Below are 72,089 nucleotides of genomic sequence, written 5' to 3'. Positions count from 1 at the left end.
AAATTTCATGTAAAATATGCATATTTGGATGAAACAGTGATAAAATTATATGATGTTTTAATTTAAATTTTTTCATAGAAAAGTCATTCTGTTTACAGATAGTATTTAAATGTTCCAAACCCCTATATTTATTGAGGAAGAATACACTGACATTTTAATGAATAATGTAATGGTGGCCACTAGGAGAGCTAGCACTGTTTTTGTTAGACAGCGTTTCTCTTCTTCACTTTATGGAACAGAAATCTGCATTTCCTTATATGATGATATTTTTGAAGGTTTTTTGTCTCATTGTTTTTTAGTTCTCATTTGCTTTATGATTTGTTTTTTTTTTCTTTTTCTTGGTTGCAGCTTTTTAGGGATTTAATTCCTGTATATTGAATGTAGGATGTAGCAAAAGGGCTACTTAGCTATATGTACCTTCCCATTGCTATTGTCAGGAGCAGAGGAAAGAGTATCCCAGTATCTGTCAATTGCTTTGTTCACTGCCTGTGATGCCTTGTGAAGGTTGACCTAGAACAGAGACTGGATGGAGTTAAAGAATAAAGTAGGTGTTTATTAAAAGGCCTCAATGGATACACCTTGGGCAGCACGGGAGCCCAGTCAGGGCTACACCCAAGATGAACCAAAATTGTCACAAAATGGATAACCAGTCACAGGGTCTCAGATTTTATAAGTTCTGGTCCTTTAACATATGGGAGTTAATTGTCCAATTATAGCTTTAGCTTATGAAGTCCCATCCTTCTTGTTTTTCTCTTTTCAGCCCACGTTGTTTATGCTCTTGGGCCTGCAATTTTGGTTGGTTGTCCTTGGTCCCAAGCAAGAAAATGAATTGTTTTGTCTAACTACTCTGTAAAGAGATCTTACCATCCCTTAATATGAAGCTCAGTACCAAACACTAAAGCAGTACAGAATCTGAAAAATATAAAAGCTAAAACCTAAGGCATCACCAGAAGGAAGCAGATGTGTACTTAATCTCTGAGACATTTGTCACAAAAATATGCCTTGAAATTATCTCATTTCCACTAGGCAAATATTCTCCATAGACACTGGAAGACACCTGGATTAGACAGGCATAGAGAGGGTCAGCCAGCCTAAAGCAGTTCAACAGCTCTTTTAATAAGAAGGCTGTATCTGATGAATGTGAATATTGCTTCCAGTGCCAACAGGTCGCTCTTTACAAATTAATTAGCTCTACAATTACAAAATAACTAATTTCACTAAGAATCCATTTGAGCTGTGTGACCCTCCATTTGAGCAGAGTGTAGATTCTCTAGGACTAGATAATTGTTTGTCCAATATGAGCCACAAATCACTTTCTTAGATCTCAATCTTGCAATTCTCACAAGTCAGGGGTCTATTCCTGGCTCTCACTTTAGTAGAAGGATGGCTGTGGGTTCATTTCACCTCGCTATTTATGGATTAAACAGCATTTAGGTGGTGATGCTTCAAAGAGAGAGGTTTGGTCTCAAATTGTTCTTCCCACAATTCTCTTTTGGCTGCAAGCCACCCATTTAACCATCTGAAAGCTGTATCACTGCACAGCTATGTCTCAGTGAAATGACAAGCTGTTGGCTAGCATTTCTCAAAAAATGTATGCAGAGGAATGAAGAAGGGTAGCATATTCTTCTGTTTCCTTATTTTGCTCTGTTCAGAACTTCATCTGTTTCATCAGGACCTGACAAAAGTGATGCCAGAAACTTGATTAATGCCAGGCAGCAGCCTTGACACAGTTCAAGCAATGATGCTGTTTGTACCCAGATGTCAGCAGAGATGGGCTGGTGTGGGAGAGGGTGTGCACAGCTCTGGTGAGGGCAGCAGCAGCTGCTGTGTGTGCACTTCCAGCACAACAGGGAGCAGCACTGGGAACTGCTATTAGCATACAGCTCATCTTCCTCACTGCTAGCATGAGGTCAAAACTGCAATCTAGCCCCAAATTACTGCTTGATAGGTTGTACACTCCAAAATGACATGATCCTGCTCTGCTTCAGCAGCAGCATATTTCTGTCTGAAGCTGCAGCCTCACCACTGTGTTTATACACACCCACTAGCTGACACACAGTTTTCAGTGCATGCCAACTAATGAAAAGAGGCTTTAATTAAAATTTTTTAATTTTTGTTTTGTTTTGTCTTGTTGGTTATGTTTTTAAAGGTAATGTTCTAAAAATGGAGAGATGTAAGGCACCCCTCTGGGCAACCAAGCCACTATACAAAGGACTTTCCATGCAGGACAAGACTGCTTTTCTTTGCCCTGAGGACTGAAGTACAGCAGAAGCACAACTTGGGAAAATGGGAGACTCAGATGTGCAAAAGATAGATGCATGATTTAGCAGTCACATCAGAAAATACTCAGAAATAAAGGGATAGTTATCGACCTCTATTTGGTTACTAGGTTTGTTATTACAACTGACTGTCTTCAGTGGGGAGGTAAAAAAGAAAAAAAACAACAAAGAAACCCCCAGAAGCTGGAGGAAAACATTTTTCTCATCTATTAAGCCAATAATTGACTTTAGTTCATTCTGCAGTGTTTCAAAATAGTTTTTCAAAGTACGCGATGCATACTCCAGACTCCTGCTTTTCCTTCTACACTTGACTATCACTGATGCAAGCAGCAAAACCTGGGACACCTGGTAAAGAGCAACAGAGAATTTACTCTCAGTCCAAAGTAAGAAGAAAAAAATGATTTCCTGCATGTCCTCTTGAGGAATATTAAGAGGAAATTTAATGAAGTAAATGACTTCACTGGTATGGTAACAGTCTTAAGACAAAGTACTAAAGAAAGTGACCTGTAACACTAACAAAAGAGAGGACAGAAACATCCTTTAACTCCTCAAAATCTGTAGATTTTTTACAAAGCATCTTTTTAAACACAATATGATGGATTAGGGCTCAGAGTTTTCATAAGAAGCTAACAGATAGATATTTCATTCCTGTTAACAATAAGGGACTGGACACCCAGTGTTGCTAGGCAGTTTTGCAATATCCATATCTAGAAATTACAAATGAATGAAAGTCTAGAAAGTCTTCCAGCTCATTTTTGCATTAAAGAGAAAAATGCACTCTCTAGTATTTATGAAGGTTTTATTTTGCCTATTTCAACTGTTTGGCTTCTGTAAATATGCTAAACTCTTTTTTTTTCTTTTTTGCTTTATGTATTTTTTTAAAGATAAATCTTTTTCTATGCATTCCATTTTACATGCTTACATTTTCATTCCTGACAGACAACAGACTCTGATTCTAACACCCTCTATATATTTATCACTAGGTAGCATGTTGTTTGTCTCAAACCTTCTTCCCCTGTTCAATTTCTATATGCATTCCTTTTGATTCATTTTCCTAAAATATCAGTTTCTAAAAGCTTTTCTGTCTCTAAAGAAAATCAGGATTAATCAAGGTGCTTTTCAAGCTATAGTACATTAAAATGTAAGCTCACTCACGTCATTGCAAATTGCACACCAGCCTAAGGTGTATATTGTTTATTTTTCAAAAAGAACATAGTTTTTTGTTCTTAGAATCTTAATTTTCCTCTTTAACATTCTGCTGGCCTTTCAGAAAAATAGAACTGTCAAATCCTCATATCAAAATGCTAGGACGCAGAACAGAGGGAGAAAAATATCTCTCAATGCAACTCAGTCCCAAAATATTTTTGGTTTATATTTTATTCAGATCAAATCAGAAATAATTTAAGCAATATTTTACAACTAATTTTAAAAATGTTTTCCAGATCTAAGGTTTTATATGATAAACATTCATGCTGAAATTGTTTGCCAATCACCAGCTTCAAAAAGTAGAGCTAAGTAGGGTGACACTGAGATAACCCCAGCTGTTCTGCTACTTCTAAGATAAAATGATATATTACAATAAAATATACAGCTACATTTACAATTCTTTCTGAGAAAATGAGCAGTAATTCACTACTGAAGAAATTCTACTGACTTCTTAATCTGTGCAGTCTTGTGTGCTCTCTGAAAGAGTGCCACTAGAAATCCAAAATGAGCCTGTTACTTAAATATTTCATCACAAGTTATTTGTTATAGATGTGACAGTTTTCTTAGTTAGCACAGCAAGCTATCTCATCCAGCAGCACTAAAATGTCCCTTTCTAGAAGAGATCTTGTGTGAAAGATATTTAAGTAAAACTTGCAGGAGTGAGGGTGCAGACACAGAGTCACAGGTGCTTTTTACTAGCAAAACTGCTTATCCTCCAGCCTTAAGTCTGGCTTTTCATTTAAAGCCTCCTGTCTCTAGTTTTCACTTTTTTAAAGAATTGTTTTAGTAGTTCCCTCTACTTTAAGTTGGTTGAGAAGAGCCAAATACAGGTGTTGGCTGTGTATTTGACAGGGAGCAAGTACAGAGGGCCAGCCAGAGAACCACATCCTGGCTATGGTCTCAGGCACAGTCTTGAACTTTAAGGGAAGCCTCAGGGCTCAGCTCAGTATTTGGTCAATTTAGGAAATACTTGCATCTCCTAAGCTTTCAACAGCATTACACAACTCACTTGGAATTTGAGAGAGTAGCGAGACTTCCTCTTAGATGAAGCATCCCACACTGGGCAAAGCTTTAAATAGATCACCAGGTTTAGATAGGGTGTTCATGTGGATGTTGATCAGGTATGGTAAATCCTGTCTTTGTATCTTTCCATGACACAAATACAGCTAGTGGATTTTTCTCTCTGTGTTAGTCTCTGTTTAATCTGAGATGTTAACATTGCACATTTTTGACTTTGAAAGATTCTAAACAGTTTTGAAGTTTCAGGCTGCAGTTGTAAAATAGATTTTTTCTAAAGTTGATGCTCATTCTTTTGATAACAGATGAGTCAGAGAAGAACGTAGACATGGGCTTCTTGCCTGTAAACTTATATTAATAGAACTTCCTTGTTTGAGAAAATTGTTCATAACTTCAAAAAAAATACTGACCCAGATGAAGTAAACACTCTTAGGTGCCCAGATGTGACTAGTTTTGGAAAGAAAAAGTATTAATATTAGAGATCATTTAGCTCAGCAGTGTATCAGAACAGCTACAATGAACAGTGCAGCATTTTAGGATGCATTTTAGTGCTTGTTCCTGGCAAATGGCATGGAAAAAATTTTTGTAAAATGTAAAAAGATACAACAAGGTACTTTGGATTTTCAGATATACTATACTGTATAGTAATAAGTTACACAATTATAACTTGTAGTTTGGCTATAACATTATGACAATTAAAAAAAAATAAAATATCCTCTTAGGAGTTGTGATCTATCTAATTACAACTAAAACAGATATAAAATGTCCATGCCTAAATTGCTATTTTATTTGCATATAGATCAAATTTTTAAAGAAGGTAAATTTTTTAAAGAAAGTCTCACCTTTGGCTGGGATAGAGGTCCTCAATAAAGGTGTGAAATACAGTACTTTTACGGATATAAATTTTGCCAAAACACTGAAGAAGATTTAAAATTATATGGATGTGTTTATCCCCATGCATCACTGCAATTGCTGGGACTTTGACTTGAAATACTGGAAAGGTTGGCCATTAAACATAAGAAAGAGGAAAAGGAGATAAATATATGATCAATCATATTTATAGTAATGTACTTCCTTATATTACTAATTGTTTATTATATATTTAAAAAATAAAATGTTTGTTCTTCCTTTCCCTATTTTTTAACATAGAAATTAATACTCTAAAATTCCTGCGATCTTATGCAAAATCTCCGTTGGAAGTCGTAAACACATGAGAAGGTCCTAAATAGTAAATCCCAAGGACTATACTGAACTACATTTATATAACTGAAACAAGAAAAAGTTCCCATTGATTTTCCCCTTAAACTTTTCCAGCAAAAGAGAAGAAGACATAAAAACACTGGTGGTAAGGAAACTGGTTATAAACCCTTCAGTGGAGACTTATTACCTACTTATTACAAGTATAGTACTTGTAATAATTCCTAAACACATATAGAGAAAAACATCAAAACTTGGGGACAGGAAGAGCCAGGAAAACAGAAATGTGGTTTTCTTAATTTGTTACCTTACAGATTATGTGGCATTTTTTATGCAAAAGTGCTCCATGTCCCCCCACACACACACACCAATGTGCCATCAAATTTTGGAATTTTTTCCTTTTAGATTAACATCATAAAATAGATTAATTTTTCTTTTACATAGAAATGTCCATAATTTAAAGTCAAACTTGAAGGGATAAATGCTACAAAGATGCTTGGCTCAGAATCTGTGATGTTCCATGTAATGGAAGCCATTTGATAAACAACTGCTGAGTCACAGAAAATTATGTAAATTATATACAGAAGGAATTTACAAGATCAAACAGCCCATCTCTTGGCTGTTACATGACTGTTTTTTTCACTCTTTAGTAAAGGCCACTTTGTTATCATCAAAAAGAGGAGTTAATGTAGTTTGACTCCCCGTACTTCAGATTTTCCATTTAAGTGAATATAACAACCATGCTTAAAATTTTGCTATTTGAGGTTAACTCCAAAACAACTAGTGTCCTTCTTCCTGCTTACCCCAATTTAATACAGCGTAAATGGGCATCTTCATGGCATAGCACATACCCATTCTGAAGATCCTGGGATTTTAGAGCATTTGAACCAAAAAAACTCTAAATAAAATGCTACACCAGAAGTAATCAATGCTGTTATTTTAATCATATTTAATTGTCTTTCAGTATGCCTTATGAAGGAATAAAACATTAATAAGCATCTAAGAAGGCTGAATTGAAATATAGCTGCTTCTCAATGTCAACTTTCCATTTTTTCTTCTCCCCCCACCTGGGGCTTTAACAGCTCTGAACATCCTGATAAACTGAATTCACATCTTTTCCTCCTTTTTCTCTGCAGGCTTCTCTCTGTTGTTTCTTGGGGGCAAGACCCTCATTCCTCCAACAAGGACAGGCTCATTTATTTTTAGATATTTCTGCTCTTAATGTGAGCAGGTGTGGATAGCTGGGAAAATTGATGCTAACTTCTTGTTTCTTTCTTTGTATCTCAGTCTATTGGCTATTGGCATAGATCGCAGTGTTGTTGGGCTACAACAAGGACTGTCCTAAATGGCACATTGCAGCAGATTTGCATGAATAACAGTAACAAGCAGTGAAGGCTCACAAATGGCTTTGTTTGCTAATTTGTAATGTGGAGGTCAGATATAATGGAATCTGACCTCCGAGGGTAAGAGGAATTGCCCATATGCTGTTCCCAGATCCAGAAACAAAAGCTCTACACATAAAGTGAAACTATTGTTAGACCACTGTTACATGGAGAACACTTGATTCTTTATGTCTTTGTTTGTTCTGTAAGCCATTTTCTCAAAACTTGGTTACATTGGTGCAAATTGCAACCAAGATCTGCTCTAACTTGGAACCTCTGTCTCGACTGAGATTTTAAAAAAAGAAAACAACAAAATAAAGGGACAAAATTGTTAGAGAAATTTCTACAGACCAGCTTAGGGAAAATACTTTTTAGTTTGAATTGATATTAACTGAAAGCCTATTACTCAAAGTGCAGCCAACTAGTTGCAGTTTATAGAATTGTTTATAGAATTTGAACATCAGAGGACATAATTGTAATTATCAAAGTATATCAATACTGAGGAAAAGAAAATTTTAAGCTACTTAACACCAAAGTTGACTGAGAGTCACTTAAAATTCAGAACAAATCTAAAGATTATTTGGATTTTCAAACATTTGTGAATTTTTTTGTGAACTGCACTGAATTTATAGTTCTTGATTTGCTGATGAAAGAAAAAAGGTTGTTTCATTTTCATACATTGCATTTAAGGTATCTTGAAATAGGTGACTTTTTTTCAAGAATTTTTGGTTTAACATAAAGATTTTACAGACCATTATTTAATTTTTAGTTAAGAATCACCAGTTATAAAAAAAAAAAGTTTGAATATCAAGGCTTGTAAAATTGCATATTTATATTTTACCTTGGTTAGTTAAGTCCTTATTTTTCCTGTACAAGTGAAATAGAATATCATTTTGCTTATCCTTTGTATGATTACATAGATTAGATCTTTGATTTAATATAATAAATTCAGATGTTTCTGTTTCATATGGATAGTGATGGCCTTTACTTTGTACATTACTATTACAAAGATTTTACCACAGTCTTTGACTTAGCTTTTTCTATTATGTGTGTTTGGGTATGTGGACATTCCTTTTCTTTCCTGTTTCCTTACAGTGAATGTAGATTGGACAGAGAGAGAGAAAACTTGTCCAGTCTGTTCAGCATTTAGATCCCTCAATATGAAAGCTGCTTTTTCCGCAAAGCTTTTAAGTTTACTTTGAATTTATAGAGAAATCCTTTGGATTTAAGGATAACAGCAGGGAAGCTTACCTCTGTTTAATGTGTTAAATATGACTGGGCAAATTTTGGCTATTAGCAGCCTATTTGATACTGACATTAAATAAATCAGTGTTTAGTAATGGAAATTATACCTGAACCACAGGCACTGATTTCCTTGGCAAGGTTTTCCAGCAGGTACTTGAGTGCTTGCATTCACACAGGATGAATTTGCTGTCCTTTTTATTAAAGTTGCACCGCGGTGCTGAGAGGCAGGTGAGGGACATGAGTTATGTCATACCTACAGAATGAAAATCAAGCTGGTTAAAGGCAAAAGGCTGGCTCATGCTCTAGCTCGGACTGAATGGGCCTTTGGCTGCTTCTCTGCCACCCCAAACAGGCCTACAGGAACCATGGAGGTGTTATGACTTGAGCCTTTTTCCTGTTGCTGTTTTGCACCTCTTCCAAGGCAGCATTTTATAAGTACTTTCAAATGAGAGTGAGTTTGAGTGGTTATCCTGACTTTACCTGTGTCTGAATTTCAGGTGTTGAACATCTGCACGTCCTTCCCCTTGTCTTCACCTGAGGCTGGAGATGCTCAGAGATGCCTCCACATCTGGTCACAAGTACTGTCCAAATTCAAAGCTGGTCGTGCCCAAACTGAGGGGTCTTTTATCAAGTACTGCTTTCATTACTCATGTGAGACCTGTAGAGCTGACACCACCAGTGACTGTGCTCCTCAGGTTTCAGTCATATTGCTGATCTGTTCACTTGTGTGCCACTGACCCCCTTGTGCATCAGGCCCCAACTTGTGCTTGCTTTCAGCTAAGGGAGCACGGAAGCAGTGTGTTGGGTGTAGGTGCCCATGTTTTGGCAGTTGAGGGGATGCAGGGGTGGCCTCTGTGAGAACAAAACATGAGCTGCCCCACACCACCCACAGTTCCAGCTGGCTGCAGCCCACCCACTGCAGGGCACAGCTCAGTCCCACAGCCATGATAGTGGCTCCTCCAGGAAAGGTTATTTAAGGAAAAGTTAAAGATGCTGTACAGCAGCTATGAGAGAGAGAAGAGAAAATGTGAAAGAAACAACCCTGCAGACACCAAGGCCAGAAAAGGAGGGGAAAGAGGTGTCCCAGGTGCCAGGTCAGAGATTCCCTGCAGTCCAAGAAGACCATGGTGATGCAGATTGTTCTCCTGCAGCCCATAGATAATGTCCCCCATCAGAAGACAGCCATACCCTGAAGGATGCTGAGAGAGCCCACACAGCAGCAGGCTCCTGGCTGGAACTGCAGCCTGGGGGGGGATGACCCTTGCTGGAGCAATATCTTCCTGAAGATTGGAGAGGACCCATGCTGCAGCAGGGCCTGAAGGACTATATCACATGGGAGGGACCCCGTGCTAGAACAGGGAAAGAGGGGGAGGAAGGAGGAGCAGAAGAGGAGCTGTCATGGACTGATCTCCCCTCTGGCAACAGGGGAGGGCTTAGAGGAATGAGGACTCAAGCAGCTGAGCCTAGGAAGAAGGGGGAAGCGTTAGGGGTAGATGTTTTTCATTTTGTCTTTGTTTCTCACAATTCTACTCTATTGTTATAAGGCAATAAAAGAAATTGATAATAACCAAGTTGTGTCTATTTTGCTCATAGCAGTAATTTTTGAGTGATCTCCCCGTGTTTTCCTCAGCCCATGAACTTTTCCGTCTAATCTTCTCTTCTTGTCTTCTCCAGGAGCAGCTTGCCAAGGTCAAGCCACCACAGGCAGTCAGAGAAGTCTGTATCCACAGTATCTCATCTAATTAACTTACATTTAAGAACTATTTCTTGCAGGAATGCTGGATACTACTTTGCCATTGTAGTTTTCTTTTGGAGTACCACAGTGCCAGCATTCTCTGTGTATCTTGTACAATCATCCCTTAGATCCAGGAATGGCTTAGGGTTTCTAGATATCAGGTAATTTCTATGCTAAGATACATGTCTTCTGAAGAAATATTCAGTTTCTAGGTGCACATATTTCTGATGTGTTTTTTTGCATTACCTGAAAGACTTACATATTTTCAAAGTATGAACATTATTTCAGTGACTTGCATCTTTCATAATGTGGAGAGCTTCTTAACCCAGTCCTATGATTGCGGCAAAAGTAGTATGCAGAGTTTAAATGGGCTTTTAGATATAAAAAAATTCAGGAAGCTTTTTGGTAGCTTCCACACATGAAAGTCATTACCAAAAGGATGCTTGGATGAAACTGTGGAGTTTCTGAATATGGAGAATTGCATTCTGTTAAAGACTTATCTTCCCTGTATATGTGATCCTAAGAAACAAAGAGAATTGCTTTATTTGTTTCAGTGTTTATTCCTACCTAATTTATAGAAAGAAAAACACAAGGGCACTGAAAGTATCAGTTTGTGGCAGCAATTTTCAATAAAACGGGTGATGATGTGAGTAGGAGGATTAAACATTTAGATAATATCTTTGATAAAGGACAAACATAGTACAGACAGTCATCACTTATACAAATTTTCAGAAGAAAAAAATCATGGTGCTGTGTTCTCCACACTGGAGGAAGTGCAGAGGTACAGGATTTCTTCTCTCTGACTGATGGTTCCCATCTTGAAATTTTTCCAAAGCTGTATCCTCACTTTGTGTTTCAGGCACTTTATCAGTAGGGCGAACAAGACATTAAGAAAACTTCTTCAGCAAAAGAACGATTTTCTCTGGCAATTTTGAAGAAGCCATGAGAAGTTCTGTTAAAAAAAAACTAAAACCAAACCTATGAAATAGCCATCTGATGAACAGAGAAAGCAAATGGCCTCTGGGTAGCTGGAGATTACCAACTCAGCCAAGACTTCTTTCCTGTTCTGTGGTACCACTGATTTCATACTCATATCTGATGCTAATGTTCCTCCTAACTTTCCTTTTTACACTGATGGGCTTTCTCCAGATGCCACTCCTCACAGTGCTTAATGCAACATGATGGTCTCTGAAATGAAAAACTGCTCTGCAGTGATCATTGCCATGCAATGAGGAAATACTCTGGCAAGCTCCCTGGGGACTGAACAAAGAAACTCACTCTGTAACAGCATCATCTAGCAGAAAGTGACCTCTGCCAGAAAGCAGACTGAGGATGTTGGTTTATCTTCTTTTCATTACTATCTTGACAGCAGGTGGAAAAGAAAATATTTATGATTATAACTACAAATATGATTTGGAACATGGTCAGATAACAATGCACCGAAATTCTTAATATTACCATTTTAGTAACGAAAACATCATCCTTTTCAAACAGATAGGAAAAATGCACAACTTTGCAAAGTTTTCTGGCTACAAAATTTTGTGATAATATTTTACAATTTTGCAGAATCAGCTCTCTTTTGCTATATATTTCTTCAAGTTGGATGATACAAATTAATTTGGGATAAAGTAGACTTCCTGTAAAAATTTAAGAACTGCTCTGCACCAATAGCAGCCAGCCACTCAGTTTCTTTGCCTACAAAAGCTCTAACTGCAACTCTTGAAAGAAACTGTTGTGAGGATAGCAGGTATAGCTATTTAGAAATAAAAGTAGCTTGTATCTATATTTGATTCTGTGCTTCTAGACAGTTAAAAAAAACCAAACCTGATGCCTGCACTGTGAAACTTTTCCCACAGTTTTGTAAGAACTGGCAAGGTCACAGCCTGAGGTAATATGGTTGCCAGATGTCACACCATTAGTTACAGTTTTAGACAGAATAGGTATAAGTAGGGAGAAGCAAGACTTAAAATAACTTTCATGTAATGTTTTTTCTGCCAATGCTCTTCCAACAATGTAAGTGCTATTTCTTATTTCATAGTGTTAGGTGTGTCTCAGTATTTTTATTTAACAGAAATTAAGTATTTAACTCAATTTGTAGTTGAGAAAAACTGTAGGCTATCTATCCCATACAATCTGTGTTTTTAATTACCAAGCTTTTCACAAGAAAAAAGCCTTTGACCACATCAGATCTTACCAGTGACCTATGATTTCTTTGAACTGAATATTTGTGCAATTACTTTCAGATATATTTGTTATCCATTTCACTTTAATATAATGGGTTCAATAAAAAGCTTTTTTTTTTTTCCAAGCAGGGGCAATAATTTTTTCAGAACACCTCTCTTACCTTTGAAAGTCACTTTTGATACTGAGATGCACATAAATCATTGCCTCACTTTATTGGCTTTTGATGCATGTTTTGTACAGGTCATTCTTCAAGGAATGAATGCTATATATCTTTAGTAGTGGTTAGTTGTTCTGAAACTTTCAGAGAAACTGGAAAATTGCAAGTCAGTTTCTATACTTTTGCTTTTGTTCAGCCTGTCTCTCCTGGATTGTGCAATCTTATTTCTCAAGTAAGGTTTAATATAGGGAACTATTTTATCTGCTAAATGTTTTCTAAAAGTTACTCTTCATTATAAAAGACAGTTGCAGTTACTAAAATGAGTAGATCAGGTTTTCTTCTCTAAGAAAATTAATGATGCAGCAAGAAGAAGATAACTTGTACGGAGAAATTAATATATGTGAGAAATATGTATGTCTGTACCTGTACTGTGTTTGCAAAGAAATGCTGTTCTTTAGAGTGCTGTGTTCAACTCATTGTGTGTATCTGCATACACCAGGGAGGGGATAAAAACCCCATCTAACAGTATCACAGTGCACAGCTACTGTTCCCCTCTGTTTGGCAGCAGAATGGTGGAGGCCAAGGTCCGACACATTTCACAATGTGGCCGGTGCTGTTATGTCAGTGGGCTCAGACAAATACACCAACTGCCTCAGTTCCATCAGTATGGAACTCATGCAGCAGAAAATGCTGGGCTGCAAAGCAAATATGTAAATCATTATAGCTGATCACCAAAACCACATCCAGCCATCAATGTTTAATACAGGAAAGCCTATAAAAACATCAATTTCTCTTCCAACATGCCCTCCAAATCATCCTTAACCAGACAAATGAGAAACTTCCAGCAGCAGGAACAATAAAAGTTGTGGTGTTATTGAACAGTAAATCTGAACTTTGAAATAAGGAAATGAGCAAGACTGACTCCGTAACATTTAAAACTATTAAATACTATTGCTCTTTGATGTGTTCAAGCCTGATAAACTATACATAATAGTATCATTCACCCTTACACAGAGAAGCATCATTAAAAACTCAAAATAATAAACAAATTGCTGCATTGCAAAAAATAATAGGAAAAAAGAGACTAATCTTGTAAATAGACTGACCAGTGTCATGATGAGGAAAATAGACCATGTAAGAGACCCTAGCAGACCACTACATGTAAGTAAATAGTTATTCTATGCCTGTTTTCATATGGTGTTCATTAGAAAAACAAAAGAACTGCCTCCAGCAGTTTTTCCTTAGAAACAGACAATACAGCTTTTGTCTTTTGAATCTGCGTAAGAGAGTCACAGACTGGAGAAAATATCCAAGTTTCCCCTTTGAATTAATGATATCTAAAAATAAGAAGAATGAAATATGTTTTGATTATCAGATGAATGTTAAAGTCTAAGTAATGTTCTATTAAATTTCTTTGAGAAAAATGACCCTTTTCAGATGCATTGCCTATTTGCTTAGGGCAATCTTGCTAAGAGACCTAACAGTGAATTATCATATACAAATTAAACTTTGATATGAAGAGGGTCCTGAGAGAGCTGGTGAGAACTCTCTGCATATAAATAGTCACAATATGGTATAGAAGAATCTAGTTACTCACTAGGGTAGTGATATGTAAAGCAGTATGAATTGCTACAGAGAAATAAAGTCACCATAGTGATTATCTTATGTGCCAGTAACCTGAAAGTTTTCATGGCAAGGCTTACTTTCACTTTCTGTTGCACCAGTGAGCAATTAGTAAATAATTGGCTAGAAACAGACTTTCTGGTAGTACCAATTACTGTAATTCACTGAAATTAATCTATTTTTTTAATCAAAGATCAGCCACTTAGCATACCTGCACAAGTAGACTGGAAAATCTGAAATCACTGAGCATTCCCAGGAGAGTCTTCATCTGGCATAAAGTGAGTCATCTAGAGTGATTATTTTGATATTTATGAATGAGGTTCCTTCTAGAATCTTTATAGGATTTTTCTGGTAAATATTTTAGAGCTCTTAACTGAGATAAGTTCAAGAACCAGAACAGTCAGCTGAAAAAATATTCTGAAAAGCTGTCTGCTGCTGCTTCAGTCCTACTGAATTTTGGTCAAAGCATAAAGCCTTCCACTCATCCTCTGGTTGTCTTACCAGAATTTTCTTACAATTCACATTGTAGTATCAGTAATCAGGGGTTTCATGCACTAAGGATGGGGTTTTAGCTCACACTCACCTGAGCTGGTGTGACTGTGGACTTTTTGGGGCACAGTGGTCCTGCACTTCCCTTTTCCTTCTCAACCTTGTATTGGACCTAGCAAATACATCATTATGAGCTGGATCAGCTTGTTGAACTGCTGGAAAACTATCCCACCTCCTTCCCTGGCAGGCCCTGAGTGTGAATAAAGGATTGAACTGATTCTCCCCTGCAGCAGCATAATATTATTATGCATCAGGGACACACTACCTGGAGTGGAGGATGAAGAGATGTTTGTGGATTTGACTGATTGAAATATATTTGACAAATCACACCCAGCATTCCAACTAGTTTCAAAATTACAGCCCTGCTTATGGGTCTTTGATTTGCATTAAACAAAGTATGGATTGGGCTGGAAGTTAAACTAACCACATCTCCTGAAGGGTGCTCTCCTCCCAGCCTGACAAGTGGAAGCTCAAGAAGATGCTGCAGACTCCATACCACAGACACCATACAGGCACAGTTACAGTAGTATTTTTTTAAATATAAAAAAAATTACATTTCATTTCACTTAAACAGATGATCCTAAAATTCTGTCTTCATCACTAACTGAAATCTGAAAAGTTTCCCCTCCCTGACTGGCCATACATGTTGCATGTTATCAGACACAGAGCTTCTCTCTGAATTCAGTAAGACTGGAAAAAATTGTAGAAAAATTACTAGCCTGGCTTTTGATAGTGAAGACTAAAAAGAGAGAAATGTAGTCAATTGCCAAACATCTTAATGACATATGGGTCTCATCAAACTAACTGAACTTTTTTTGCATCTCAAGTTTACCTGCTAAGCGAAATAGTATTAATGTAATAGTAATGTAATAGTTCTGTTCTAAAAAAGTCCTTGATTAAGATTAAATACAGTTAAAAGAAAATGTAGTGATAATGAGTATTTTAAATCCCATTGAAATTATGTATTTCAGGGCAGTTTTTCACTTACAGCGTTGAACCTGAATGCTGTGGACAAAAAAGCAGAATTGTACAATATATATTTATTGATACCAGTACAACAAAGAATGAGCACCAGCCAGCAATAATTTGATGCAATGATCAATAATATTAAAACAGCTCTCAAAAATTTAAAGTATTAAATAGAGCACTTTTACAAGAGCAAGTTTGAGAGATTTCCTCTTCTAATACAACAAAAATAGTCACTTCTGTTTACATTAATTTGCTTTTGATGTTTCATTTAGCTAATTTTGGTTTTTAATTATGTTTTCAGTAACAGAAAAAAGAAGTAGTGTGACTTCTGAATCTGAAGCTTGAAAGTTTTAAAATTAAATCCCAATTATTTTGTCTTCACATTGCTATAGGAATGATTTAGCATTCAGTAGTATATATAAAATTGCCATTCTAGTTAGCATTTAAACAAGGAGTGAGGAAGCCACAAACATGCTGAAGGGAACAGCAACTTTGCTAAGGACTCACAGAGAATAAAGATTTCGTTTCAAATTTCACCTATAAAAAATTAAATTCTGATTGATATGTAAGCATCTATCTTACCTACATATGAAAATTGCTCCCTCTTTGTAAATATTTACATGTTACCAGTTTTTAAGCAATTTCTTATTTTTATGAAAAATGGATATCATTATGAAAAGGGTAATATTCTATATTTGTCAATGTGTTCTATAACTTCTTTATATTAGTGCTAAATAATATGTTTTTAAATATCTTTGTTTCACTGTCTTTTTCTTTTTTTTCAGATGAGAAAAATAGAAATTTTATTATTTTTCCTATATGGTAAAATGTCCTTTCTGGTGTGAAAATAGTGAGATGCATAGAACTTTTTGCAGCCATTGAATACAATTTAAAACAATATTACTCAATTCATGCACTTCACTTTTGCTAAGTATCCTTTAGGTTTACAATGATTAATTTTTTCCATGCAGCCTATCAACATATTTATAAATCAAGACCATGTTTTATTTACAGCAAAGACATGATAGAGATGAGTCATAAAAGAAATTCTGCATTAAGAAAATCCTAACGGAGCAAGAGAGGATGTTTTTTCAAAGGCATGAAGATCCATGAGGCACCTAACTGATGTATCTAAGTGCCCTTCACGTCTTTGAGAATCTGCCCTGAATGCAAGCTATATAGTAAAATGACATTTCTTCCATCAAAGCATTTTCTTTTCTGCAGCAAAATTTGATAGCCAGATAAAATCTGATTTTTACCCACAAAAGAGACCTGTTTGTGTATTCACTATTGTGAGCACATTTAGCAAAAATATTAACCTCCTTATTTTCCTAAAAGAAAAGGAGGTTATTTATCAGTTTCAGCTGAAATAACTCAATCCTGCAGTTTAGGATTCTATCATTCTTTGTGGTCGGTTTACCAACATTGATTTTAGTCATGTAGTAAGATGCACATTAAAGCATTCTACATATGCAGTGGAAAGAAGATGCTGCAGTGTTATTTACATCAGTAATAATTTCCAGCTTTGGAAGAGCACACTGCATATTCAGCACTGCTCTTTTCTTTTATAGAGTTCCTGCATGAAAGGAAGCTGTGATATGATCTTCAGCATGTCCAGGTCACTGAGTCTTTCTTTCAATTGTTTTCCAAAAGATGCCTCCAGTTACATTAACCTCGAACAGAATAGTATGACTAAAAAAAGTTTTGCTACACTATAATCAACAGTAACAAAATTTACTGCTTCATAAATAAAAAGCAGTGAAATCCTTAAGGGATGCAAAAAGCTTTTGTGGAAGAAGAAGGATTATACAAAAGATCATACACTTACTACTTCAACTCTGGGTCACTAAGTAGCAGACAGATCAGCTGATAAGAGTATTTTCCTGACTCTTTTACATACTGAAAACAACCTAGACACCCCATGATCATATAAGGATTTTTCACCTTTTCTAAATCTTGCTCTCACATTTTTCAAATGTTCAGTGTGCTCTATGTGATGAATTTGACAAACTTAGTTTGATAGAATAACCCAGATTTATTCAACAGACTCAGTGTGGTCTACACTTGCATAGACATCTTCATAAATGTTCTTGGGATGTTTTGGAAAATGAGGCATGTAGGCTGTTTCATAGAGGCACAAGTAGGATGTTTCCTAATGCACAAAATGCCATTTCAGGATTTCACAGTGATCTGACTTGTGACCGAGGTCTATCGAAAGTGCCTAGTGCAAGCGAGGAGCTTTTCCACCCTGCACTGCCAATCAGCTTCACCTCTACTGAGGGATCAGCACATACATAAAGATTGTAATTAAAAACTCTGACTTCATTGAGAAAGTAGATTGTAGGTAGACAGCAACCTTAACAGAGCTCTTAACATCAGTATTTTACTTGTTGCAATTACAGAAGTAATAAATGTGTTGTCCAAATTGTAGAGGTTGGTACTGTTGAATTCTTCCTGAGAGATAAAATTACTCATTTTTGAGAACAAACATCTTTAAATGTGCATCTTTAAAGTGCATTTAGAAACAAGTTCACCAATTATGTCTTTTGAGCTATCCACTTCAGAAAGCAACTCATTCCATATTGGCTATGTAACAGATGTCAGTTATTGATAGTTTTAATTTGCAGCTAATGAAGACCATGTTTGAACTTGTGACCTAAATGTGAGAAGTTCCATATGTACCTCTGTAAGCCATCTAGATTTAAACATTGTTTCTTCAACAATAGTATTTTTTTTCCAGAATGCTGTGAATTTTATTTCTTGACTGATACAGCCCAAAGTCTTCTTCCTTTTTTTTTTTTTTTACTTGTGCTTTATAAATATAAAAAAAATTATTTACAAACTATGTCGAATTAAAACTAGCAGCTGCAGGCACACCCTCTAATGATAAGATCTTGAAAAACAAAAATATCATTTTTGATCTAACTAAGAGTGCAAGGATAAGCACCTGGGAAATAAGAATACTGGAGGAGGTATGGACTTAGGTGAAGTCAGAGGGAGTTCAGAATCAAGGGAAATTGCTCGTGGCATCACAGACAGAGCTTTACAGTGTTGGGTTAAATGTGGATCTCTTTTGTGAACTGGAAGGGAAGGACAATCAAGGCTCAACAAGAACTGCTCAGCCAGTATTATGAAATGACTTCCTGCAACCCTACCTCCATTTTAGGGGCAGGCTTGTTTGTTTGTTGGTTTTTAATATGCTTCTGCCCATGAACTGAGTATTTATTGTGCTTTTATGCATGTTTTTAAAAGAATATTCTTAGGAGTAGGACGGAAAAGAACCCGTTTGACCTTCTTTTTCATAACTAAGGAAATGGCTGCAACACTTAAAGCCAAAAGGAACAATTAGTTGTTACACAGCAAGTAGAACATTAATTTCAAGGCACACCTGTTACTACTGTTTTCAGACATCTTCAAATTTAATATAATCTTCTGCAGTGAGCATTCTGAGCCAGCATCTATACTTTGAGTCCTTTTATGTGGTCTAATGAAGAAAGTATGATGATGTCAACAGAATTTTATATTTAGGTTTTTCAATAAAATTCTAGCTACAGCTGTATGCTTAGTCCTCACTCATATAACTCTAACAGGAGTGGGCTAAGAAAAAATGCAAAAATAATATTACCTCATAAGTTTAAAAAAATATTTATGCCTGTAAAAGGAAAGAGTAAGTAATCTTCTAAATCCTTTTCCCTTTTTTATTCCTTCCTCTATTTCCCCTTAAAGATGACAAAATAAACAACAGCTTGTTTTCCTTTTAAGTAGTCCTGCTTAAGAACAATAACCTTCTGAAAAACAAAATTGTTTATTTATTGTTTAAATTACCAGTTTTAGATTTGAAAATTTTGGGGCACATATTTGTCATGAACTCTACTCTGAAAAAGCAGTTCAAGTGCAGCATTTTCTGGACCAGCTTCACTTCCTCAAAAAGAGAAATCAGAAAACTGAGCAACACACACCCTTGTCACAATCTCAGTCAAATCCCACAAATCTCATTTGATCCTCCAGACCTATGGCAAAACCATAACGTGAAGCTCAGAATGTTTAAGTATAGTAAAGTGACATTTAGGTTTGTTTTGATTTGTCTTTGGCACTTGCGTTCCAAAATTATTGTCTTTAGGTGGACTCCTTGGGACAGTTGTGAATACTGAAGTAAGCCTAAAAAGCCAAACTCATGATCTTCATTGTAAAGAACAATTAAGATATTGAATATAATAAATCTGGCTACAGGGGAGAATATAATGTTCCAAATATAATTCTTTTTTCTTTAAAAAAAAAAAGGGTGTGACACCAGTAGCCATAAAAATGGATATATACATTCTTACTGGATACATATTTTACATTTTAACAGAAGAAATGCTACAAGTTGAAGAAGGAAGTCTCTGTGAAGTTTCTGCTTGACTGTTATAAGAAAAATACATGACTGTAGCTTTTTATATGTATTATTTTGATGAAGCAGTATGGGCAAACAGATGAAACAATGCACATGTGCACCAATGCATGGGCTTTGAGAGTATAGGCTTCATAAATATTGTCTTTGTTAGCTATGTCCGGCTGCAGGGCAAAGTCCTCTGGGCTGAGAGGTTCAGACTGTTTGTGTCAACAGTGATTACACAGATGAGGTCTGAGCTGGGACAAGTTCTCCACCTTGCCTTTTTTTCTGAATCTCCACATCTACATGACTCAATGCAGATTACAAGTGACTGTACGGCAATCCAGGCAATCAATGAATAAGACACATAGGCCAACCTCACTGTATAGAGCTATTTGCAGCCAGCTATAGTCATGATTTACTATGCATCTTTGTCAACAAAAAAGTGGTATTTTATTTCTCTGACATTAACAGGAATCAATTTGTAAGGCCAAATTTACCTGGCCATTCTGTTTTTGGTATATAAAAATTTAAAATGTTTCCTCCCTTTCTCCATTACTCAAGAGATTAGAAGTTAGTCCCCTTGTGCTGTTATTAGAGATATAATTTTGCTTTACACTGTTTTCTACTGTAATATAATTGTTAGAAAACTTTGAAAATAAAAGTAAATATTGAGCTGCACTCTTGCTAAAAAAATGAACAAACCCTATAATCAGCCGAAAGCTTCATAATGGATGTAAGAATCTTAATTTCAGAAGTGCTAATCAATAATACAATTTTGAAGTATATTTCCTCTTCAAATGACATTAAATGAAAGAGGTGAGAGTGGCACTCAAAATTGGTGTATTTCAAAAAACACCCGAGTAAGTAAAGACTCAGTTTTTATCCATAATCATAAGAGATGGAGCATATCACAACATAACCACAGCATGAAGCAGAAGCAATAGCAGTACTCTGATTAAAATGTAGCACATCATTTTTATGTACGATAGATCTTTAGTAGCTGTAAGAGGTCTTAGTGCCATCTATACCTTTAATTTCAGCAGTGTCAGTAAATAATGCCAATTTAACTCCAATCTGAGACAAAAGGTTTGTCTGTGTGAAAGAACTTCCTGTATACTTCACCTCAGTTTGGTGGGGTTTTTTTTGTAACAATAGTATTAAACTGGGTGGAGGGGGAAGTCCCACCAAAATATAGGGGAAAAAAAAACCCACTTTGAAAATATTTACATAAATTAACTTTTATAACAGAAATGGAATTTATCAACAGAAAATGTGAAAGAACCTAAGACAAAATGAAGTGGAACAAACCTACAATGTCTGAAAACCATATGTGATGATGTGATATATAAGGACATATTATAACATAGGAATATAAATATACAACATTTTCTAAAAATATAAATAAAGGAATACATAAATTCATAGTAATAAAAAACGAGTACAGGAATTAAAAAACCAGAAAATTAGGTCACAGTTACAAAAATAAGCAGCAATTTAGGGATTTTGGATATATGGCTTTCCTTAAAAGCATATGTTTTTTCAAGGTGATCTAAACACTTATGATCTAAAAGATCAAGTTCCTGTAAAGCATTACAATAATTTAAACATTTTAGTAAAATAACAAAAAAATTCCCTTCTGAAATATACTGAACAGAACATGAAAGGAAGGCATTTGGGTCCTTAAAATAAAATCAGTTATATGCCTGCAAGAACAATAAGAAAAAGGCACCAACCTCCGACCACAATTCCGGCCAAAGAGCCAGGGCCAGGGAAGTTGTTACAAGGTAATGATAACCTATACCAGGCAGGTAGGTAGCAATAAGAAAGAAAGAGGTATAATGGACATAACTATTGGCTCTGTTGTCAATGAACACTCATAATTTAGGTTTCTGACCTGTCCCTCTGAACTAGAGATTTGTATATACACAGTTTGATCTCAAAAATAATGAAGCCATTTGTAATCACACTTTTAAGTATGATGAGAAAAAAGACATAAGCATATAAAAATAGAGAACACATCGACATGCAACCCCAAAGTAATTAAAACTGGGTATAGAGTTCCTGATTTTAGAAGCCCCAATTATAAGGAAATCAGGTAGGAAAAATTTGGATTTTTTTATTACTAAGACCAAATTTCTAGGTCTTGTCATTTAAAAAAGTTAGCAACTGTGAGGCAAGTCTGATAGGTGATACATTCAGAGAGCATTGAAACAAGATGCCTGAATATACGAACAGCCTAATTTAGTTCACTACATGTTTTTAAGCCAAGAAAAACTTATCTGAGTGATCCCTCCTGCATTCTCCTTGTCTGCCATCCAAGATGCCACATCAGTAGCGCACTTACGTGAATTCAGACTTGGTGATAAACTGTTGCTTTCACTGGGATACAGTTGCCTGCTGCCACATTTTGATGGGAAAAAGCTATCCGAAACTGAAACTATATATTAAGGCTGAGACAAGCTGAGAGCACACTGGTAGCCTATTGAAAAGAATGAGATGTGAGAAATAAGGCATCAGTTCTTCTTTATGTCACAATTTATTGTTAGGAAAATGAACCTCTAGAGATATTGCCACCTGTGCTGGCTTAGAGAGGACCAATGAGGCCTGGAGCCACCACGAAAAAAGTGAAGGGTGTGCATGGGCAGGATGAGGGAAGGAGAAGGAGAGAAAATGAGAAAGGTGAGTGCTTGGAGTAGTAATTTAAGCCATATTTAACATCATCCCTACTAAGAAGAATGTTAAGGTATGGAAGACATGGGAAAAAGCTACCAAATGTTTTGCATTACTTTTCTTCAAACTTCCTGTTATCTATTGGTCACATTTCTGCAGAAAGCTAAGTCCTTTGATTCATAAGACTGACAAGAGGGCAGTTTCAGACACGTGGAAACCTTTGGTCAACACATGGCTGGAAAACCTCATCATCTAGACTCAACAGTTTTTTAATAGTTTGGGAGACTTTAGAATAAGATTTCTAAGATGATTTAAAAAATTCATCTCACTTGCAATTTAGATGACTGAAAAAGTTGCCTATGGTAAAAGCTCCCTGAAAGCAAAATGAAGGACAAACATTTTAAGCCCAGTTGGCTTCTTCACATACTGCTGCCATTGTCCCACAGCTGCTGCTGAAAAGTTAATACTAAATATATGTTAATACTAAATATATGTTAATACTATATATATGTGTCAAGCACGGATGCCAGCAGGATCCTGAAAATAATTACTTGCTCAAATGCTTGTATCCCAAGGAAAAGGAGGCCCAAGAAGAAGGTAAGAATATACACACATATACATGAAGAAGAACTTTCCCCATCAGAACCTTTCTTGCTCTCTCTTATTCCTTTTTTTTAACTAGGTTGCTAAATTTACAACAGTTCATCTAGGAGAAGAAGGAACCCTCTACGTTGTAAAAAAAAGTTAGTATTTTATTGCTCGTTTAATTTTCTTTCTTTCTTTGAACATGACTGCCAACCTAGAAAGTAAAAAAAAAAACAAACAATATCAACAATAAAAAAAAAAACAATATCAACAATATTGGTTTTACAAACAAAAGTTAAAACCCCTAAGGTTTCATGTGATCCACTTGAAGTGATTCTTAGCTTTGTTACACCACTGATAACATGTAATCATAATAGTAAAACAAACAGTTCTAATCTAAAACACTTAATAAAAACATAAATCATTCTATTAATAAATGAAAAAGCCAAGCTTTATATTTGAAAAAAAAAAACAAAACTCTTTCTGCAACTCTGATTAGAGTCATCATCTCCTGAAATAGTCCTGGCCTGCCAGAAACTGAGGTTGATCAGACACGTAAGGAAGCATACAATCCTTGGATGGGACTCAAGGAAAGTGTGTAACTCTCTATAAATACCTGGGATATAAAAATATGAATGCAATCAGGACGCACTCTGACCTCAAATAACCTAGGCAATTAAACAAGTCCCTCACCTGAACTCATAAACACCTCAGAACTCAGAATTCAAGCAGGATGTGTGTGAATATTCTCACGATCTTGAGTTTCAATGGATACTTTTTAACCTTGAAGTCAGTTGTTTCATAATAAGTCATACAAATACTCTTACTGACTGTCATGCGACTACATAGGTAAGCAAATTATGCTTCTCTGCGCAAATCTGGTTGTTGATTTGCATCAGTTATAAGCACCACAAGCAGGAATTGAAGTAGTATTTTCCTAGCTCCACGCCAGTCAGCAAACAGGACTTGTGACAACTTTTAAGAGCCGTATCGTCCATAGATTTTAAACCTTCGCACCCTGCTAGTCACTTCCATCAGTCTCACACATCCTAAATTAAGAATTGTTTTCTTGCTCTCGAGCTAGCATTTTATTTTTAAAAAGAGACCGGAGAACAAGCAATCAAAGCAGTCTGCTTGGCTGAAGTTGCTGCAGCACAGCTGATATATGCCTGAAGTTTAGTGTCACTTTTCTCGAGGAGATCTGTGAAACAGAGTTGAACACAAAAGCAATGCCTGTTCTGGCGCGTCGCTTTCACGCCAAGAGAGGTGTGAGGGAAGGTGAAGCGGAGGAGAAATCATCCCCCTCCTTCTCCCGCTCCCTCTCCAGCGCAAGCGGGCCTGGCGGGGAGCGCCCGTGGCCGGCGGGGCAGCGGGGGCGGCTGAGGGACCCCTCTGGCCGGGCGCTGCCAGGGAGGGGCTGCCCCCGCCAGAAGGAATAGGGGAGGCAGCTCCCTGTGGACTTGGTTGATGAGCTCCTGTCGCCCAGCGGAGCGGTCACACACCGGAGCGCGTGGGGGAGAGAGGAAAGGGCCGGGGCTAACAAAGCCAGACCGCCTCCCTGCCTCCATTCCAGCGCGGCTCCCGGCCGCCCCCCGCGGGTTTCCCGCGGCCGCCCAGCGGGAACGAGCCCGGGGCGAGGCGCCCGGACCCGAGTGAGGGAAGGGGCCCGGTTTCTGCGGGGCAGACGTGCCGCAGGGGGCTGGTGGAGTCCGCCGGGCGGCGGGGGGGGCCGGGCGGGTGTAGGACGGAGCGGGGATGCCCGCGGCCCTCCTGCCGCCGCCGGGCTGTGCGCGGGCGCCGCAGCCGCAGCCGTAGCCGTGCCTGCCGCAGGCGGCGGCCATCGCGGGCTCGCCACCCCCGTGCGCTCCTCCGAGGACGGAGGGGTGGGGGCAGAGGAGGCGGAGGAAGCGGCGGCGGCGGCGCCAGGAACAGGGAGGCGGCGGCACGGCGAGGGAGGGAGCCAGAGCCGAAGCCGGGCCGGGCCCCGCGAAAGCAACAGCAGAGCCAGCTCCTCCTTCTCCTCCTCCTCGGTGAGTGCCGCTCCGCCACCCCCGGAGGTTGCTCCCCGCCGAGCCCGGGAGCCGGCGGAGGCCGGGCCGCACCGCTGAGGTGCCCGGGAAGAGGCCCGCGCCGGGAGCGGGACACCGCGGCCTCCGCTGGGTGAGCGTCCCCGGGGCAACGGCGCGCCGCGGCCCGGCTCCCCCCTGCCTTCACCGCTGGGCACAGAGGGCTGGTGCGGTGGAGGGAGAGCCAATGGATTGGGCCGGTGCGGTTCGCCACTTGCCCGCCGCCCTCTTCCCGGGCCGCGGCCCCGGCCTCCGCTCCCTTTGTTTGCTGGGCTCCCCGAGCCCGCGGCAGTGCCAGGCCCTGCGGAGGCACCGGGGCCGCGGCGCGGCCTGCGAGGCGGCCGGGCGGGAAGCAGCGCCGGGCCCGGGCCGGCGAGGCGCTGCCCAACCCCCGCCGTGACAGGAGGGGGCCAGGCCAGCCTCTCGTCCCCGCCAGTGGCGGCAGCGGGGCCCGCCGGGCTCCGTGCTCCTACCCTGGGCCACTGCCCGAATGTACCCCGCGCCTACTGGTGCCATTGTGGGGGGGGGCGGAATTGGGCTGATTTCCCTTTACCCCGCCGTGAAACCTGCCTTCACTTGAGGCTTGTATGTCCCCGTCTCCGGCGGGGCGGGTGCCCGGAGGTGGGGATTTGGCAGCCGGGGTCGGGGTTTGTGCCGTGCAGGAGCCCCGGGTTGTTGCGAGGTGAGGGTGCGCCAAGGGCTCCCGAAGGGGCGAGCGAGAGGCTCATTTCTGTGACAGGCAGCACTTAAGAACTTGACTTTAACAAAAGTCTTACCAGATCCGCAAACTTTACTCGCTTTCATTGTTCTTCGAGCTGCTTTTTACATTCTCTTTCCGTAAAGATGCCACTTAGAAAATAATTAGCCCATGCCAACCCATTTGCTTATGAAAAAAGCCTTTGCAAAACAACGGGTTTTTGAGAGATGCAGAGGATGATGCTTCTGTGATAGGAGGGTACTTTGGCTATGTCTTTCTGTCCCCTTTATTTTTGTCTTCCTATGTTTTCAATATCATCTTAGTTTGGAACACAGTGGGTTTTTTTTCATGTGGAGTAGGTTACTGCATTAAAGAAATTGGTCGTAGAATATGCCTTAGTCAGGAAAACTGACTTCCCCTTAAAAAATTCTTGTGCCTTTCACTGTGAGGACCCAACCACTCTTTCCTACAGGCCAAGAATGTTTATGCCATGTCTATCCTCTTAATACACCTGTAGTTAAATGCTTGCTCCAGGCCTCCTGTCTTGGAGAGTTGCTGTCTGCACAAGTACTCAAGGAATAATGTCTCTGCATTTCTGCTCTGGGTGGAAAAAAACAGGACTGGTTCTGTTTCTGGTTTTTGTTTGTGCTAACAGATACATCTTTAGATTGTAGAAAATATGGAAGCTTTGGTGCGATTATAAAATAAATTACTTAGCTTGGCTGGATGACTCTCAACAACTAGAGAATGTGTAGGTATTTTTTTAAGTCTTCTGCAATAAGACAGTAGTCATAACTCACAGTTTTACTTGTAACTTAAGACTGACAATTTCAGCTTTTTCAAAATGCTTACTTTTTTGATGTGTTAAACAGTACTTGAAGGGAGTTTTCACTTCCTATTCAATATTTCTTGGGGTTTTGGCATTGCTCTGTGCTTGGAACTGAGCTTACTTGAAACAGGTTCATGTCTTGTATGCTTAATCAGGGATGCGTTCCCTATATCCCAAGTTTTGAGATTTAAGTAGATTTTTTTAAAGTTAAAATCTAATGAAATTAAGCATTAATACTTAAAAGTTTAAGTGATAACAGAGTATTGTTATGCAGACATACCCACATTAGCTAACTCCCTGGACAGCTGGAAGGGTATGGAGTAGTTAGGGAGAAGCTCTGTGTTGTTTCCAGGGGTTCCATGAGCATCACTTTAATGTACTGCATGTATTGCAGCATCAAAGTGTTTGCATGGATTCAGAAGACGTGATGGATAATTCTAAGTTTCATAAAAACTTGATGTACTGAAATTTAAAACCAGTTCTGTGTTAATTTACACTCTGCTATTAACTTCTTTGATCCTAGATTGTGAAGTTGGTCAGTAACCTTGGCTTATTCTTGGAGAGGGATGGTTTGAAGAAATGGTAACTGGTTCCTACTGTTCTGTGAGTAGATTACAACTTCGGACTCTCCTTAACATAATTAATTGATAGAGTGAGAGTGTAACAAAAAGTTGTTTGTACAAAACAAGTTAATTATTTCTGCTCTTTCTTATTAATTTTTTTTTATAGTCTTACAGTAATTCGAACACAAACAGTTGCAGGACTTCATTTGGTAGGGCTGCCCTGAGTTCACTACATATTTACTATGCTATTGTTGGCAAAACTTGGGCCATAGTCCAGGGTAATCCCTAACTCAAGTGCCTTTTTTTCTCTTTCTTTACGGCCCTCTTGGTCCTACACAGCACTAGTTTAGCAGTGTTTGGGTAGTACAATGCAATAACATAAAATAGATAGAAAGGAGACTGTTCTCAGCTGGTGTGTGCCTCAGTGTTTTGTTGATAGGGCTTTAATGTGTGTTAGCAACAAATTAGAGAGGGTGGCTCAAGCAGTTCTGATGCTCCAAGGAAGAAAATACGATACAAATAGTATAAAAGGGAATGTAATACAGATGCTAAAATGGCTTGAATATAAATTGGATAGGATGAAAAACAGAATAGAGATAGATATCTTATGCCATGTAACTGTATATTTTGTACTGTAAAGTATTAAACTGAAAGCAAATACAGAACTTTGAGTTGAGAACTCTTTTTTATGTTTTTTATTTTCCAGAAAAGAAATAATTATATCTGTAATGTTCCTTGTCCGTATGTTTATTCTAAAATTTGTTTGCATTCTGTTTTGTTGCACATCTGATTTTCTGGAAATAAATATCAGTCTTCAGAAGACAAAGGTCCCAAGGTCTTATCACCTTTGACCTGGACCCTCCCAATAAATTTGTAGTAGTAGAGAAGGAAGTATCCTTTAAGAAAAACTTTTCTAAAAATCATTCTTGATGATTTCAGATGTCAAGTTACATACAACAGTATGTTTTTGTAGAAAAGAAGATGATTGTGCTTGTAATGGGATATTTATTGTCCAGGATTAAAAAGCAGATTTGTACCACTCAAATATATTTTTGATACCGCAGAATAAAAAAATTCATGGTACACAGTACATTCCTTCTTTTATAATTGTTTTACTTTTTCCTCTTGAAATAATTGATTTCTGAATTAAAACACTGTACTATGCAAGTTGAATAAATTTCTGTGTTAAAAATAGTTAGTTACATTACTTTTGAAAGAAAGATTTAGAAACTTGGTGGTTTTTTGTTGCAGAATGTTTTTCCCCCGTAGCTGAATTGAAAAAGCTATTGAAACAAAAACCTGTCACCTACTTCAGCCTCTCCTGGTGAATAAAACCAAAGTGAAAGCAAACTGGCCTATAATTATTGCCCTGGATGAAAATGGAAAGCTGACTGTATGTAAAGTGTTGACTGATACATCAAGGTTATGAAAAAGGTACACAAACTTTGCTGGAGTCTACACAGACTGAATTTGAATAGGCAACGTGAAGCAAAATCTGGCTTAGTCTACTTATTTTGAGAATTAAAATTTTCAGATCAAAGCATTAGAAATTTAGCTCTTCAAGTACTTAAACTCACTTAAATAAAAGTTGCTCTGGACATTTTGTTTTGGTAGTTTTTGTGGTCTTCTTTTGTCGTGTACAGGCATGCAAACAATAAGTATTTGGAACTCCAGACAATTTCAGAAAGCTTTGAGGTGTTTGGCTTTGCAAATCTAACTGCTCTTCATTAGTCTGTAATGTGGATTTAATAACCTATCTTTGCATATTTTTAATTTTTAAAAGATTAATTAAACTGTTATCTCTCATTAAATTATTTTCTGGAAAATATTAAGATAAAATACTTTGAAAACCATTGGTCCTTTTCTGTCTCCCTAACCATTCACATAACACTTTGGACTCTGAGGGACTCAGTTGGCCTCATTTATGAGGCCACATGTTACCTAAAAAATTCTTTCTTGGTTGCTGCATCACCAAGAAAACTATGCAAGTTAAATGTAGGTGTTTGTTTAGCATGGATGTCAATAGAGTGGCTGACTTGTTCTGCCTCTGACTTTAAACTCCATTGAAGGAATGGAGTTTAAAGTCAGAATGAAAAAAATCTTTCTTGCAGGTAAAGCCAAGCATAGAATGCTGTATATAGACATTTCTGTCCAGGTGCTGCTCCCCACACATTGCTTCCTTTTTTGTATATTTCATGCACATAGCCTCTCATGCTCTGTCTTCTGGGAAACAGTCTTTTTGTAATCTGCCAAGTGCAATAGGTTGGCAATTAAAAAAAATCATAGATTTGTAAAGTGAGTGAGTTTTTGTTGTAAACACCAATTAATCTTGCTGTAAACTGCTGTTAAATAGTTTTGGATGAGAGCCATTTTCTCTGGAAGTGAAGGTATAGATAGTAGATATTAGTAATTTTTTCTGAGAGTTTAAGTGGTCTGAAGTTAAAAATTTAAACCAAGAAAATGAGCTGTGCATATTATTAAGTAAATCACACACATATATGGTATTGTTCTTTGCTTTTTAGTGCACTGTATAATCAGCAGCTGTACTTGTGTCATTTAACTTGGATGTATGTGATACTGACCTGTAAGAGCAGTTGTGATAGGTTTTTAGGGTCTTGAATTCATGTGGTGAATGCAGCTAGGAGATAAAGTGGTTAATTTTAGCATTTGAGAGTCCCAAAGTTATTAAATCTGCTTTTTTCTCAAGGATATTCTGTATTGCTTAAAACAGTACATAGAGTGCTACTTTTGAAAACATTGTTGGAAATGAGATTCCAGTCAGACTTGGTTTTACAGTGTGTGATCTCTTCTTTTTTCTTGAGTAGTTTTATTCTTAATTAATCTTGACGTTTTCTGGTAAATGTGCTAAAACAGTAGCTTGTAGGAGTCTTGAGTAGGTGATTGTTTTTCCTTCTCCAAAGCAGTCTGCATTCCTCAAATAGGTTGAGAACATAGTAGGCTACTCCAAATGTTTCTTTTTGGTCCCATGATGTCTCTAATACAGTGGTCAAACTTGCCTTCTTTTTTTGTTCCTTCTGATTTCGGGAATTCTGTCTCTCCTGGCTTTACCTCAGCAAGTGCTGCAGGACTGGGCAGTTACAAGCTGTAATTTTGACTGGTTTTTGACATCAGTAATGGGTTTTAATACCCTTGGAATCCCTTTGGGTTAGTAATCAGGTATCAGATTAGGAGTTTTAATCAAATAGAGAAACAGAGACAAGTGTCAGCAGGGCAAAGGTTTTTGATTACAGAAGGTGTGCCTTCTAGGATAAGCTGTGTGGAAGCTGTACTCCAAAAACAGGGTAGGCAGCATTTCAGATGGATGTTCTTTCAGGAGCTGGTGGGAACTGGGCGAGTAAGGAATTCTCGCCAGATTCACTAACAGAAGCTGTTTGTGCAGGGATACTGGTTTGGGTGAGACTTGTGCTGGGGGAATTTTCCAAGCTGGAATTTTGGTCAGCCCAAGGAGACTGGCTCTAGAATAGTTGGTTTGTGCATTCAGACCTACGAGTCACTAAGGTGTGTGTAAGAGCTTAAGTCTCAGTCTGTATAAGGTAGGTGCCTAGTGGCTTTTTTATTCCTTCCCCTCCCTGTTCTCTCTGCAGCAGAAAAGAGACAAAACCAGTGCTGATCAATTCACACTGAAACATTGACTTTCTTCCTCTTTTTGGCTTTTGAAAGGAAAAGAGCTGCTGGTTAGTACTCGTAAGTAATGCCAAGAGGTAATAAAATACTAGCCATTAGCCTTTGGCATTATTTTGTGCAAAAAATCCAGTTACTTGGGAAAATACTTGCAGTGAGCGTAAATATTCTATGGTCCCTTGCTGCAGGGATAAAAGTCTCTATTCACCAATAGCACTTATCTGAGCTGTTGTCTAATCCAGTGATGATCAGAAGAAGGCAGTGAATTGAAGTTGTTATATCAGTACTGACTCCTATGTTCTGTGTATTACAAAAATAAGTGCTTTTGGAATCTGCAGTGTTTTAAATGTTGTTTGACAGGGGAAAAAAAAAAGAACTTAAGTTCTATGTATCAGCATTGAAAAGTATGTATCCCCTTGATTATCTTTTTTTTTTTTTTTAATTGGGCTAATACTTTTTTTTCCTTCATTTTATTTATAGTGTGTCTTTAAATTTAATGTCAGAACTGGAGAAAAGAAAGTCAGTGTGCATGGACACGACTCTTTTATTCGTGGTTGAACTTTGAAGCTTAGCTCGCTTTTGCAGCCAGGCTTCGATACTCCTGGCTCTGCAGAAATTTGACCTTGCTCTGGAGATAGCTATCTTAAGGGCTTTGAGTTTGTGTAAATCTGATAGAGCACATTACTTCATACAGACAGTGAAAATTTTATCTTTGATCCTGTCTGTGTGTAACAATTTATACACTGATGTGAAGTTGCTCAGTGTAAGGCCCAATTTTTTCATGTGCAAGCTGAATATAATGTACAGTGAGGAGTCCCATTGAGTTAAATGGCTGCTCACAGTTAATTAATCTTTGTTGGGTTAGGACAGAATATTAGCAAAATCAGATAGTTTAGGGCTAAGTGTAAAATGATTTCCTGCTACTGGCAACGTTATTTAAAAAAAACCCACGACAGCCCTGAACCAACCATCTTCCAGTGTGCATCAGGACAAAACAGTGTTTGTCTAAAAACTGCCATTAATATATTTGCCATCAGATTCATTGGTTGGGGTAGTGAGCTGTTTCTGTCTGCAGGTGATGAGAGTGTAGGTGTAGGAGAAAAAAAGAATTTCCTGATCTTAATCATGAATAATTAAGAGGCTCTCTCATTTTGACCCAAAATGAGAAAATTTGCATGTAGACTAAGTTTTGTCCAAACTGGTCTAGTCCTGTAAAAAGGTTTTACTCTGACAAGTCAGGACTTTATGAAAAAGATGGCTAAACAGCTTTGCCTATGCAGTTAAAATTCTGTTCCTATTCTGGTCAGTGTGCAAGTTGTGCAGTGTTAGGGTATGTGCCTTCTTACAAGCACCCTTGGACTTAAAAGGGTGAAATTAGAAATTTATGTAATGTTTCACCTTCTTTTTTAAGGGGAAACAAAGTGTAAAAGTAATTTTGTGAGATTAGATGGAGATAATACTCTCTCTACAGGTGTGTTTACCTGGTGTATTTGACAGTACTTTAAGCACAGCCGTGTCTCCTATTTCCCATGTGTGGATAGACTCTAAACCATAAAGAAGATAATTAATTAACTGTTCTTATTGGGCCTCCTGCCAGTGAAATTGGGAAGGCAAATATTTTACATAAACTGTGTTTTGCATTCTCATTTTCTGAAATGCAGAGCTTCGATTACTTTCTGCAGTGGTTCCTAAGACCTTGGAGGGGCAGCCAGGCCAAACACATGGGGGGATCAGTGGGCCCATAGTGCTTGGTGCTTGACTGATACAGATTCTGTTACTGGAGCATATTCCAGGAGAGACTGCTTAATTAGAGGTACTCAGGATGATTGCCCCTTGGGCTCCACCTGACTCAAGATCCCCCCAGTCTTTAAATAAGGAGAAGGAAGTTCTGTTCCTACCCCTTCACCCCCTGCCTTCTGGTTTGTTGTGTTGTGCTGGCTTGTCTGTAAAAGAAACCTTACTTTCTGTTTCGCTGGTTGGATCTCTTTTCCTGGCCATGAAAGACTGATCCTTCTTTAGCTGATACTATTTGACAATCTCAGTCGAATTGTATCTCATTAAATAGTATGTGTGTTCCAGAATAGAATTGAGGTGCAACTATGTAAGAGTGGGTTCCTTATGCTTGATGTACTAAGTGCTCCTTTGCCTTTAAAATGGATTCCCAAGTGTGTGTGACTGGATTGTTGTCACTATTATTTATTTAGGACCATAGATAATAGATGGATATTGGGTCTGTCATCTATGTGAAGGACAAAATGTATCTGCAGTGAAATATGAAATTAAATACTAAAGTGTGTAGCTAAAAATTTCCTTGTCATTTGCACATGTAGGTTTCACAGACTGGAGCAGTACAGGCTGCATTTCCCAGTGATGTAAAAGTATAGGATATAACAGCTTGCTAGGTAGAGCCCTCATTCAGAATGTAAGATAGCCATGGTAATTTTCCACTTTTGTCCTTTCTGTATGAGGACTACTCTGCACACCAGCCTTTCAGTTGCTCTGTGGTGTGAAAGGATTTCTATTCCTTCTTCTAAAGCCGTTCTGAAGAAGACTAACAGAGCTGAAAATCATCTAGATAGTGTGCCTTTTCTCATCCTGGTGGAGTAAGCAACTGATCCGGAGAGGGAAAACCTGCTTCTGACTTTCTCTCCCAATTCATCTTGCATCTGAAACTGTTGCTGCACAGTAGGATATATTGAGACTCTCCTTTCGTGCTGTCTAGGACCACTGCCCAAGTAATTAGACTTTGTAGTTTGATTTCCATTTGTGCAAGCTCCTTATGTGATCCAAAGGAATTCTATGATCATGCTCCACTTCTCATGATGTCCATAAAAAGAAGTGGTTGCCACTGAATTTTATGTGACATGGTTCTGGGTGATGATAGACAGTATTAAAAATGTAGATAAAGGTGTTAACCACAGGGCAGCCACTGATACTGTTCTTTTAACACTAAGTACTTCTGCTTTTATATACAAAAATAAGACTAAAGGCTATTGAGGAGCTTTTAGTTAAAAGAAAAAAAAATCTCTGAAATTCTGATACTTTCTTGATTAAGCTGCTCCCTGTATGTAAGGATTTTCAAGAACAACAAAGGTCCACTGTCTATGAAAGTTTTAAGGAACTTGATTGTTGTAGTATGCCCAAAGTACTTGCAGCTCCTGTAGATTTTTAGAGGGACTGCTTATGCTTTGATACTGAAAAAAAAGAATTCTAACTTGGACAAAAGCCAGATTTTTTTTTATTTTAGGTAAGAGTAGTTACAGTTATGACCTTTGCAGTTTGTCAAAATGTACTTGGCTTTCAATTGTATTTTTGGAAAGCAGGCCATCAGCCTCAGTCAGATCTGTTGTTACAAGCAGAATGGGGTGGGGGTTGTGAGAATGCTTTGTGCTATGCTAGTGACACCAGTTTAGCCAACTCAGAGCTTGTATCATGCAAAACATAAACTCTGCGCCTTGGCCTATTTGTTAGTCTGAATTTGCTTTCTTTGCACATTGTACTTCAATCACTTTAATCAATGGTTTAGAGCTAACCTTGAAAGGTGTTTGAGTGTTGCTGCGCTTTTTTTTCCCTTTTTTTTTTTAAGAAGAAGGGGACTTGTTTTATTTTTTTGTTACCATTCTCCATAACTTTGGTGGTTTGCTTTTATTTTTTCTGCATCTTTTTAACGTCTTTGGCTACATAGCACTGATGGATTCTCTGCTCCTCATCCTGCTACCTGGTACTGTAACATGGGCTATTCATTTGCTTACTGCTTTGATAAATAAAACAACTGGCTGAAAGAACTTTGTGAAATATCTGCTGAATTGTGATGTTTTAAAGGAAGTCGGGAAGTTGAATCGTGACTAGAGGACAGTGATCGAAAGTTTACTGAAACGTTTGGTATATTTCAAAAGAATAATGAAACCCAAGCTTGTGTGTTTGACTTACTCCTCCATTGTCAGCAAACCGCTGAAAGGGACCAGAAGAAGTTTAAGTGATCTCTTGCAGCACATGGCACTTTGCTGTTGCAGTCAACTCTTGGTGCTGCTGTTGTTTGGTTCTGCTGCCATCTTAGAGAAGTGTGGGAGATTTCAGATTTAGGTAGGGTAGGTGTTTTCTCAAAACCCCAGCAGCTCTCACCCCTTTGCCCCATAGCTCCACATTATGTGAATTCAAAATTTAGGTTTCAGAATTAAACTACCTTCTTTTTGACTGATGGTGCATGTTATTCAGCTTATGAATCCATCTAAAACAAGTGAAAATTAATCTTTCTGTGTTCTGACTCATGAAGTGTTGAATTGAACATTGAGTGCCTGTGCACCAGCATTTAAATGTTGGACAGAGAGATGGTAAAAATGTCCTTAATGAAGTAAATAATTCTGCCTGGAATTTTGAGCTTAATTGGTGTCCTGTAAGTAAATGGTAGGACTATACATTTTAAAGGATGTTGGAGAGCAGCATTAATGTAAACATTTTTGTCCCACATGTGAAAGAAGAAAGAGAATTGGTTAGGAAACTCTTCTGGCTTTTCTCAACTTCTGAATTCTTGGACTTTGAACCTTAATGAAATTGTCTACTATGTTTCCTATATAAACAGTTCAGATAAAGGATATAAAATTACTTTTCTCACTATGCTGTTCAAGAGGGAAAGCACAAAGGATTTTACTTGCTGAGAGAAGTTGATTGTGATTATTTTAGTGATAATGTTTTAAATTTTCATGAAAGTAAAATTGTTAGTGGAACTTAGAGATTGTTTTTAAAGGTTTAATATTTTTCACTGCTGGTTTCTTAATGCAATGATATAAAAAGTATCTCCTAAGCCTTTCACTTTTTAACAGTTGATCAGAATTGAAAAACCATTCACAGTAACAAAATACTTATACTTCTAGTGAATGTGGGTGGTATCTTTAAGGTCAGAGGTAAACATTTTTATGGTACAATGAAACAGTTTTTGTGAACATCGTCTCTCTTGAGAAATGGAGATGTTTCATGTCACTTTTCTCCTTGGTTTTCAAAATACTTTGGAGTACCAGAGAAACCTTTTCCTGTGTTTAGAAATACCCTTGGATTTTTGTATATGTAAGAATATATGAATTTTTGCCATGGCTGCTCTCCTAGCTGGGACACTGCCTTTCTGCTTATTTGATAAAACTTGGTTGGGCAGCCCTCGTGGAACTTCAGGGCATACACAGAAACCTTGCATGGTTGAGTTTTCTTTCTGTGGGAAGTAATGCTAAAACAAACAATAGTCTCTGAATGTGAGTTTAACTCTTGAGCTTTTTTTTTCTTGAACTTTTGAGAAGTGACTAGGGAACTTGGCTTCTTGAAAGGAAGCCTCTTACTTTATGTGAGACACTCTATTGCAGTATTTTATGTATTTGTTGGTATTGCAGGTGGTATTGCAGGGATTAGAATGACCTTGGTTGACTAAATATACTTATTGTTTAAATGTAGGCAATGCCTTTTCATCCCAGGTCTTTCATAGTTCACTGAATATTTCTCTTTTCAATGAGTTTTACTGAAAGGACGCATACACTTTCAAATTATGCATATGTTATATATGTATTGTAGTAACACAATTGGTTATTGCTTTGGAAAAAATGTTGCTGTCTTTAGTTAAAAAAAATTGAATTAAATCTATGATAATTTCACAAAATTACTTTTCTTTCACAATGAACACATGAATGATATCAGTTGTTGGTGTTTGTATTCTGTTAGAATTTTCCAAGCTTAAAGATATGAACTGATTTAATGTGCATAAAAAAGGAAAGCCATAGAGGCAGGAGTCTGCAGGTTGAAAACTTATCAAATCTGAGTTGTATGGCAACTAGATGCCTTGATGCAAGGTAAGGAGTATCCAGTATTTACAGTAAACATTTTTATATGGTCTGGAGGGGAAGGGTAGAACCTTTGTGACATCCGTGTAGCAAATACGTTGCATTTCTCTGATAATTTAGTGAAGGAAGTCCCAAAACAGAGGTCAGTCCTTTTTTCTCTGTGATTCTGGGGACTGTGCTTATTAGCTGCTTCCTCCTCAGCATGCTTGGAGATTTCTCTGCATGTGTGAACTCTGTACAGATGTTGTGGAAGATCTTTCCACTTTTATTTCTCTTTAATCGAGGCACTGTGTTCTTTCCCCTCAGACCATAAATGAGTTCATTTAATCCTTCCACTTATGTTGACGGTTAACTGTCTCAAAGAATTGCTGCATCTTAGCTTGAATTGAGAGGATAGTGTTATCTTCTAAGGAAAGAAGGCTTTTATTCTTATTGAAAATGGCCTGATGGAGGCAGGTGGGGGTGATAGCAGTAAAAGCATTGGAGATTCTACCTGGTCATACAAATTCCAAGGGTCATTCAGTCTCAATGAAAAACTGTACTGGGGAGGTTAATTTGGAGTCAGCATCAGTCATGAGATCCAAGGCAGAATGGTACAAGACAGTGTAAGGCTGCAGTGTATTGCTGTTTGCTCTGGCCTTCTAGAAGAGCTGAAAAATCAGAAAATGAGTCTTCCTGCAATTACATGTTCTCCAGTTGCAGAACATGACTGTGCTGCATATGGCAAAAAAACAGAATCCTCTTTTTCTGTGTAGTGAATTATAAAGCCAGTTGCTATCCTGAAAGCTTTTCAGGTGCCTTTGTTTCAGCTTGTGTATTTGGTAGACAGATTGCTATAAAATATATTTATCTTTAGAGTTTAACAACGTTTCTTTTGTTCCTGCTGGAATACATTAGATTACTACATTTGAATTATTGCTTGAAGAATTTAAGTACTATGTTTTTGGCATACTTTTTAAAAGGTTGGGGTTTTTTTTGTATCTGGATATTTTGAAAGGAATTGTATTACCTGGAGCTAATTTGTGCAGATTTTTTTTCTTTTTTTTTTTTTTAATATCTTTGATGCCAGGTGGATGTTATTTTTGGAAATAAAGGCCAATTACATATGGTCCTGGTTGTCCATCAGTTAAGCATAAATGACAAATGTAAGTGGAAAGGTGAGCAGTTTACCACTTACTGGTGAAGATACTTGTTTTACAAACATGGGCTATGAAGCCACCTGTTGGCTAGATAGTGTGGCAAGTGAGGTGTTTAAAAGTTATGTTTAACTTTGTTTTGGGGTTTGTTTGTTTTGGGTTTGTTTTTTCCCTTGTGAATGTGACTTCATAGCTTTTCTGATATGTTGTTTTCTCATTTTTGCTCCTGAAGAAGAGAGTATCCCCCTGTTGCCCCAAAGAAAGCAGAACTATCAGTCATGCTTGCTTGGTGCTATAGTAATTTAAAATTACTTCATCTGTCTTTATTTTCATATTAGGTGACTGGGACCGGCAGAAGCAAAAAAAAAAAAAAAGACTATAACAAATTAACAACTCGTAATTTAAGGAAAATGACAATATTTAAAAATTTGTAGTATAGTGACCTATGTAGTGATGCTGTACAAACCAATATAATTTTCAATAGAAACATGAATCACAGAATATCTTGAGTTGGAAGGGACTCAATGTGGGGTGATGCTTCCCCCAACTCAGAGCAGAGTGGGACAATCCCTTCCCTTGCCCATTTGGTGATGCTGTGCCTGATGCCCCCCAGGACAGGCTTGGCCCTCCTGGCTGCCAGGGCACTGCTGACTCAGGTTCAACTTGCCATCGACCAGGACCCCCTGTTCCCTTTCTGTGGCACTGCTTTGCAGCATCTCATTCCCCAGTCTGTCTGTACATTTGGGATTGCCCCATCCCCGGTGCAGAATTGGGCACTTGCCCTTGTTAAACTTGAATGGTTGGTGATTGCCCAGCCCTCTAACTTTTCAAGTTACTTTCAAGGTCTCTCTGCAGGACCTCTCTGCTCCTCCCAATTTTGTGTCATCTGCAAACTTGCTCAGTATCTCTTCCAGTTCTGTGTCCAAGTCATTTATAAAGACGTTGAAAGAAGCACAGGGCTGAGGATGGAGCCCTGCAGAGCCCCACTGGTGAGAGGTCACAGTCTGATGTCACCTTATTCACTACAACCCTTTGTGCCCGACTCGTGAGCCAGTTGCTCACCAATCCCATGCTGTGTTTATCCAGCTGTGTGCTGGACGTTTTGTCCAGAAGGATCCTGTGACAGTACCAAAAAGTACTGAAATCCAAAAAGATAATATCAGTTTGCTTCCTTTGATCACCTAGGTGGGTTACCTTGTCATAAAGGGAAATCAGGTTTGACAAGCAGGACTTTCCTCTCATGACACAGCGTTCTGGCTGTGACCAATGACTGAGTTGTCCTCCAGATGTTTTTCAATACCTCCTAGAATTATCATCTCTGTATCGGTACCATATGGTATGAGGTTTCTCTTTCTATTTCTATTACTTTTCCTGTATTTTCCTCTTTCTCCTTGCAATGTCTTCCCTCTTTTTTTTCCTAGTGATTTTTTTCCCCTGGGAGCAGGAAACAAATGTGTAATGTAGCATTGGGTGTTAACTGAGTGGTGTATTTCTGTATTGCCCATTTGGTACGTGCCCCTTGTACTGTGGAGTTCTTTGGTGACAGATGTTTGGCCTAAGAAGTTGAATGAATGTTCTGATAACACAGTAGGAAAAGATCATTCATGGTACCTGTTTAATGTCTCCTCGTCAAAATATTTCTCCTCGTCAAAATTTTTTTTTGCAGCAGGCCATTTTCAGCTGTCTTGGTTCATGTTTTGGAAGCTGTACACAGTAACAGTGTTTCTGTGCTTGCTGTAGAAACACCAGCCTGAACTTTGAAAGCGAAACCAAAATTGATATAAGTCAACGTGAAGTGGTCCTATTTAGCTGCTGCATGTCTGCTGAGTGTTTTCTTTCCTTTTTCGGGAAGAGCTGGAAAAGTGTTTCTCACAATTATATTATTTTGTCACTAACATGAAGAGTGGTCAGATTATTGCTGACCACAAAAACTCAATTTGAGACAATGATCTGCTTTATTATTTCTGTCTTTCTGGCATATGCTTTGAACGGATGGATAGCATTTCTAAAATTATGTTTGGAAATGCATAATGGAGGATTCAGAAACCAAACTGCATTGGGTTTTACTACCTGCACCCATACAATTACATATATTATGTTTTTTTCAACATACATTCCAGTATTTAGACATTTATGCATACTTCTCAATGAATATAAGTGCAGAAATGCAATTTTATTTTGTTTTTACTGTGTTTTTCCTGTTCTTCCTTTCATTTTCATTATATTAATTTCAAACACTTATGTTGGTCTCAAATATGTAGGCATAGAATCTGTTCCTTGCCATCTTAGAGCAAAAATGTTTCAAAATTGATTCCTTTTACAGAATGTGATATTGGTCTGTATTGTAAAATGAAATGCTGGTTTGTAGAGCATTATAGTTTTGCAGCTTTTCAGACTCCTAACATAACTGTGTTATGGTTTAAGAGGATTGCATATCTTGGATAACCATAAATCCTCATTATCAAGTTGAGGCTTCCCCATACCTTACAATGGAGGGGAAACATTTTGGTGTAATCTTCTGTCAGGATGAGGTGGGGGATGGACCCTTAGTTGGAAAGGAATTCTCATGCATTATCTCCCGGGAAGTCAAACCTTTGCTTATGAAACTACTTAATTTTTGCTGACAGACAGTCTGCTACAAGGCTGGCTGCTGCATTCTGGTAAAATAGTAAGAAATGAAAACAGAGCCTGACTGAGCATTATTCTCACTCTTCATCTGCTTCTGCACAGCTATGTGAAAACTAAAAGCAAAAGTTTATTTGGAGTCAATGGATGGGGTTTCCTGCATGTGAAACATGTGAACACATCAAGTTTCTTTAGTGAATTCTCCCATTTGAGTCATCAAAAATGTTCTTTTCTCTTTTTCAGCACCTTGGCATACATAGAACTGCTGGGTTATTTTTTTTTTTTTTGCTCCTTTTTCCCTTGCTGTTAATCAGGATCTTAGAGCCAAATTATGGTTTCATTTTCCTGGTAATTTTTCCACATTCTTGAAACAATTTGTTAGCAGTATGGTTTATTATCATATATTTGCAAAAGAAAGTGATGAAAGGTGGTACTTGTGTTGTCTTTTAGTAAATGTATGCAAAGTACCGTCTGCTTATTTCCCTATTTGGGTGCTGATTCTCAGTTTGTGAGAGATCTAGCAGGAATGGCTCAAGTGGTTTCTGGCTGTCATCCACCCAGCTTCCCTGGAGTTTCCTCCTCCAACAGCAGCTCTGGTGTCATGATGTTGTGTGTGTTCTTGAGCCGATACCAACTGGTACTGACTTCAGTTTAACACCCCCATGTTAGTGTGCCCATGGTAGCTCAGGAGCAGATACAGATCCCAGCCAGCCATCCTTGGGTGACAGAGATGTAACCTTGGCTGAGGTCTGTTAATATTAGTAACTGGGTTTGGCTGTTGTAGTGATGAAATTATTATAGTTACAAGTTTGTATATACACATACGAACCATAATAGAGATGCCATTTAACACCCTTAAGTTACTCCCCAGAGGAAAATCACCAATCAGATAGAAATATTCCATTCTGCAACCAAATATGGGAAGGAACAGGACCTACTGCAAGCACTCATGGATTAAATATTGTTAAAACAAAGAAAATGAAAAAAAAAAAAAACCCAAGGAAATCTAAATGTTAAAGGGCATTCTTTTCCAACAGCAGGCCAGGAAAAAGAAGTCAAGGTATTTGGGCTTTTCCAGTGGCTTTGTTCCTGGTTTTACATACTTTCAATTACCATAATCAGAAGTGACAAAGAAAAATTTAATTGTGTCAAGTTTTATTATTAATTTACCCCACTTTTCTACCTATTACCAAAGGTGTACCTTGGTTATTCTCTGCTAAAGGTTGGTAGTGATTAGGGTTACCCTATCCTGTGTTGGAACAGTAGTGCACATGGACTGTTTTATGTTTAAGTTCTGTAAAAGGAGGAAAAAAAAATACGAGAGATGATATGACTAAATGACACAACTTACTGTTGGTTGGTTGGTTTTAAATTATAATCTGTATAAAACCTGTTCAATTACATTGCCCTGTAGAGAGATTGACCGTATTTTCCTCAGCTGCTCCAGTCATAGAGGATAGAAGTTTAAATTTGTGGTGAATAACTCATGGTTCAGGTGTTTGATTAGTTAGTGTAAAAATAGGAGGCTTTAACTACTCTTGAATGGTTATAAGTGTAATGTACTGTTAGATGAGCTTCTCATCTGTTTTTTCCTTGTTCTGATTTTATGTGAAGTTGTACATCTGAGCCTTGAGCTCACAAGGAAAGCAGGCATGCAAGTCAGAAGGGCTTTTATAGAATTTGTGATCATATTAGGGGAGTGTTCATCCATTAGCAAGGAAGCCACTACTAAAACCATTTACCTTTTTTTCTTGTTTTCAAGGTATAAGAGTGTGCAATGGGATTTAGATTACTTCATTTAAAGATTCTTCTTACTGAAAAGAAGTATAATGTAGGAATTTACTTGAAGATCAGTGAAGGGAATAAACCTCACCATCTTCAGTGTGCTTATGGCATGTATAGAGGAAAAGCCAAAAGTTGCCTTGTAGTATGTATGTTCTTTTAGAAACAAATGGTGTTTGAATCTCTCTTTAATTAATATCTTGTGTGTAGTTTTTGTACTCTTATAGCTTGAAACTCTAAGTACATAGCAGGAAATACCTCGAGTCAGTATTGTGTATACTGGTTTGAAGAAAAAATTCCAATGATACAGACTTCAGTATTGAAGTAAAGTTGATGGGAATGGGTATGGAGACCAACTTCTTAACAATTCATATTAATAGATCTAGTAACTTTGGAGAAGATGTAGACACTTATGAATTTTCAAAAAACAGCACTTGAAATCTGCATTTCCTTAAGATGCTGTTTTTGACATGCTCTTCCAAAGAATGTGTGACTATATTTCAGTGACAATTTGGGGAAAGCAGGGGAATGACAACTTATACTTCTGCAGATTAGAATAGGCTTCATTATCTGACAGTAATGAGATCCTAGCGGTTGTCATGCCCAGGAATGCAGAAACTTTTGAGGTATTTTTAGTTATTTTCCTCATATAAATAATTTTGCTAGAATTCGATAAATTGAAATTGTAAATTATGTAAGTCTTATGATGATCCAGTAGAAGAATAACGATTATATATTTCTAAGCGAAAGACAGACTTTTCAGGAATGATGCAGGATGATGTGGGTTAAAAAAAAAAATCAATGCTCAACTGTTTCACTTTATGGAAATAAATAAGCAAATTAACATTTATTTTAGAAAAGTTTTCTGAAGTAGCATTGACTAATAATTTGAAGTCATTTTTGTGATGACTTTTAAATTAAACTTTTTAAGGACAATTCTGTGTTCAAACATGAGTTGTATTTTGCTGTATGTTTCCAGTATGATGTTTTCTGTCCTAACTCCTTAAAGTTATTCCTGGTTTATTTCTATTGTAGTGTATTTTGGCAGCATTGTTTATAGTATTTGTCTTGGGAAATGAGTATGACTAACATACAAGTGTGAAAAAGATCAGAAATTAATAAAGACAGACTATAATCAGACTTTTTTGTTGGTGTACTTTTGCAAACACTGCTTTGAGTTAGCTATGTGATTCCAATCTACTGAAACCATTTTGTACCATCAAACTGAAACTACACTGAAATGTTGGAATACGCAAACTGGATTTGCAATAATTGATATATATTTAAAACTTCCATAATTTTTCATACATCAGTGTTGGCCACCATAATAATTAATATACCATTGCATGGCCTGCTTTTCAGGTTTCTAAGAAGCAGCCTGTAAAGTAAACTTTTAGCCCTAATTATGTTCACTAGTAATTTCATGTTTGTATGTGAAATGTTGCTCTTCCTCCAAGTGAGGTGTACAAATTTAGTTTTCATTACACATATTTTTTGCATTTCATTGCACATATTTTTATGTGCAAAAGGGGCACATGGTGTTTACTGGGTAGTAATTTGGTAGTTTTCATCCAGAGACCTGGCTTGTATTTTGTTAACCTGCATACTATTAAAAATTCTGAGATGCAGAATTTGTGATGAAAGTTCATAAATTTGAATTTCATTAATCCACATTATTCTGTGCATTAAGATCTCATTTCTTTCTAGATTCAATTAATCTCTCATTATCAGTCTGTGTGTTCCAGGTGTTTCTGCACATATAGTCAACAGGCTTTGGGAATACATTGGTGGAGTTCGAGTCTGTTTATAGTTGCAAATATCTGCCAGAAGAATTTCTAGAATTGTCTCTTGTTAGGCTGTCTAATTCACTGTACAGCAGATGGCACTGGAAGAGCACATCGGTGGGAAGCTTCAGTCACGCCGTAATTCTTGCAAAATACAAGTGAAGCTGTTGCTGTGCTGAGGGTTGTGAAGTTGCATAATTCATTTTAATGTATTCCAGGAAGGGGTGTATGCCTGGCCTCTTCTGCTCCAGCTCTATTAGATGAAGACTGCAATGAATTCTATACTTGCAAACATATGAGTGTATCATCTATTGAGGGCTGTTTATGTAGTGTTTTTAAACACATTGATATGCAATGCAGAATTAGCTGGTGCTCTTTAAGTACATGCGAAGAAGATGTATTGGGATCAATTTGGGTGTCTGACTTCAGGGTGTATTTTTCTCCCACCCTGGATAAAATATAGGAGGTATCACAGGACGGGTGTAGGAGGTATCATAGGGTGGGTCTCATATGGACAACTTATTTAGAGACTTGCTCTCATGATGTGAGTGTGTTCGGTTTACTTTGAAGAGCTTTGACCTGGACTCTCACTAGATTTTTATCATCTTCTCATGAATGAGTGAACTGGGCCTCTGGATAGATGCATGTTGTTTATGTGCTTTACAGTTTATTATCAAACCTTTCTTACATTTTGACATGAGTTTTTACAAGAATACAAATAATAAACCAACCATTTTATAGAATCCAGAATATACTGAGTTGGAAGGGACCCATCAGAGTAATTGAGTCCAGCTCCTGCTCTGTGCAGGACAGCCCAAGAATCACATCATGTGCTTAAGAGCACTGTCCAGACACTTCTTGAACTCTGTCAGGCTTTGTACTCTGACCACTTCCCTGGAGAGCCTGAGCCAGTACCCAGCCACCCTCAGTGTGAAAAACCTTTTCCTGGTATCCAACCTAAATATGCCCTAATTCACCTTCCTGATGTTTCTTTGAGTCCTGGTACTGGTCATAAGAGTGATGAGATTGGTATCTGCAGACAGTACCTTCCACAAGGAGGGAGGGAGATTTCTGGAAAAGTGGAAATAATATGAGCTTGTGGATGTCAGAAGCAGTTGGAGAGCACTGGATTTCACAGGTGGAGCTAATGTGATAATTCCCAGGCTTCTGGTACTACATACATAAAAGCAGAGTTAATTATATCAAATGAACAAATGAATCAATGCTCTGACTTTGTTAGTTTAGGAGAAGGAATGCAATCCTGAGGTTGTAATTTTCACTCATTTTGTAGGTTAATTTGGTTACATATGACAAAAAGAGTTCTGCAAATTGGAAAGGTGGCAAAATCCAAATGGTTTAGGATTAGAAAGTCAATGGCATTTTGAGTCTCCTTTTAATTGACATGTAAGTCTCCCTTTATCTGCACTTGTAGGAAAGTAAACATAGTGTTTTAACCTGTGAAAATTCATACCCGTAACTCACGATTGTGTTCACATTGTGTCACTGGAGGTTTTAGTATTTCATGAATCCTGATACAACAGGTATCATGTTAAAAGTGGAAAGTAACTAGTGAACATATCAGAAAATACTGGTTCTGGTTAAGTCTTAGTACTCATTTATAGCAAGTAATTGATTCTTAGGCTTTTGTCTAGGAAGTGTTTTGGTCATGTTTGTTCTTTGCTGGTAGAAAGCGAATCAGTTTAGAGACTGAAGAAACCTTTTAGTTTCTCCCCATTGAAAGAAAAGAAAGTGTTATTTAGTGTGGTAATTAAGAAAATGAAATGGAAAGATCTGAATGTGCTCTAAAGATGGACTTGGGAAACATCACAGGTTATAACAAGGACACAGACCCAGTCTTTGAAATAGGTTGATGAGGATAGGACTAGGGTACAATTTAAGTAAATCAATCTTTACTACTTCTGCTTGTTATAGAGCAGTGTCCATGCCTCCAGCAGCAGAGTTTTACTTAAAATTTTTCAAGGTGTTTTGAAGTTCAGAATCCGTAGATGCTTCACATTGTCTTTTAGTTTGCTTTGGATATGATCCTTTAGCCTTTGTGTACTTGAGGACCACAGAAGTTGGGCTGGGCAGCAGCAATAGGCAGTGGACTGCTTTTTGGTTATAGTAAGCATTGTCCTTCCATGCTTTTATGCAGTTTTGGAATGCTTATTTAAGAAAACGGTATTGTTTAGTTGATAAAACTTATTTCAGTCCGTTGCACTGTTTTTCTCGGTTTGCTTATATTGTGATACTCTGGGAGAAAAGTGGGAAGTGCATATATAAGGGCTCTTTTACTTTCCCCTCAGTCCATCAAGGTTGGAAGATTTCTTGAAAGATTCTTAGACTCCTTCAGCTTGCCATGCTTAGCCTGGAGCCAGGCTTGCTGCTGCAGGTTGTGCTGCTAACATCGCACGTATTTGGAGGTATGTGTAATAACAGTTACTACTAATTGTAGTACCCACTTCTGTGCGAATAGCAACTTCCCTGTCTTCTCCTTTCTCATGCATTGTCCTTCTCTTTGCAGAGCTATTTACTTTGGAAGATCTAGCTAAAATTAAAACAAAGCAAACCATGCCCATCCAAAGCCCCCCCCAAAACACAGTCAAACCTCAATCAAGAATAAAAAGAATCAGAAAGATCAAATTTGTGGGTACCTGATTCTGCAAGATGCCAGGTTGGAGCAGTTGTCTGGAACTCGAGCAGCTGTGTCCACTAGGTCTTGGCAGAAATACTGGAGGAAGAAGAGCTCTAATAATTTTAGGCAAGAAGAGCCCATGACTTGGTTTTCTGTGGCTAAAACAGATTGGAAATCCTTTCTTTCACAGAAGTTCTGGAGGGGACTTGCTGTAAATGTATGTTGCTTTGCTGTTAAGGAAAATCTGTATTTTCCCTGCAGTTAGTTTTCCTATAAATATGGAACCTTCTAAATGTTACTCAACTTTCTTGTGTAGAGAAAGTATAACCTTATAAGACCATGTTTTTAGGACCAGTCACAGTTTAACCTGCATGTAGGAATTCTGTTGATTAGATTGTTTTCTGTAGTTTTATTTTCTGTAGTTACTTGTGTGGGGATTTTTAGGAGCCCTTGGAAAGAGAGGAGTGTTTATGTGTTTAAAAATGATATATAAATGCATTCAATATATGTTCCTGTGAGTGTAATATGAGGTGTGTGGATGTTTCAAAAATTACTGAGCTGAAAGCAGAATGAAGTTGTGGAAATCTCCAAGGCTGATGCAGGAGTTTCCTTTTTGATCCTGATTGTTTCCAAGTCATCTCCCTATTTTTACTTTTATGTGATGCCCATTGTTAAAGTATTGCAATTTGTATTCTGCTTGGAGAAGGGAACACCCGTATAGATAATTTTTGAAATATTTCTTTTGTGAATGTAATTGTTTTTTGTTTCTTTCCAGGAAATGGCTCTTGAAGTTAAATGAGTCTGGATAAAACACATAAATGAAGCAGAAGCTGCTCTTCGTGTGTTAGGGCTACATCACCGCAAGCACTGCTGATCAGCCAGATTTGGTAACTTGTCATAATGAAGAAAATTAGTCTCAAAACAATTCGCAAGTCCTTTAACTTAAATAAAAGTAAAGATGAAAGTGACTTTGTAGTGGTTCAGCAGCCATCATTAAGTGAATTTGGAAAAGATGACTCCTTGTTTGGCAGCTGCTATGGTAAAGATTTGGCTAGCTGTGAAGTCAATAGTGAAGATGAAAAAGGAGGCAAAAATAGATCAAAAAGTGAAAGTTTAATGGGTACGTTAAAAAGGAGGCTTTCAGCAAAACAAAAACAGAAAGGCAAAGGCAGCACACCATCTGTAAGCTCTGCAGATGATGACACATTTTCTTCCTCATCTGCTCCAATAACCTTCAAAGATGTGCGAGCTCAAAGACCTCTGAGATCCACTTCCCTCCGTAATCACCATTACAGCCCAACTCCGTGGCCACTTCGACCTACAAATTCAGAAGAGACTTGCATCAAAATGGAAGTGAAAGTCAAGGCCTTGGTCCATTCCTCTAATCCAAGTCCAGCACTGAATGGTGTTCGAAAGGACTTCCATGACTTGCAGTCAGAAAATGTGTTCCAGGAACAAACCAATGCATTAAAAAATACGGAATCTCAGAACGGGGACTTGCATCTTCATATTGATGAACATGTGCCTGTAGTTATTGGATTAATGCCTCAGGACTACATTCAGTATACTGTGCCTTTAGATGAGGGAATGTATCCTTTGGAAGGATCACGTAGTTACTGTCTGGATAGTTCCTCACCCATGGAAGTTTCGACTGTTTCTTCTCAAGTGGGGGGAAATGCTTTCCATGAAGATGAGAGCCAAGTGGATCAGGACGTAGTCGTTGCACCGGATATCTTTGTGGACCAGACAATGAATGGTTTGTTGATTGGTACCACAGGAGTCATGTTGCAAAGCCCAAGAGTTAATCATAGCGATGTCCCTCCACTCTCACCTTTGCTACCTCCAATGCAGAATAATCAAATCCAAAGGAACTTCAATGGATTAAATGGCACAGATGCCCATGTGGCTGAAAGTATGCGCTGCCATTTGAATTTTGATCCTAACACTGCCCCAGGAGTTGGAAGAGTTTATGACTCTGTACAGAACAGTGGTCCTATGGTTGTGACAAGCCTCACAGAAGAACTGAAAAAGCTTGCAAAACAAGGATGGTACTGGGGCCCCATTACACGCTGGGAGGCAGAGGGAAAATTAGCTAATGTGCCTGATGGCTCGTTTCTTGTTCGAGATAGTTCTGATGATCGTTATCTTTTAAGTTTGAGTTTTCGTTCCCATGGAAAAACTCTTCACACTAGAATTGAACACTCAAATGGTAGGTTTAGTTTTTATGAACAGCCAGATGTGGAGGGACATACATCTATAGTTGACTTAATTGAACATTCAATCAGGGACTCTGAAAATGGAGCTTTCTGCTATTCGAGATCCCGGCTGCCAGGATCTGCAACTTACCCAGTGAGACTGACAAATCCAGTGTCCCGGTTTATGCAGGTGCGCTCTTTACAGTACCTGTGTCGTTTTGTAATACGTCAGTACACCAGAATAGACCTGATTCAAAAACTGCCTTTGCCAAACAAAATGAAGGATTATTTACAGGAAAAGCACTACTGAAAGCTTACGGGAATCTTGCATCTTGCACTTTGGGAACAACAACAACAAAAAGAGATTGAATTACAGTTTACAGACTTTCATTATTATCAAAATCTTTTGCTGCCATAAAAATATTTCATTTTTGTCTGTAAAAGAAAAGTAATGCAGTTGGATTTATATTTGTTTTGGGGGGTTTTGTGTATTTTGGGAGGCTTTTTTTTCTTGTTTTGTTTTGTTGAAAGAATGATCTCAAGTTTATTTTTAGAAGTGTGAAATAGCTATCTTTCATCAATGTGCAGATTAATCACAATGTGAATGATCAAATTCTCCTTAATTTCCCCCAAGTCCTTTGCTGCTATCCACTGTGATTTTTATGCATTGAAAGCACATTTCATGTGTATTCAACGATAAGTAAAAGTCAAATGAAACTTGTTGAATGGAATTTTTTTTTCCTTTAAAACAACCTCTGGAAAAAAAATGATCATGGATAAATAACATATTGGTATTCTAAATTACTGATTTTACATCTAAATTAAAAACTGTTTCCTAGTGTCGTAATTAGACATTTCTGTAGAGATATGCCCCAATGTATAGACAGAGCTGTGTGATAAGAACGTGGTTATGCGGCATATCTTTGGGAAAGAAAAAGCCTTCCTCCTAAGCCTTGTACTGTCTGTACACTCTTTGTGTTTGAGAAGCTTGGTTCAGCCTTCTTCTCGTCTCAGTGTTTGTCCTCTAAAAATGGCCTTTAAATAACAGTCTATGAAAGTCAATGTATAGTACCTAGAAGAAAATTGTGGTATTGGGGTCTTGTAAAATATTACCTTTTATAATCATGCCATCAGTTAATAAATGAACACCTACCAGGTCCCCTCTTTCTTTCCTTTTCCCTCCTGCCTACTCTTGCAGAGTAAGGGAAGGAAGTTTCCTGGATTTGTGGGAAGACTCTAGGAATTGTTGTCATGGGAACGTAAATTTTTAAGCCATTTTGGGGATGGGGTAAAACTTTTAATAGGATGATTTCTACCATATTTATGTTCAAGCTACTTGAAATTTTATAATTTCCATCTTTCTACATTTTTATTTCACTTCAGAAAGTACAGTAATACACTAATGTTCTTTGGATTATTTTCCCCTTTTTTCTATATCCTTTGAGGAGGAAGGAACAGGACTGATAACATTTTATATGGAAGATGTTTAAATGCATCTCTAAAGTGCTATTCTCCTAGCCTTTCAAATTATTGGGAAGAGATGTTTGGATATACAGCGACCGCAGAATACGTTTCAGTTTGCTGTCATGAAATATGTTTTGACATATGAAATATTGAATCAATTAAGTAAGTGTTTATGATATCTGTCAAAGATTCTGGCATTTGGAAAGCTTACAGTTATTCTAACCTTCTGTAGGGAAAAAAAGACTTTCAGTGGGGAGTACAGGTTCTACACTGTAATATTTTCATCATGCAAGGTTAATCCATGGCATTTTATTTTAGTTTGGTTTTCTTCTCTCCCATGTTTTTATCACTTTTATGAGTTACTTGCTAAAGGGGTCATAGCTGGCTTGGGAAGGAGGCCTGCCTCTGCCTTGCTGAGAGGCCTTGTTTTGCATGCTTCTGCCCCCCTGTTTTGTGTTTTAAAATGTCATATTCCCCATCTCTGGTAGAAGTGGCTAATGAGTAAAGATCACCTTAGAAAAAAAGTCCATCTTTGATACATCTTTCTTGTTTGGGTCATTTTCTTCTCCTTATTTAATCTAGCATTTCTGTACCCTAAAACGAGTCTTTAGAAGTGAATACAGTATTGCTGCAAGGTGGTGCAGTAGCACTACATCTTGGGTTGCCTGAATTGATAGACAAAATTTATATTTTTTTAATTTATTTTTTGACCATAATGTTTAACTAAAAAATAAAAAAAGAAAATCAAAGGTAGATAAAGACTGCCTTTGCTTTTAAGGGAGGGAGAATAAGGATTTCCTCTTTAGTCTGATAAAGTTTTAAACTTAAAAGATAAAATAATCTAGAGCAGTCTATACCTGTGATTTGTTGGCTCTGCCATGGAGATATATGTATGAAAGGGAGGATTCTGTTTTCTTTTTTTTCCTCTACTGACTTCTCCCCCTACCCAGTCATGTCCCATTCCCCCTCCCCTGAATCAGGATCACTAACTTTATTCAAAAAGGCACAATAACCTATTATATGGTACAGTGTTCTGATTCTGTCTGTGGAGAGGAAAAAGAAAATCATTTTTATGGATTTCAGATGCATACTTTTGGAAGAAAACCTCTGGCATTTTCTTCACTTTAAAAATTCTTTCCCCATACTAGAGGGCCTATGCATTCTACAGAATCTTTGAAAGATTATAGTATATAAAATATTTTTGTTGCCATTTAATACCACTATTGAATACATTAAACATATGTTTATACTATGCCACATGCATTAATTTAGCAGTCATTGCATTGAAACCTAAATATTTGAAGCTATAATATCGTGGTCTTATTGTGGAATTGAAAAACGTGCAAGAACACACATGCTAAAATTCTTGCCCATGCCTTTATAAATTTCAGTTGTTCACTCATAAATGATTTTTTTTTTTAATAAAAAACTGTTTTAAAACAGCTGTCCAGTTTTTGAATTGCCTTCCTTGCTGTGTTGTTCATCTGTGAACTTAATCAGGTCAAGTTAAGTTTGTCATTTCCCCTGCCAAAAAGCTACCACAAAAGGAACACTTAAAAGCGATTGAAGTCTAGGAAATAAGAACCATAGAGCACTTTGCTTCCGAATAAAAAATGGTGGTGATATTTCTACTAAGCTCCAAATACTTTCACTCAGTAGTAAGTAGACACAGTTACTTATTTTTACAGGTTTCTTTAATCAGAACCTCACAGTACTTTTTCATAGTGAGGTGTCTGGCCAGGCAGGAGAATGAACTTAGAAAAAATACTTTGAAAATATTAAAGATACTTACAATTTCTCATTATAAAGATTAATATAAAAGAAACACAGTAGCATTTAGTTATGAGTCAATTTAGAAGCACTCAGAATAACCACAAAATTTGTGTTGACTTCTGCTTCATGAAAATTAGAGGAACAAAGTGTCCTTGACAAATAAAAGAAAGATGATGGGAGGATATTTTGGGGACCTTTGGAAGTAAATACACTAGGAACAAAAGCTAACAAGACTATGGTCCTTATAGAGTAGAAATATGGCTATTTATTCAGCACAACAGTTTAAGGGTTCAAAAGGTATGCTTTTTATGCAATTGAATTGAGGAAAAATAGTTTTAAAAATAAAACTTAAAAACTCCTTTCAGTGTCTGAAATGATTGACATTACTCATAACTTTGCTTTACCAATTAGAAGAGTAAAAAAATACCTTGTATTTGGAAATAATAAATTTGCACAATTTCCTCTGTTGTTTTTTTTAATTTTGTTTTGTTTTGTTTTGTAAGCCAGTGTTATAAACAACTGAAAGTGATGTGTATTCTTTGATCTATTTGAAGGATATAGCACTTATCCTGCTGTTGACATAGTGAATGCCATCTTTTTATCAAAATGTAATTCTGTCAGAAGGATCAGAAATGCAATTATTAATTAAACTTTTTGTTCTCAGATGAGCTGACTTGCATTTTGTTAAAGCCAATTTTCTTTCTGTGAATATTGACTGCTGGGCTAAGTAAAATCTGTGCAGCTTTTGTTTTGATGCATTTCATCTGTGTGAATACTGGAATTATAAATTTAAAACAGCATACCAGCAATATATGGGCTATGATGAGAAGTATATCTCTGTTACTGAACTTTCAAATTCTGAGCTAAGTTATAGATGAATCAATGATTGCCAATTTAATTTCTTTAAATCTTTCTATGACTGCAAAGAATAAAAAATTACAGGCATTCTTTATAAATAAAAAATGGCCTAGATGGTAGTTCATAAAGTGAAAAATATGGCATTATTGTATCTGGAGAGTGATCGAAATTCTACACAGATAATGAAAAATTCTAAATGAATTTTTTATGAATACCTGTTGGGTTAAAGAATTTTTATAGTGATGATGGAGTGCCATGAAGTTAATACTTGCAATCCAGATTGCTGTAGTTTACACTTTTCTCTGTTTCAGACCTGGTGTGCACTATTTGTACTAAGCACACCACAGAGTGAATTATCCAAAGTCCATTGATTTTAATGTGTTTTGGTTTGTAAACAAAATTATAGTAATTTCTTGCACATTTTTGAAAAATAATTGTATAAGGATTTATGTATCTGCTTCTGGATACAGTGTGTAAATAAAAATTTCATTCACAAAAAGGCTTGTGGAGTCTTCTATATATTAATGACATTCTAAAACAGAAGAAAGTCCTGAGAGACACTGTAAAATTTGGGTATCTGACTTAAACATTTAAATTTTAATGGTTACTATTTTAAACTATTCTGTATTTTGTAATCCTTGCTAGTTGACTTTCAAAGTACTTCTGTTTACCAATTATTTTAATTTCTAGTTTACAAAACAAAAAGAAAATTGCCAGGATATAACTACAATATTATTTTTGAAAGGTATGCATAAATACTATATTAAGTTGACCTTTTGATCATTTTAGTTGGGTTTTTTGCATTAAAAATTTACAGAATTCATAACTAAAGTCTCCCTTTCATCCAGCTGTAGCTCAAAGGTAATATATTGCCTCTTGCCTTTCAAGCAACCAGATATTTCTTACGTAGCTCCAAAATAAAAATTTAGACATTGTATTGTTCATCATATATTCACTTGATGCTGGGAAGTCACACAAATAAAACAGAAGATTGAAGATAAACAGTGTGTTACAGAAGATATGCAGAATTGTTCACATGTTTTCAATGTAGTTCGGACTTGGATTCACTACTCAAAGTCGAGTGAGTGCCAGCAGCTCCTTAGGTCTTGGTTTATAACCAGGTGTGGTAGTGGTGTGTGTTTGGTTTGAGGAGTTTTTTAAAGCAAACAAACTAAAAGTCCAGCCTTAGTAGCAAGTAATTAGTGCTCCTATTGTCCACAGTGATATGTACTTTTCTGTTTATTCTGTAACATGAGTCCTCAAACAGTAACCAGGAAGGATTCATAGCTTTTGCTGTTTAAGAGAAAAGCACATTCTATTTCCTGCTGCTGGGGCTGGTATTGCTTTAGGCTCAGTACATTGTGTGGTTGTTCCCCTGAGGGTTGTTCCCCTGGGAAATCTTGCAGGGGTTTTGTTCCTCGGTCTGCATGATCTTCTTTGTTTGTTCTATTCACTCCAGAAATTTGGTGAAAAATAAACTTACCCTCAAATATTTCCATGGTAAGCAGTGAAAGGTGAGTAAGAACTAAATTTTCATGATCATGCCAAAATTGGCATGATCCAGACAGAGCCAGATATTTTGTACCTACAGTATTACTTCTACCCCACATTCAGTCTTCATAGTTGTGGTAGAAGAGAAGGAATGAGACACTTCCTGATGCTGAAATCTTGCTGCATATCTAATAATGCAACCCTGGGACCAAAGCAGGGCTTGGCAGCCAAGGCCTGAAATACATCACCTTCTGCAATTAAGACTTCAATACTTACAAAGCTACAAGATCTAGTGGAAGTCCTTGATACTTAGGAAACAGTTTTCCAATATTCTGTTATTTTTCCCTAGCACATGCAATTTGCTTGCATTGAGGAATGACTTGGAAATAGGAGTTGTTCTGCCTCGGCAGATTCTCAGTTCAGGTTCATAGAATGCTTTGGAGTTGGAAAGGACTTAAAAAGATTGTCTAGTTTAACACCCCTGCCACACCTTCCACTAGACCAGTTTGCTTAGAGCCCCATCCAACCTGGCCTTGAGCACTTTTAGGGATGGGACATCCACAACTTCTCTGAGCAACCTGTTTCAGTACCTTGCCATCCTCAAAGGAAAAAAAAAAACTTCCTAATTGCTAATCTAAACCTTCTTTCCTTCAGTTTAAAGCCATTCCTTTTCATCCTGACATTACACACCCTGGTAAAAAGTCTCCTACCTTTCTCTTAGGCTCCCTTCAGGTACCGGAAGGCCAAAATTAGATCAGTCTTCTCCAGGCTGACCAATCCCAATTCTCTTATTCTCTCCTCATAGGAGAGATGCTGCAGCCCTTTGAAAAATAGATAGGGCATCTATTATCATGTGATCATTGCATCTATTTTTTAATTCACATGTCATTTCAGTTATACACCTGTCAACTAAGGAAGAAAGGAAAACGGCTTGAATTTCTTAAACTGTTACTGGGTGCTTCTGTGTTTGACCACACCACAGGAACCAAGGGGCTATCTGGGCTGAAGAGATTTTTGGCAGTGCTGCTTCCCAATAATATACGTCCCTTCTTCTTCTGCCCCAGCTCTCTGCTTCCATCAGGAGACAGCAGCTGTCTTGTTCAGTTTCTGGTTGGAGTTTTTGTTTGTCAAAAGTTCTTCTGTGCCCACTAATACAAACGCCTGTTTCCCCTGAAAAGCATACTTTACTTTTTTCCAGAGTGCCTTTCTTCCTTGGCTGTCTGCCCTGTATCACTCCAAGAAGAAAATAAGTCTGTGAGCGTTCTAGCCTTCCTCAAACCTATCTTTCTGAAGCAAAGCTCTTTCAAAAGTCTGATTTTGAGCTAATGGAAAAGTTACCTGAACTATTTTAGTCAAGCAGAGTTTTCTGCCAGTCTGATGATGCTGAAATCTCTAAATTCTCAGTTTCAAGACTTCATTGTGCAACAAATTCAAAGATAGTCTGTTCTATTCAAAAAGATAGTTCTTATGAGCATGAAGCTCGGAAACGCAATGTTCTGAGAAACTCCTGTCTTTCTGGGCTACAATGAAGGTAGGAGATAACAAAGCACAGGTCCATGGCAGACTTGTTCCTTTGTATCAAGTTAAAGTTTTCTAACTTCTCCTTATGTTTTCTTTCTCTTTGCATATCTTTTCATTTTCAGTGAATAAATCCAAATAAAAAAATTATAGAATGATGGAAATTGTTACTATTGCTGTATTTTCAGGGAGAATTTTTTCTCTGAATACAGGCTGTTACATAAGGTTCAATACTGATGTTGTTAACATCTTCATACCAGTTAACTGTTAAGATGTGTTCATCAAAGAATTGTGCACTCATGACTGTTAATACAATATTGAAAGTGAAGATAACCTCACTGTCATCTTTTGGAACTTAATTTACTGAATATCCAAGTTTCTTTTGAAAATAATTTATTGCTTAGAATGAAAGCCATAGCCTCTCATAATTAAATTATTACCTTTTCTCCAACAGTGGTATTTGGGAAAAAAAATTCCTTACATGTAAAAAAAAAATATTGGCACTGTGAAATCTTCAAATTAACATTGACCTCAATAAATTTTCAAGTTTAATTAATTTTAAATTGAATCCTAGAACAGTTTTCTGTGGATAGCCAAGAAGCAGAATGTTAGCCTGAAAGTTGTTACAGAAAAGCAATTGCTATTGTAATGATTGAAGACTAATTGTCTCAACATCTGGTAAAGTATGAATTTAATATATTATTCTAATATAATAAAAGGACTTCCAACTGTAATACATACAAGAAAGAACTAAATATTACTTTCACTGATGTTACCCTCCTGTACTGCTGAGATGATCTGGTAGCTTCCTGAGATCAGCTAACATCATTGTTCAATGGTAAAACCACGTTTGTCTCAAGAGAATTGAAGCAATCCCTGCCTCAAGTCACCCCAAAATCCCAATTTATTTTATACATTACCACTGTGCACAACTGTGAAAGCAAAAGGATTGTGAAAGAACAACAAAATAATAAACCCTTGAGATTTGTTCATATATAGGTAAACTAGTTCAGTGGCATGTATCACCTACAAATAGATCAGTGCCCAAGAGAAGCCTTAGGGCATCGTTGGTAAATATACAAATGATGATGTCACTTAAAAAAGAGAGATATTGAAAATAGAAACAATTTTAAAGACCCTGAGAAAAGCCTACAACACACATAAATTCTTTTTTTCAATATCTTTAGTGAATTAGTTGTTCCAAGTATCAGTTTCAATTTTATTCAACAGAGACTGACTTTTAGATGTCATGCCTCCTAGGTAATACCCAAATTACTTGGTTAGTTTATATAAATTTACTTATATCAGAATTAAACTTGTGATGGTACCTAAGAGAGCTTTTTGTGGAGGTAGAAGTAGACTTTTTTCCAGTGTTGTCAACTCTGCAGTTTCAGGAAGGTTAACAATATATTTTGCACAAGCTGAGATAGGGAACTGCCTATTTCATAGAGATTAGCTTTTCTTGAAATTTAGGTAATGTGTTCAGTCATTAGAAGGTTATTTGTAAAACTGTCAATATTTTATAGTTTAGAATATGTGATGTACAATGAAATGCAAGCGAACAAAACAGTTATAAAAATAATAGCTTTGAGCTCCTAGAATAAAAAATTGAAGAAAAGTTTTTATAGTTTACTTTTAAAACAGAGATTTTAGGGTTATGTATGTTTGTTTTCTGTCATAAAATACAGGTTTTAAGGAAATCTACTTGAAGATTAACACTGTTTTAAAAATTATGATTTTTTTTTAAAGGAAGAATTATGCCTTACAATCTTGACACTTCTTCACATTCATATGTGTCTATGAACCTTAGGGCGTACCAGTGTGCAGAGACAGCAGTTCTCTTCAGCACTGTGGCTCAGTTCTTCTCCCCACAATTTACCCAGCCTGACCCCTTACAGCTCCACCTCTCCTGTAGCTTCTATCTCTTCTTTTGGTGCCATTTCCCCCTTGTGGTGTCTCTGCCGTGCTCGCTGTGTGGGATGTTCCTACTAAAACTTGCAGTGTCACTTAAAGATCCCCTCTATCCCCTCACATGGCAGAGAGGAGGAAGCACCACACAAACATCAGACATGTGCCCAGCATTGTCCGTCCTGTCAGCTGCTCCAGGGTCCATGCAGCCCTGGGAAGGGGCTCCAGGAAAAGCTGCTGGCTTAAAACCTGGTCTGGTTCCAGCAGTGTGGTAATGGCTGTTGCTTGACAACCTGAAGGAAGTTATCCTAACCCTAGAACAGATTAACTATTGGCTTCTAGAGTTCTCTGTAGAAAACTTTCACAATTAATGCTTAAGGCTTTTAGCAGTCTAAGACAAGCATTTTCAAGGGTTGTCATAACAAGAATAAGAATAATATATAAGAGAAGTGAACTTCCATTTAGCACCAGTGCTGCTAATCACAATTTACCTGCCCTGAGTTATGACCTGCAGCCACTCAGGGTCACCACAACCAGCCCACTGTGGATGTAACCTGCAAGTTGCTGACCAAGGCCCAAGGAATTATTTCAGGCGGCTGATGAACTGTGTGAACTGGGATCACTGATTCATTGCCTTTCCCAAAACAAGATCTAAGGGGGGAAAAAGGGAAAGTAGGAGGAAGAGGTTCAAAAGAAAGGAGTATGTGCTTCATACAGCTGCTTGTGAGGTGTGAAGCCCCTTTTCATGGGCCTTTTTACATGCTAGGAATGTGTGTGGGCAAGAAAACGGTAAGTTCATATGTGAGAAATACTTGTGTTGTTTTCCTAAATGCAGTGATGGCACAGGATGGCTAGGAGGGCATCTGAAGGGCGGATTGTTTTTGCAAGGCAGGACTAAATCCCTGTAATTTAATGTTAATCTTTGCCCAAGATGTCTCCAACTCCTCTAGTAGTATTTCTTCTCTTTTTTACTTGCTTTTATTTACTTTTACTTCCTGTGCTGGTCATCTTTTCCAGAATTGGCTTCTAACTGGACAAACATAAGCTAAGCTGTGAGGGTTTGTAGTCTGACTCTGCACCTGTGCTTATGTTTTTTGTACTGGATGAGAAATTGTAAATCTTGAAAAATTGTCTAAGAATTCTTGTTTCTGTGTCTTGGGGTTAGAGAGAATTTTAAGGATGAGTACCTTCTTGATCATTGTGCAAAGTGTTGCCTTTTTTAATATTTTATTTTAAGGAAACATTAAACAGAACAGTAAATAATTTGGCCTTTGCCAGGTAAAGGATTGTCCTCAACTGGAGCATCTAACAGATTTTTCATGAAGCTCTTCTGTACTTTTTTTAGTGCAAAGCCAGTGTTAAAATTAATTCAAGATCTGCTTCAGATTCATTCTAGCACTGAAAGCTTTGAAAAATATCATATCTGAGAGAGACTTTTTTTTGAACCAACACAGAATCTGTGTAGTATAAATATTTCAGCAAACAAGAAGAGCAAGAGCAAATCTGAAATTACATTCTTCCTTCTGTGTTTGCCAAAGTATAAGCATATTTAACTGCACAGAAAATGATAGAAATCTCTGTGTATCAGTTAGTATCAGAAGAAAATCTTACCTGCTTTTCCTTAAAATTGATTTGAAACATAATTACATATTTATTTAATGTTGTATTTTAATTCTTTCGTTGGAAGTTGGTTTGTTTTAATTTTCTGACGTGATGAAATAGATAAGGGGAAATGAGTAAAACAGGAACGAGGGGCATGAGGAAAATATCTTTCATCCTTCTATTTTTATATGCAAGTAAAAAAGAGAAGAACACTACTAGAGGGGTTGGGGACATCTTGAGTAAAGATTAACACTACATTGCAGGGATTTAGTATTTATTTTTTTTCAGTGTGTGTGTGGCTGAATTTAGTCATGCTACCCCTGTACAGTGTCTGAGCTTCATAATTTGGCACCTGTATATATTTCTTCTCAAAGACATTTTGCAGCTTGCTTTCAGAAAGTTTCAGAGATTATGTTTTCAAAGACCTATCAGAAAACAGCTTTGTAGTCTTGATTATTTTCATTAAAGATTATATTTCTGTAGAAGAAAAATACTGAAGCCTAATTTTTTTGTCCTGAATAGTCTTGGAAAAGATCAAATGCTCAGCTAATGAATGGATTAGTGCTTTTTCTCATTGCTTTATAAATCTCAGATATTTCCCAATGGAAATATATAAATAGATTTTGATAACGAACAAAGGGAAGACATATCTTATTCCAAAAGTACTAATGCTGAAGGGCATGTCAAATACTGCAGGCTGCAGGGGTTTTTTTGGGTTGTTTTTTTTTTTTTCTCAAGGAGAGAACTGAAAATCACCAAGGATTTTTACCAAAGATTTTTTTTTAAGTGGTGTGAAGTAATTAAAAGTAGTAAGCCCTTAATGAGTGATTTACAAATTCTAAAAGGGTATTAGAAAAATCTGAAGCCCTGGGACGTATAAGAAAATCTGGAGCCTCATGCATATAGAACCATAAATGACTATGTATCACCTGTTCGATTTCAAGGTCAAGGAAAATGAAAATGTTCCATATTAGGAATTGAGTTAGTCAATAGTACTGCAAGAAGAAAAATCACGTATCTTTTTTACAGTAAAAGAAGTAATTTTTAGTACCTTTTTTTTTTTTCTAATCTCAAGTTCTAATTTGAGAGGGTGGATACTGTGAAAATCTGGCAATTAACTGAAATTTTTGCCTTTCTCTAGGAATCTGTTGGGACCAGAAAAACTTATGGTTTTGCTAGAAGGTGATAGTCAGTGTTTGATTTTAAACACAAATTATTTTGAAGAGCTGTGGAATTTCAAAAGAAATTATGGATGAGGACAATTTTTTTCTCCTCAGAAGACCTTTCACAAGTTTCAGATCTTAGACTTATAAACATGCATTAAATAATCATGAGGCAGTTGGCATGCATCTTGGGAAGATGTCAGGAAGTAAAACATAGAATATAAAGAGGTGATATATTATTAAAATCTCATTTATCCTTAGTAGTAAGATAGTATAGTATTATATCCTCATATATTCTTAATATAATGCATGCTTTATTATGGAACTATATCTGAACAACTTTTGAGCCAAACTGAAGCTTGCCCATGCCTCACACAGATCTACTTGAATTTTCTTTTCAAATCTACTACTTATTTTCTTAGGCACACAGTAATATTAGTACAGAAGATATTTTATTAGCTCATAAAATCCTTTGTTTTATTATGCATCTCACAAATCTCTTAAATGTAGTTATTTACAGGCCTAAAGCAGGAAAGGTTAGAAATCAGGACAGAAAAAGAGGTGAATTTTCTTCATGTTAGTGAACTACTGTACTGTTTTTCTCTCAGCTTCCAAGAAAGGCTACAACAAATAGTGGGTCTCTGCTGTCTGGAAGAGAGTTTAATATAGGTACCAACAGCCACAGATGTCTTTCATTTTTAAAAAATTGGATACAGCACTGTTCATTTCTACAACTTGTCCTTCTGAGGTGGTACAAGAGAGGAAAACTCTTATGAACTTTACTGCTTCTAAGCAAGAAGATGGTTCTATGGCACAATCAAGGATTTACCAGGAGAAAAGGGAGAAGAGAACCTCCTCTTGATAGGATCATAATTTGCCTAAGCTTATCTGTAGAAAAAAAAATCCAAACCAAAGTCAACAGCCCTCAAAGTGACAAGGTTTCACATTTTTCTTCCTATTTTATATGCAGTTAAATGTCTGTTTTTAAAACTTGATGCTAATTTTGGCTGAGCTGACACATATGTGGCCCTGCACCAGTTGTTTAATTTCCCTGAGCCTCAGTAAGCTTGGCAGAACAGCCAGACAAGAACACAAAACCACTGGATAACACAGATGGAAAAGGAAAATAAATTTTACACAAAGCACTATGGTTTGAGATGAGTAATTTGAGGGGAGGATGTGAAGCAAGCAATGGACTGGATGAGACTCCAGAGAGATCACCTAAATTATCCAGGTAAGTCAATCTACTCAAAGCAATAATCCCACTGAATTTTTGATCTGAAGTGCAATCTGCCCATCCATTTTTGTGCGTGTGTGGCCGTGCAAATTCGTGTCTGTGTGGGAGAGGATGCTGGAGAAGTTCAGACAGGTCAAAGGAGCATTTCTGACCTTGTGATTACAGTTGTGAATTACTCTCATGCCATCATAAGCGGCTTGATGACATGCAGACAAATGTTTACTTTGCATGGAAATTTCTGTAATCACCCATGTGCATGAATAGCTTGAAATTCATGCAATATTCATGCACATAGCAAAAAAATGGCTTAAAAGTAAAATAAAGTACATTTCTGCATTGTGTGTACCTTGTGGGGGTTTCTTTGGAGGGTTTTATTGGGTTGTTTTTTTGGTTTTTATGGGTTTGTTTGGTTTTGGTTTTTTGGGGAGTGATTGTTTTTTGTTTTTTTTTTTTTTTTTTTTTTTTTTTTTTTTTTTGTTTTGGGTTTTTTTTTGTTTGTTCGTTTTTTAAATTTGGTTTAGCTTTTTCCTAAGCTGTAAAGGATTTCTCTTGTGTTAAGGAGACTCAGGCCAAGAAACTGCATCTGGAGAAGGAAGCAGGGCAACTTACTACTAAAGTTAAACTTATGGCTAAATGGTATGAAATGCATATTGCTTTAAAGATGACTCCTAGAACTCTGGAAACTAGTAAACTTCTTTGGTTTCCCTTGTAAACTAAATTACTGAATAAGTATCTTCTGAGCCTGTGTTTCTTATTATGACTTAAGAAAAAAAGTATTAATGACTGGTGACTGAGGCCTACTCTTATTTATTTTTTTGCATTCTAAAAACACAATTTTAAAAAAATTGAACCAGAAATGTAGACAAGTAGTTCCATTTGATCTTTCTGGCTAGAAAATGAGGAACAATTTTGTAATGACAAATGTTCGTATGACAAACTACAAATTGCTTTAAAATCCGTGTAAGCTGACAAACATTGATGGGGCACTGCAGAGTTCAGAGGCTGTTGTTAGTCAGGATTTTGGAGGCAATTACATTTCTGTGGGTGTCAAAAGTAACTCATCTCTGTTCTATTCAAGGGAGAAGTTTGTTCAGCCACAGGCACCAAACTGTAATGGATATAATTCTGGGAAATTATTCAAGCCAAATGTTTGTGCCAAATTAACAGAAGTGCTAATTTGTCAGACACTAAGAGAAACTACTTATGTCAGTGTAGTGAGGGTTTTTTTTTAAATAATATTCCAATGCCAATAGATATTGACTTATTCTAGGGGACCTGAATTTGCTAAGAACTTCAAATATTAAATTACCCTTTTCTTTATATTGCTAGGCTAACTTAGTGTCTCTTAGGTTCTGTCAACTGTGATTTTTCTAAGTACATTGATAATTATTTTAGTGATGTTATGGAGGTGAAAAGAAAAGCAATAAATAATGTGCTTACTTGTGTATTTTAAAGTATGAAATTTATGTCTATCATTTTAGCATTTCCAGATTGCTGAACAGAAGAAATTAAAAGTGGTCAAACCCCATGAAAGTATGAGACAGCCATGTCCCTAATTAGAGCTTTCAAACTTTCTGATGGTAGTCAGTAAAGGAGAAATAGTTTAGAAATTTGTAGATGCATTTATTACTTCACCAAGTCATAACTTTTGCATGTTCTTGGAAAACAATATGGAGAGAATTCATGTTCTGTTCACATTGAAATCAAAAGCATGTTGCCTTCAGAGGTGTTAGAATATCAATGAGAATTTTTTCGAATTTCACAGTACAGTCTATTTTATTTTTTGTGTGATTTAGCAGCTGGAGTATGTCTGCAAAGAGGCAGTATCTATGGGCAGGTACTTGGAAAGATTGGCAGATCATTATTGATCAATAGATACATGGAATCACTATTTGAATTTGAAACTAAACTATTCATACATAACATCCTCCATGGATGTCAGTAATTTATGTGTCTGTGGAGTGCTCCATACAGCCTTTGTAGTGTACAAAGAGAAATCTCTGCTCAACAGCATGTCATTGTTTTATTTATATATATAGATGCTTATTTTATTAAAGAAGCACACTCAAAAATTACAGCTTTGGCTTCTGGTTCTTTGCTGAAAGTGTTAGAAGGATTCTTTCAATCCTAGGAGAAGTTACACACCAGCAGTCCTGCTTTGTGAAGCTGTCCAACAGTTGGCCAAGTACTGATTCCACAGCTTAGGATGTTAAAGATAATATATTTTAAAGGCAAAACCTTTCCCTCAACCTTGGCTGCTCTTTGGAGGAAGTTAGGGACATACTTAAATTTTAGAAGTATGCTAACCATTAACAGCTGCTGGCTGAGGAGTCTGGGTTTTGCTACTGACATTTGGATTTGATGTAGCTGCTATCCAAGGGGTATCTCCGAATTCCCAAGATGAAAGTTGAGCAGGTTTCTCCAGCGAGGCAAAGGTGCTGTGGGGTGTGCGTCTCCTTCATTCACCTCTGGATGAAAGAGGTGACCTAAAACCTTGAGGCTGATCCCTATGGATGGTAATTGTCAGGGGAAGGAATACTTGTATATCCATAATTTCACTATAATAAGGAATTTATCAGATAACCACTTCAATCTTAGTAATACTCTTAAAATGTTAGCAGTTTAAAAATCTTGATATAATAAGCTTTTTCAAATATTGTAGAGCCTGACTGCAGTGCACAATTGCCAGTTAGTAGAAAGGGCAAAACAAGAGTATCCAGTTAAATATATTAAGGAAGATCACAGGATCATAGAATACTTTGGGTTGGAAGGCACCTTTAAAGACCACCTAGTCCAACTCCCCTGCAATGACCAGGAACATCTTTAACTAGATTAGGTTTCTCAGAGCCTTATCCAACCTGACCTTGACTGTGTCCAAGGATGAGGAATTCTCTCCTGGAAACGTGCTCCAGTGTTTCACTTACTCTCAGTGTAAAAAAAAAATCTTCATTGTATCTAATCTAAACTGACATTCCTCCCGTTTAAAGCCGTTACACCGTGTGCCATCACAAGAGGCCCTGCTAAAAGGGCACACATTTGTCTTTCTAATACTCCCCCTTAAGGTATTGGAAGGTGCTGTAAGGTCTTCTCAAAGCCTTCTCTTCTCTGGGCTGAACAACCCTAGCTCTCTAAGCCTGTCTTCACGGGAGAGGTGTTGCAGCTCTCTGATGAATTTTGTGGACTCCTCTGAACCCACTGTCTTTGTTGTGCTGACAGCTCCACGATAGATGTTTTTACTAGCGTGATCAGATTTTGTTGATATATGCTCAGTAGATTGCCATTTGTTAAGTCTCCTTGTGAGAATGTGATAGCACTACCTTCCCCATTTGAGTTATTCATTTTGTAGCTTACAAATGAGCAGTGTCAGGCGTGCTCACTTCTTTACATTAGCTGAGTTGTGAGTTTTCAGAAGGATTAATATATTCTCCTTCAGCTTTCACGCCTTTGTGCTGTCCCGAGACTCATAAAGAAAGAGGGATTGATAGGTTCAGCATTTTACTCATGTAACATGGAGAAATCATTTAGAAAAGTGATTTATGGTGTTGCAGTGATATGGTTCATAAAGGATAATGCCTTTCTACTTTAAATTCACATTCTATTACCTAGGAAAGGCTTTGGCATTTGAAAGAAAAGTCAGCTGTGGTATCATCAATTTATAACAGATTCTTTGGATGTGAAATAAAGGAAACACCCCATCAAACTCTTTATTCCTGGTAATGTTAGCTTCCCTGATAGTTAATTAGTCATGGAGGGTGCCATTTGACAATTAGCTGTAGATTTCTGATTGTGATGAAGGATGGTTGGAAGGAAAATGAGCTAGACAGTAACCTATACAGCATTTCTGTATGTGTAGAAGAGGTAATTTATTCAAGGACAAGTCTTTAATTCTTCTGTCTTTGACATGTTAAGATGACACAAAATGGGAAGGTTGAGACAGGCTTACCTAGGTTATTCCCACTTCAATATTCAGCAGCAATAATGAGGTTAGAATATATTTTCTTGTTATCAGCTGACCTGATACTTTTCAATACACAGTGGAATGAGAGCTATTATAGCAGTCCCCAGATATTTAAGTCTATTCCCATTCTCCTTTTATCTTCCTCATTTTTTTATTACTAGTTTTGATTTAAATCACAGCTCAGTTCTTTGCTCTCAGTTTAAAACCAGATCCTACCCATCAGCTTGACTGTTTGTTGATTTTGGGAGCTACTCTGCCTGTGGCTACTGCTCCTTGCCTAGTGATCACAGGAAGCAAGCAAGAACCTGCTGATGCAGCAATAACACAAGCAGTGCTCTCTGGGGAAAAATTTTTTCTTCCCTTTTGAAAGTACACAAACATGACTGAAAAAGCATAGTTTTGGTGCTGCACTGGGCATGGGCTGTGGAAGGAAGAGAAGTATCATCAGGCAGGAAGTTGGTGGAAATGACAGCAAAGAGGAATTTGTTGAATTTTTAATGACATATGTCAGTTCTTCATACCCTGTGCACAGAAGCAGAGTAGCAGGCTTAGGGGACACACCTAAATCATTGTAAAGGGTAATTGGGACCAGTTCCTGCATAAAGGGGCTGGACAAGAAAACACCTTTCTTTCTATGTACAAGGAAAAATCAGAATAAAATTTCCTTTACATCAAAGAGAAGATTTAAGCCTGCTGTCTTTATCCTTCTTCCTTAATAATTAACTTCTCTGAATGTTACAGGGTGAGGTGTGGCATTATTCTGACTATTAATTGGCATCATATGGAAAAGGTTTTCAAAGACACAGCATAAACTTCTGTGTATTCTTAAATTTTCCCCATAAATTTTAGTGAAAAATGTGACTATATGCAAATATCAAAATCTAGGAGAAACAAACAGAAAGTAAGGAACTTTGGTACAGTCTTTTAAGGAGGAGTATGAAGTTAGGACAGTAGCTGTTTTACTTGATGAGGTTCAAATCAGGAAAGGGGCAGAGAAGGGTTTGGTAACTCCTATATTTGCTCAGAAGAATTGATTCTCACTTAAGAAGTATAATCTTCACTGTTTGGATCACTTTTTCCAGATGTTTTCACAAGTGGCCCTTTTAAGTAACCCTGAATTTATGTGGTTTGCTCTCTTCCTCTCAAGTCCTTAATAAAAACATCAAGTTACATAGGATCTTAGAGAGACCTTGTTGGTAGCCTTCAGTGATTGTGTACATAAAATCTTCAAATCTAGACTGCTTCATAGTTATTCATTATAATTCATAACTGCACTCGTCAGAGACTGTGGTTAGTGTTTCTTAGGGGCCTTATATAGGCTTTATTCACAGGAAGTATGGAAAGGTAAGAGAACAGCAAAACTAGAAGTAGTTACTATGAATAACTTTATCTTTATTTGCTGCTACTACTGTTTTTCTAAGCAAAGAAGATGAATTACAAGAAAGAAGAGTGTTTCAGTTCCATCTCTTTTGAATATTGCTTCCATAGTTGCATTTTTAGCTCATTCTTCCCTTTACCTCTTCTTACCTGTCCCTTCAACAGCAAATGCTGTCATAAACCTGTCTCCTGTTATTGGTGACATGAGAACAGAGAATGTCTTTATGTGGCAGGAGTCTGGGTAACTATAGCAAAGCATTTTTTTATGCTTTATCTTTCTATTATTAACTGCAGTGATATTCAGTACTCCCCAACTTATTTCTTTCAGTTGCTTTCAGAGTTGCCTCAAACCTGTGGTATCCAGATTTTGGGATCTCTCAGGCCTTGTCTGTGCTTCCAGGGGCATGAAGTACCACAGCTATGAATTTCCTCAAAAATAATCAGAGCTGTGAAATGATATAAATGGGTAGGAATTTGCAGCATTGAGATCAAATTTATAATTTGCTTTTGGATGAAAATGTTGTTGCTCAATTTGGGTCCCTGGGATGCAAAGGTCAGAGGAGATGAAGGCTCTGGGAGATGAAGGCAGTGCTCTGCCATTCTTGTGCCTGTGAGCTTGAAAACCAAATCTCCTTTGAGAACCAACTGTAATTAACACTCAGTTTTCTGGGTAATGGAGGATTTTGGTGCCCAAGAGAAAAGCACAGATAATACAAACCTATGTAAATGAAGTCTAGAAATACAGGATCTGTGCAAAGCCCATGCATCCCACTGCCATGCACATAAAATGTTACTGCTTTCGGTCCTGAGATGATTTGTGTTAAATTTAACCTGAATCACTGAGAAAGTCTACTTCCAGACAAATAAACATGGGCAGGTTTCCACTGCAACAAGGTGAATCTGAGAGGCATGCTAAGATTTTTAAAACATGTGATATGATGGCATTACTGGAAGCTAGCAAAAATCCTGTAACTGCCCAGAGTCCTCAAATCCCATATGGAAGAAGAGGACACATCCAAGGAAACCAAATAGGTAGAAGTAGCCTTGTATCTTCTGAATTAAAGAGAAAATAATGAAATTTCATTGTAAGCATGGCCTCAGAAAGCAGGATCTTTTTCAGAGGGTTTAAGAAAGTTATACCACTTGAAAGCTCCAGTCCCATGCTTTAGGACACTTTTTGAGTCTTAAACTTATGAACAAAATGTCCATGCATGAAAATTAACAACTAAGTGCTCAGCAAAAATTCAAATGAAACCTCATAATCTTTCATTCAAAAAATGGTGCTGAACAGGGCAATACTTTCAGGTGTCCTCCAAGCAGAAATTCAATTTCAAGTGCCTTCTTTTTGATCCCAGTGTGTTATGGATTACTGAGCCTAAATCTTGAATTACAGAATAAATCACCTACTAATTACTTCTGTGAAGCATGTTACACGCAGTTCATATTAAATTATGGAGCCTTAAGACAAGAAATACTTATGCATCTGGTGAGAAGGCCTGGTGAGAGTTTTCAGTAATAGCCATTTTTCTGAATTCATGAGTAATTGGTGGAAAAACCTGGAGTTTATTTTTTTAATTTAAGATATATCTAAAGCAAAAACACTGCTAACTTTTTTGTGTGTACTTAGCTAAAGGTTATTTTACTAAAAAAATATTTTTATCCTCTCTTTTTTTTTTCCTCTCCTGCAATTATTCTTTGGAAACCTTATTTATAGAAGGAAATATACACTTCAGAAAATGATATGCCTAACACCCAGTCAGTGGAATTTCATAATGGTGCCTCAGATGGATATTGCCATACTAGTCCTTTTATATTTGTATGGAGACTTCAACTCAAATTCAACTTACCCCTCTTAGCTTAAATTTTACTCTTATAAATAAGTCTTTTCAAGATTAGTCTCTCTGAAAAATTAGCTGTTATATTTTTCAGCATATGTCTTAATATAATCTTTGCTGACATAAATTTGCAGAAAGGATGTTACCTCAGCAGAGGGGCAGAAAACAGATGGTACAAGAGTTCTTGCTATATTTTCAGGAATTTTGAATCTGGCATGTAGTTTTATCTGAAAAACAGTGTGGCAGAGGGAAAGAAATTCAGAACATAAAAAATATTTTATGTCATTTTTCTCCAAATGAAATTTTTCACTGTCTCACTTTGAAACTTAATTTGGTACTATTTTGAAAATAGGATGAATGGCACATTCGATGAAATGTTTAGAGAAGTATTATTTTTTTCCATCATGCTGAAGTAATAAGGATGAACAGGTGCTTTGGTTTGATGTGAAATGAAATGGAGTCCTCAATGGTATTCATTATTGATCAATAATGATTACTCTCACTGTACAAGTAATTGGTATTTTCAGAAAACTTCTGGCTAAGTTGTTTGGTAATTAAGGGCAGAATCTGGAGACAGAGGTAATTTCCTTTGCTACCTCTTCTTCTAATTTCTTTGGATGACCCCTCCAGAATTACTGAGTTTTGTTTTGAAGATTACTAACACAGAAGAACTATAACTGATGTAGCTATGTCTCTCATATTTGCTGCTTTTTGTCATGGATCTTTATAAATACCTCATTGCTCTATGCCTTTACAGGGTCTACCTTGGATTTAATGGTTTTCATAATAATTGCTGTATCTACTAATTAAGGGTTGTAGAGCTTACAAAACTGTTATCATAGATAACCTCTCTCTTTTAATATTCATATATACAGAGTATGTTTTCTGTGGTTCTTCACACATTATTTTGAATACTTTATATTTAGAACACACCCTACCTCATTTCAACATTTGGTTCTCTATTTTTCAGGTGCAAAAGAAAGTTTTAGAATCTTCTAGGATTCAGGGGCTCATTTATCTACACGGTTCACTGCTACACCTATTCTCATACTTCTATTTATAACGCAATAAAGTCAGTCACTGTCACTGAAAATGCAGTGATAGAGTAGTAATGGACCACTAGTTCTGTAGCTTTCATGCCATTAAACTGTGTGTAACTGAGCAGTGCAGAGCTAGGGGTGGAGTAGAACCTGGCACATATTCAGGAAAATGCATTTCCTTTTTCAAAGTGAAATGCTGGATGGCTTCACTCATATTATTGCTGAGGGGACCCGCCTAGCTGATGGGAGCAGTGCAAGCCCTGCACCATCAAGGGAAGAGCTGGGGTGTGGAGGAAGTTGGTTTGGAGATTTGTCAATGCCTTGATCTAAATACCCTATGAAATAATTGTCACAGTACTTGATTAAGAAACAATGGTACCACTTTACATTTTCCACCAAATACCTCAAACCGTTTGTGAATACCATTAGACTCAAATGTTCACATATAAGAATAAATAGCATTTAATAAAAGTGGAATATGCATTGAAAAAAAAGTACTCCTATTTTCTATTATTAAGTCACTTTCTGGATTTCTCATTAAAGTTGTGATAGCATTTTTGCATAGATTTTAACCAAGTAAATGGCTCAAGAGAGCCTGGATTAATATGATATAGGAAATCTACTGCAAAACTGGGAACTGAACCCAGATCACAGGTGACCACACTTTTGACTGCCAGGGAGATGATAAGAGCTTGCAGAAAGCTTCACTGCTTCAGCTGTGTGTAGTTTTGTAGAATGAGTAGTGTGGCATCATATGAATGATTAGTGTGGATCTCATCATTCTCGCATGATTCATTCCCTCACACAGCTGGGGAATTGGACAGTCCAGCAGCTCCTGCCCTGGGACAGCCTGTGCCAATGCAATCATATGCTCTCACCAGTCACAGGCAGGGGAAGAGCCATAATTGCCCCTTTTATCATTTGGGCATGTCATTCTGGTCTCAGAGGGACCAATGGGACAAAGTCCATCTGACAGCTGCTTACTGGTCATGTCCTTTGGGGGTCAGTTCTGAGGCTGTTTCTGTGTAATATGGTCTTAATGAACTGAATGATGAGGCAGAGAAGATATTTGCTGTGCTCTCAGCAGATGAGAGTGGGCAGGGCTGCTCTTCAGAAGGATCTTTGTGGCCTGGAAAAATGCAGGTACTGCGAGAAGTCAAACATGACCAGGTACAGCATGTGAGATGGAGTAATCCTGTGCACAGACATAGTTTGCAGATGATTAGCTGGAATGCAGCTTCAGAGGAAAGGCCCTGGGAATCATGGTGAACAACAAACTGACCATCAACCAGCAGTGTTCCTTTACACTGAAGAAAGCCGCTTGCACCCTGGGCTGAATTAGCGTGACTGTAGCCAGCAAACAAAGGGAGGCAGAGTGAAATCAATTCTGAAGTAGTGCATCCCATTTTGGACTCAGCAGTGAGATGCTCAAGGGTCTGGAGCACAAGGTGTATGAGAAAAAGCTGAGAGGATTTGGCTTGAACAAATCCAGCTTTTAGCTGAAAGCTCTGAGAGGAAAACACTGAGACACAATACTGTTATTGCTGTCCAGAGCTGCCTCGTGGGAGACTGTGTAGAAGATGGAGTCAGACTCCTCTTGGAGACACATGGTTTTGAGATGAGAGATGTGAGTTGGTAGGTCAGAATTTTATTCTAGATGTGATGATTGTCAGATATAATTCTATGTAGGAAATAGAGATATTTATTTTTAATCTTGAGGATGGTCAGACACTGGAACAAGTTGCTCAAAGCATCTTTGGGAGTTCCGTTTTTTCAGAGATTGATTCAGTTGGACAAGAACATGAGCGACCTACTTGAAGCAGGCCTTTTTAGAGCAAGAAGCTGTCCTAGATGACTTTGAGAGGTCCCTTCCAGACTGAATGATTCTGTGAATCTTTCTAGGTTTGTGTAGTCTGATG

The 72,089-nt window shown here is 37.4% G+C and overlaps 1 protein-coding gene across 7 annotated transcripts; it reads left to right on the top strand.

Moving 5' to 3' along the window:
• Positions 1-24,803: 24,803 nt before the first annotated feature.
• SOCS6 (suppressor of cytokine signaling 6) lies at positions 24,804-53,540 on the top strand. Of its 7 annotated transcripts, none has more exons than XM_036406621.1 (4): positions 24,804-25,203; positions 27,289-27,368; positions 46,423-46,539; positions 47,527-53,540. In XM_036406621.1, exon 4 carries the CDS (start codon positions 47,652-47,654, stop codon positions 49,254-49,256), a length of 1,605 nt encoding a protein of 534 aa, XP_036262514.1. In that variant the 5' UTR covers positions 24,804-25,203; positions 27,289-27,368; positions 46,423-46,539; positions 47,527-47,651; the 3' UTR covers positions 49,257-53,540. The 7 variants fall into 7 exon arrangements, with proteins under 7 accessions (XP_036262514.1, XP_036262516.1, XP_054372003.1 ...); XM_036406620.1 differs by lacking the exon at positions 24,804-25,203 and adding an exon at positions 25,257-25,333; XM_036406623.1 differs by lacking the exon at positions 27,289-27,368.
• The last annotated feature ends 18,549 nt before the right edge of the window (positions 53,541-72,089 follow it).

This window comes from Molothrus ater, chromosome 1, assembly GCF_012460135.2.
Source record: "Molothrus ater isolate BHLD 08-10-18 breed brown headed cowbird chromosome 1, BPBGC_Mater_1.1, whole genome shotgun sequence".
Classification (NCBI taxonomy): domain Eukaryota; kingdom Metazoa; phylum Chordata; class Aves; order Passeriformes; family Icteridae; genus Molothrus; species Molothrus ater.
The sequence above is the reverse complement of the archived record's forward strand: the minus strand, read 5'-3'. Positions and strand labels throughout refer to the sequence as shown.

What these genes read in the sequence shown, in the direction of transcription:
- SOCS6 (XM_036406626.1), top strand. Translation starts at nt 47,652, where the DNA reads ATGAAGAAAATTAGTCTCAAAACAATTCGCAAGTCCTTTAACTTAAAT.